The 69441-nt window shown below is 47.0% G+C and overlaps 5 protein-coding genes across 16 annotated transcripts in view; 3 read left to right on the plus strand and 2 right to left on the minus strand.

The window, feature by feature from the left end:
* Nucleotides 1-341, plus strand: part of LRP8 (LDL receptor related protein 8) — a 102491-nt gene extending 102150 nt beyond the window's left edge. For all 7 annotated transcript variants that reach the window (XR_008916034.1, XM_056815106.1, XM_056815107.1 and 4 more), the window contains one exon: nt 1-341. This exon is cut by the window's left edge and continues 5379 nt beyond it. The gene's annotated coding sequence lies outside the window, so the exon portion shown is untranslated.
* A 12177-nt stretch (nt 342-12518) lies between these two features.
* MAGOH (mago homolog, exon junction complex subunit) lies at nt 12519-21253 on the plus strand. The gene is made up of 5 exons (XM_007480152.3): nt 12519-13008; nt 16457-16515; nt 17289-17399; nt 19857-19939; nt 21014-21253. The coding sequence occupies exons 1-5, from the start codon at nt 12921-12923 to the stop codon at nt 21111-21113; spliced, it is 441 nt and encodes a 146-aa protein (XP_007480214.1). The 5' UTR covers nt 12519-12920; the 3' UTR covers nt 21114-21253.
* A 2307-nt stretch (nt 21254-23560) lies between these two features.
* Nucleotides 23561-28742, plus strand: CZIB (CXXC motif containing zinc binding protein). Of its 3 annotated transcripts, XM_007480153.2 has the most exons (8): nt 23561-23681; nt 23806-23889; nt 24480-24536; nt 25442-25523; nt 27039-27070; nt 27360-27437; nt 28096-28161; nt 28591-28742. In XM_007480153.2, exons 1-8 carry the CDS (start codon nt 23676-23678, stop codon nt 28666-28668), a joined length of 483 nt encoding a protein of 160 aa, XP_007480215.1. In that variant the 5' UTR covers nt 23561-23675; the 3' UTR covers nt 28669-28742. The 3 variants fall into 3 exon arrangements, with proteins under 3 accessions (XP_007480215.1, XP_056671092.1, XP_056671093.1); XM_056815114.1 differs by lacking the exons at nt 23561-23681; nt 23806-23889 and adding an exon at nt 24162-24219; XM_056815115.1 differs by lacking the exons at nt 23561-23681; nt 23806-23889 and adding an exon at nt 24188-24212.
* A 3146-nt stretch (nt 28743-31888) lies between these two features.
* Nucleotides 31889-44848, minus strand: CPT2 (carnitine palmitoyltransferase 2). Of its 3 annotated transcripts, XM_056815112.1 has the most exons (6): nt 44537-44667; nt 38452-38722; nt 37919-37999; nt 35710-35816; nt 32864-34168; nt 31889-32551 (listed from the first exon to the last, which is right to left on the minus strand). In XM_056815112.1, exons 3-6 carry the CDS (start codon nt 37969-37971, stop codon nt 32220-32222), a joined length of 1797 nt encoding a protein of 598 aa, XP_056671090.1. In that variant the 5' UTR covers nt 37972-37999; nt 38452-38722; nt 44537-44667; the 3' UTR covers nt 31889-32219. The 3 variants fall into 3 exon arrangements, with proteins under 3 accessions (XP_056671090.1, XP_001370973.2, XP_056671091.1); XM_001370936.5 differs by lacking the exon at nt 38452-38722 and having other exon boundaries at nt 44537-44848; XM_056815113.1 differs by lacking the exons at nt 38452-38722; nt 44537-44667 and adding an exon at nt 41289-44018.
* A 17581-nt stretch (nt 44849-62429) lies between these two features.
* LOC100017446 (carnitine O-palmitoyltransferase 2, mitochondrial-like) overlaps nt 62430-69441 on the minus strand; it is a 41993-nt gene continuing 34981 nt past the window's right edge. For both annotated transcript variants that reach the window (XM_007480155.3, XM_007480158.3), the window contains exon 6: nt 62430-63746. In XM_007480155.3, the coding sequence (XP_007480217.3) occupies nt 63415-63746 (332 nt within the window). In that variant the 3' untranslated portion in view covers nt 62430-63414. The remainder of the gene's footprint in view (nt 63747-69441) is intronic.

A 69441-nucleotide genomic window follows, 5' to 3' on the forward strand; every position in this document is an offset into this window, starting at 1 on the left:
CATTTGGGTTGTGCTCTGAGGCTTTTTCCTGCTTTTCTTTTAGACATGATCCCAGTATTGAGCACCCCTGGGGGCGTTTGTTTGAATGCTGTTAACACTAATTGTTTCTCCCCCCTCCTCGGGTCACCCCCAGCTCTCTTCACATCCTCCCTGCTCAGTGCCTTTTCCATTTTGGTTTCTAGCTCCTGAGCCGAGGGCCTGAGGGGTGGGGGCGAAATCTGTTGTAGTTGTTTTGCTGGACTGGCCTTGATGTGGGGGAACAGAAAACCAGATGAGGTCATTTGTAAAACAGTCAACTGTTTCTACATTCAGATTAAACTCATTTTCTTTTTCTGAGAGAATCGTGCCACTGTGGTCTTTTGATAAATCAACCAACAGACATTTATGAAGCTTCCACTTCATGCCCGGGTACTGTGTGCCAACAGTGAACCCAGTCCTGCCCTCAAGGAGCTTCTATTCTACTGAGACAGAAATCTGGAACACCCACAAGTAACTGTAGAAAAATACGAGGTAATGGGGGCTGGGAGCAGCCCTGAGCCCAGGGATAGATTTCGGGGAATCTGTGAATTTAGATGGGGGCAAAAATGACATCTTTCACTCCATTAGCTTTTGGTTTCTTCCGTAATCCCCTGGACTTTACTTTGTGCATTTAGAAACATGATTCTGAGAAGGGATCCATCCATAGGTTTCACCAGACTGACTGCCAAAGCGGTGCAGGCAGGCAAACAGATAGAACCTTTGGGCTACCATGTGGCGAAACTGGGAAAGGTTTCTTTTGAATATTTACAATCTCAGAGACTCCCATATTTGATCTCTAGAAATCAGCTAGTCCGATCCCCCCATTTAGTGCATGAGGATCCTGAGGCTGTGTCCAGAGCTAAGCAACCGAGGTAGAATTTGAACCCAGTTCTTCTGGTCTCTAAGTCAAGCACTCTGATTATTTGTAGTCCAAGAATATGAGTGTTAGAAGGCACCACAGTGGTCATCCATCCTTCGTTTAAAGATCTCTAAAGAAGGGAAGCCATTTTTAGACAGCGCTTCATGGGAAAGAATTGTTCCTGACACCGATGTGCTCCTGGAGTTTTTCCTTGCTGTTCCTAGTTCAGCTGTCTGGGGCCAAGCGCAGTAAGGGTAATCCCTCTTCTGAATGACAGCCATTCAGATCATTGAAGGTTGCAGTCACACCCCAACTTTCTCTCCTCCAGGCTCATCCTCAGTTCTCAGTTCTCTCAAGCAATCCACATGCTCCATAGACCTTCCTCTTACTCATTGGCGTCTGAATACTCCAGTCTACCCATGTCCATTAATTATCTTTCTCAAATGTGATGGCCAGATCTAAAACAGATGCTCCAGATAGGATCTGGCTAGGGCAGAGCATGGAGGAACGATTGCCACATTCTTGGTAGCTGTGCTTCTCTTAGTGCAGCCCACACACATTGACTTTGGGGGGTACTATGTCCCACTGCTGACTCATAATGAGTTCGTGGTCCACCAAAACTCCTAAATTATTTTCTGATGAACGTTTGATTATTCAATCCATTCCCATAGTGTACTAGTGAGGTGGATTCCTTGAACCTAAAGGTAGAACTTTACGTTTGGAGGCCATTTGGAAAGGGTTTAGAATCGGAGGAACCATGTGACCTTGGACAAGTCACTTAAAAATCACTTAACCTTTCTGAACCTCGGTTTTCTGCTCTGAAAAATGAGGAATATAAATAAATGGCCTCTTGCATCCTTTCCACCTCTAAGCCTATGATCTGAAGTTATTTTATGTTTCTGTGCCCCAGTTTCCTCGTTTGTAAAAGTGAGGGGGTTCAACTAGATGGACTTGTTGTCCCTTCCAACTTTAAATTTATGATGGTATAATTTATTCCTAATATTTCACCTTATTAGAATCAATCCAGTTTCCTCAACTGTCAAGATCTTTTGATAGCACGGAGCCTGGCACAGAGTATGTGCTTAATAAATTTGGCTATTTGGAGATCCTGTCATCTAATGAGTTAGCTGCCCTTCCCAGCTGGGTGACATCTGCAAAGCGAATGAGCATGGCATCTCTGCCTTTCCCTAAGCCACTGAGGGCTATGTTAAATAGCAAAACACCTACTGTGTGCACATAGTTGTTAGATAAGATGCAGTCCTTCCCCTCATGGAACTTAGAATCTAAAACAATGTTGAGGCACTCTACTGGTAGTAATACTATTGCTCCATGTATAACTTGGACAAGTGTATAACAAGACTACCAATTCTGTTGAAAAAAAAAAAGAACATGCTAGTCACTGAACTATCAGAAAGTAGAATAGGCCACCGAGTTAGGAAGTCCATTTCTTCCCCACAGCAGAGGTGATCAAGCAAAGACTAGTTAAGCACTGATGAGGGATATTTTAGAGGAGAATTCATACCCTCGAACTCTAGGCACGAAGTAGACTAAATATTCCCTAAAGTCATGGGATCTACAGGTAAAAGTGAACTCATAAGTCATTGAGACTGTCTCCTTTATTATACAGATGAGGAAAATGAAGTCCTGTAGAGACTGACTTGCCCAAGGTCCCACAGGGCACAAGCATCAGAGACAGGATTTGAACCCAGGTCCTATGATTTCAAGGCAGCACTTTTTCCATTGCCTTCCTCTAGGAAGGGTATCATCATTCTATGCTTTACAAACTCCAGATTTGTTTGGTATTTATTTAGCACTTAATGTTTATAAAGAACTATGATCATTATTGAGAATGCAGTTCTGGGCTGAGCTCTTGATCTGGACCAAGGAGCTTACAGGTCAGTGGGGAGGAAGAAACATGGACACAGACAACTCTTACATAAGGAATGGTGGTACATGCAAAGCAAAGGTCCAGGCAAAGTACTAGGAGAAATTTCAGAAGGAGAAAATAATGCAACTGGGGGTGAGGGGCAGACAGAGGAAGTACAATCAGGAAGGACAGCGTGGAAGAGGTGGCGCCTGAACTAGACCTAGGATCCTGACAAAGGTAAGCTGGAGGCAAGGCTGTGAAGAATACCCAGTGGACACACTCTAGCCAGTGGACCACACTTTGGGTCAGGTAAACCACCTGCAAGGCTATAACAGTCCATACAATATCCTGAGTGGAACCCTGGTCACATTAGCAGCAGCAGCAGCAGTAGCCAAGAATCCACACACACCCTTTTTTGGGAGGGTTTAGCATTTCACGTGTATTACAACTGAACCTTCTTTGGAGAAAAATGGAGTCCAGTTTCTCATCATCACCCATATCAACTCTTCACTTCAGTTATTTATTCAGTTAAATGTTATAGGTATTGAAAAAGTACCTACTATGTACAGAGAGGGCTGCTTGCCAAGAAGAATTCAGAGTATAAAAAGTATAGAACTTGCCTCATGGAGCTGCCTCCCCAGCTTGGCACTCAAAGGTTCTAGGGAACTGTGGTTCTGGACTCTTAAAACTAAGGTTTATGAGCCCCCACCAGTGAACTTCTCACTAACAATAAGCCAGCAGACATAATTATCTCAAAGTAGGGGCAGGATTGTTGCAAAGACTAAATGAGAGAATATTTGTAAAGCACTTAGCACAGTGCCTGATAACTAGTAGGAGCTTAATAAGTGCTTATTTCATTGATCTAATTGTCCTGGTGTCATTCTAAGCATTCAAAAGATTTGGTAAATACATCTTCAGTAGCCACAAGGTACCTACCTCTACAAGGTGCATCTAATCTAGGCCAGAGCCATTTTCCTTAGAAGGTCATCTCCGTGGAAATCTTCAGAGACTCAACAGGCATTTATTTAGTCTACTATGTGTCAGGCACTGTGGTAGGTGCTGTCCCTCCCTTAATGAAGCTTCCATTCTACCCATGAGATACCATGCATAATTAAGTCCAAATAAATGCATAGTAATTTGGAGAAATGAGAAATATCCCCATCTAGAAGGCAGCAAAGTTTGACCTGAGCTTGGAATGAACTTGGGGATTCTAAGAGGTAGAGATGAGGAGGGGGTACACCTCAGACATGATGTAGATATGGGAGAGGCATGTTGTGGGCACAATTTGGCCAGATTGTAGAGGACATGAAGGAGAGTAAAATGTGATGATATTGGAAGGGTGGTTTGGAGCCAGATCATGAAGGACTGCAAATGCCAAACAGAGGAGTTCATATTTAACCCTAGAGATCATGGGGAGCCACTAGAATTTATTGAGTAGGGGAGGGGCACAGTCAGACCTCTACTTTAGGAAAATCGCTTTGGCAGCTACGTGGAGGATGAACTAAGAATGGGAGAAGATGAGGCAGAGAGAACTGACTTTAGTCCAAAGGAGAACAGGGGACAGAAAAAGGATGAAAGACCACTTGTCAGGGCTGTCACAGAGGGGATGCCTCTGGAAGATATGGGAAGCAGAGAAAGCTAAAGCAAGTCTATTTTGTCTGCCCCTGACCCAGCTTGTATTGCAGCCCCTTATTCTGTCCGAGACCTTCCTCACTGCTAAGACAGCAAGGGCAGTTCTATCTCTTATGGCAGGATAATCTGAAGAAAAGCCTTTCCTGTTCTTAGTTCCCACAACATGCCTGTCCATCATGGGATGCCACATCTCTATTCCTTCCCTTCTCGCTCTCACCAACAAGCCTTGCCCAGTCTTGAGGTATCCCACACCCAATTTACCTCCTACTGAAGCTGAACTCTATAGTCTATAACCGTGTTGACAAACCTATGGCACATGTGCCAGAGGAGGCTGCTCCCCTCCCCCTCTCCACGTGTGCTGAGGACATTTCTCCCATCACCGCCCCCCTTCTGTTCAGCAACCAATGGGAGCATTTCCTCTCTCCCCTGTCAATTTAAAGACTAAAATGCAAAACAAAGAAATGCTTGATAAGAGCCTTTTAACACCCAATAGAAGAAAGTGAAAGAAGATGTTAACTAAATTCTTGACTGAGTCTATTTCTTGGCAAGAATTCTTGAGATGTCAGTGCTATGTTAATAAAAAGCAAATAACTGGCCAACAGAGTTTGGGCATTCATGCTAATTTGGAAATTTAAAATTTCCCCCAATTCTAAAAAAAATAGTAGATGAACAAGAATATTTAATTATTGGTACCCCTATCTGGGGTAAGGCCAGGGGGTTTACATGGACAAGGGTGCCTTTTGGGCACTTGGTCTCTAAAAGGTTTGCCATCACTGGCATAAAAGCTTTCTCCATTTATTCCTTCTGGGAGTCTCCACCCATGCTGGTAGGGCTCCCTTCCTGGTGAACGCAATACAACCCTGTTGGTTCCAAAATTTATGGTATTTGGAAGGTGAAGCCAAGATGGCTCTCTTACCCCCTAAAAGATTCAAGTATTTTCTTAATGAACAGGAAAAAAAGATGGGCAAAAGTCATCATGGGAGGAAATGAAAAGAGCTGTATAGGAGAGCAGCTATATGGGAAGGCAGGGTGCTGTATCCTTGAGGTGACCATGAGAATACAGCACCAGGTCTAGAGACAGGGGGTCTTGAGTTCAAATCTGATCTCAGACACTTCCTAGTTATGTAATCCTGGGCAAATCATTTAACTCCAATTGCCTGGCCCTTAATTCCCTTCTGTCTTAGAAATGATACTTGATACTGATTTTAAGATGGAAAGTGAGGGTTAAAAAAAAAAAAACTGTCCAACTGAGTAGCTTATATATGATCCAAGAGGTGATAGGGAGCCACTGATAATTCCTGAGCAGGAGAGTGACATCAGACCTATGCTTTAGGAACAGCATTTAACAGCTGTATGGAGGGAAGGGGAAAGGAACAAGCATTTAAGTGCCTACTGTGTGCTAAGTACTTTGCAAATGTTAAGAGAATGAATTGCAACATGAAAAATAAAAAGCACTAATAAGAAATGAAAATCATTAGAAACAAAAAAATCCAAATATTAAGAGGATGATATGTAAAGGGCACAATGGAAAAGAGAGAGACTATAGGCAGGGTAGACCAATGGGAAAAAAAGAAATGCAAACTATAGCAAAGGCAATACTGCTTCCAAAGTATTTTAAAATTCAGGCAATGTAGCAGGTCCTCCCTTTTACATATTTTTCTCTATGAATAATTTATTTTAGGAAAACATCCTATTCCTGGAGCCCTGGATGAATATAGGACTCATATGTGTTCCTATCACAATGCGAACACTGCCTGTTGAGACATTATAGAGTCACAGAACTTCTGAGTTGTGATGTTAATTCATTATATTGACCTTGGTTTGTATTATTAAAAATGACCTTATCAGCTCAATTATTTTATTATTTGTATTTGAAAAAATTTAACTAATTTAGAATATTTTTCCATGGTTCTATGATTCATGTTCTTTTCCTCTCCTCCTCCCACCCCCCTCCAATAGCCAACGAGCAATTCCACTGGGTTTTACATGTGTCATTGATCAAGACCTATTGCCATATTATTGATGTTTGTACTAGGGTGATCGTTTAGGGTCTACATCCCCAGTTATATCCCCATTGACCCATGTGATCAATCAGTTGTTTTTCTTCTGTATTTCTGTTCCCACAGTTCTTTCTTGTAAATCCCTCTGAATTGTCCTGGATCATTGCATTGCTGCTAGTAGAGGAGTCCATTACATTCAATTGTGCCACAGTGTATCAGTCTCTGTATACAATGTTCTCCTGGTTCTGCTCCTCTCACTCTGCATCAATTCCTGGAGGTTGTTCCAGTTCACATGGAATTCCTCCAGTTCATTATTCCTTTTAGCACAATAGTATTCCATCACCAACATATACTACAATTTGTTCAGCCATTCCCCAATCGAAGGGCATCCCCTCATTTTCCAATATTTTGTCACTACAAGGAGTGCAGCTATGAATATTTTTGTACAAGTCTTTTTCCTTATTATCTCTTTGGGGTACAAACCCAGCAGTGGTATGGCTGTGAGCTCAATTATTGAGAGAAAAATTTTCCTCAAATAAAGCTTCTCCTTAATAATAACAGTTAATATTTAGATATTTTAAAGTTTTTAAAGTGCTTAAAATATTATTTGATCCTTCTAACCCCTACAGGGAGGCAGGCACCAATATTATGCCCCTCAATTTTACAGATGAGTAGACTGAGGCAAATAGCAATTAAATGACTTGCCCAGGGTCACACAGCTAGTAAACATCTGGTGCCAGATTTTAACTCAAGTCTTCCTCACTCCAAGTCCAGTGCTCTGCCTGCTGAGCAGCCTTGCCACCTCTATGTTATCTTGTAACAATGCTCCTGAGAAGTTGTATATAAATTTAACTTGTGTAAACTGACTTCTTTATATGCACTTGGATATCATACTCTTTAAAGAAATCTTATTGGGAATTCTTTTTTTAAAAAACTCTAATTTTCTGTCTTAGAATCATAGAATATTGGTTCTAAGGCAGAAGAGCAATAAGGGCTAGGCAATGGGGGTTAAGTGACTTGCCCAGGGTAACACAGCTAGAAAGTGTCCAAGTTTGCATTTGGACCCAAAACCTCCCATCTTCAAGCCTGGCTCTCTATTCAGTGAATTTTAGCTGCCTCTAATTTTCTCTTTAATTACAGACTCTGATGTCTTTTCTAGCTCTAGGTCTACAATAATAAGTGTGCTGATAAATGTTTAACAACCAGCTCCAGGTGGGAAGGATGAACACATAGGACACACTTTCAAGTTTAACTTGTTATTGTCGGCTTCATTTTCTAAGAAAAAAAAATCAACAAAACAATAAATCAAGTCTTGGTAGCATTTACAAGTTGTAAATGCATATGAGGAACATTTAACAATCAGCTCTCTGACCTGGTTCAAGCTGGCTCCGACATACCCTTATCTGTGATTCCTTGTGGTCCAGTGGCTCTTCTACCATCTCAGTTTTGCTTTGAAAATCCAGTGTCCAAATTTGAGACAGGAGCTGAGCCAGTAGCATAGAAAGACCACCAGAGGGCAGTGGTGCCCCAGACAAGTCCTTTCTAAGCATCTTGGAGGATGCTCTACTGTGATATCAATCCTTCATTCAATTCAAAACTCTTCCTTTAAGGGCCTTCTAATGTAAGTGCCTACTATGTGCTAAATGTTGTGCTGCAGGGCTAGTCCTGCCTCACCTGCTGCACAGTCACCTTTATCAAGTGAAGGCAATAATCTTTTTAAATTTTTTCTTCCAGTCTTAACTTTTTCAATTACACGTGGAAACTATTTTTAACAATTATTTGACTTTTTTAAACCCTTACCTTCTGCCTTAGAATCCATACTGTGTATTGGTTCCAAGGCAGATGGGTGGTAAGGGATAGGCAATGGGGGTCAAGTGATGTAAAGGTTAAATTTAATGGTTGGATGCAGTTTGTTTACCAAAATAGAAGGGAAACAATAAAGTAGAGAAATGTGACAGAGGTTAGAGAAAATACCTATACTAGTCCTTAGCCAGGAGTGTCAGTAGTGAGTAATCACATGGCCTCCTCTAAGATGGAAGCTAGTTTCTTAGGAAACTAGGAAGGGAGTCAGCCTTTCCACTCATCCATCCACATAGTCCAGGAGTCAGAGTCTAAGTTGAAGTCAGGATCCACGGCTGCAGTCTCCAATGAGGTTTCTCAAAGACTATCTTCAGGAGTGAAGGAGTGAAGACTATCTTCAGATTCAAGTCTCTCCAAGCCACGGCGCAGTATGAGATCAGGAAGATGCAAGACAGATGGTGGGGAAAAAAGGCAGAAGAAATCCAGCTCTTTGCTGACACGAAAAACTACAAACAATTTTTCAGTGCCCTCAAGACTGTCTATGGGCCATTAAAACCCACCACCACTCCCTTGCTATCCTCTGATGGTGACACTCTCATAAAAGATAAAAAAGGCATCAGCAACAGGTGGAAAGAACACTTCAGTCAGCTTCTCAACCGACCCTCTTCAGTCTACCAAACCGCCCTTGACCAGATCCCCCAAAACTGCTCCATTGAACAACTTGACGTCCCTCCTTCAATAGAGGAAGTCCAAAAAGCCATTAAACAAATGAGTGCAGGCAAGGCACCTGGAAAAGACGGGATCCCAACCGAGGTGTACAAAGCCTTAAATGGAAGGGCACTCCAGGCATTCCACATAGTGCTGACCAGCATATGGGAAGAGGAAGACATGCCCCCAGAACTCAGACATGCCTCCATCGTAGCCCTATACAAGAACAAAGGCGCACGAGCAGCCTGTGACAACTACAGAGGCATCTCACTACTCTCCACTGCCGGAAAGATCCTCGCCCGTGTTATACTCAACAGACTCCTGTCATCTGTTTCAGAGCAGAACCTGCCTGAATCACAATGTGGCTTCCGACCAGATTGCAGCACCATCGACATGGTCTTCACAGTGAGGCAAATGCAGGAAAAATGCCTTCAGCAGAACCTAAGTCTCTACATTGTCTTCATAGACCTGACAAAGGCATTCGACACAGTGAACAGGGACGCATTGTGGGTGATCCTCAGCAAGCTTGGTTGCCCAGCAATATTCATCAAACTGATCCAGCTCTTTCATGTCGATATGACAGGGGAAGTCCTATCTGGTGGAGAGACTTCTGATTGCTTCAACATCTCCAATGGCGCGAAACAAGGCTGCGTCCTTGCTCCGGTGCTATTCAACCTATACTTCACCCAAGTATTACGACATGCTGTGATGGATCTAGACCTGGGCGTCTACATCAAATACTGACTGGATGGCTCACTATTCGACCTTCGCCACCTGACCGCAAAAACAAAGACAACAGAGAGACTCATCCTGGAAGCTCTCTTTGCAGATGACTGTGCTCTCATAGACCACCAAGAAAATCATCTCCAAACCATTGTGGACAGGTTCTCCACCGCAACAAAACTGTTTGGCCTGACTATCAGCCTCAGCAAAACAGAGGTGCTGTTCCAACCTGCACCAGGGAGGCCAACTAACCAGCGGAGCATTACAATCGACGGCATGCAGCTTTCTAACGTCAACACTTTCAAGTACCTGGGCAGCACCATGGCCAACGACGGGTCCCTAGACCACAAGATTAATGCCAGGATCCAAAAAGCCAGCCAGGCACTCGGGCAGCTGTGCTCCAAAGTCCTCCAACACAGAGGTGTAAGCACTGCGACGAAGCTCAAAGTGTATAACACAGGGTCCTCAGCTCGCTCCTGTACGGTGTGAGACATGGACACGGTACCGGAAGCACATGAAGCAGCTGGAGCAATTCCACCAACGCTCTCTCCGGTCAATCATGAGGATCCGATGGCAGGACCGAATCACCAACCAGGAAGTCCTCGACAGAGCCAACTCCACCAGCATCGAAGTCATGATTCTCAAAACCCAGCTACGCTGGTCTGGACACGTCCTCCGCATGGACCCACAGCGAATACCAAGACAGGTATTCTACGGTGAACTGTCAGCTGGACTCAGGAAACAAGGCCGACCAAAGGAAAGATTCAAGGATCAGCTAAAGTCCAACTTGAAGTGGGCTGGCATGACCCCAAAGCAACTAGAACTTGCTGCCTCTGACAGAAGCAGCTGGCGAATCCACATTCACCATGCCGCCACCACCTTTGAAGATGAGTGATGTCGACGTCTTGCCGCTGCGCGTGAACGCCGACACCAGGCCACACCTGCACCTCCCGGAACAACTGGCGTCCCAGGCCCCATGTGCCACAAACTGTGCGCCTCAGCCTTTGGACTCCAAAGCCACATGAGGGTACACTGTAGATGAAACTGCAAAAAGACAATCCTCATTCTCGGTCACCGAGAGACTACCACACACATGGGTATATTCTTTTGTTGGTTAATTCAAAAGTAGACAAAGGAGAGTTAATCCTGTCTTCAGTCTAGTGAGATACTAAGGGTATTTAAGTTATTGTTATTCCAAAGTGTTTACTCCAACTAGGCAAAGAGAAAAAAGAATTCCCTTTTCAAGAGTGCAAACTCAGAATAGACGAAGAGAATTTATTTTCACATTGACTTGTCCAGGGTCATTTAGCTAGAAGTATTAGAGGCCAAATTTGAACCCATTACCTCCCATCTATCCACTGAGCCTCCTAGTTGTCCCCTATTGAATTTATTATTTTTTAAAAAGCCTAATATTTGCAGTCAAAAAGAACACATATAAGAATTATAATCTTGTGGGGTCCAGGGGGACAATTTGAGCTCAAATTGTCTCCCTGGACCCCACAAGATTAAAGTGAGAAGCCTTTGGCAGGCAGAGAAAGCTGGCCAAAGGGTGACTGGAATTGTAAGGAAAATGAAAACCCAACTTCAGGCTTTGAAACATAAATGGAAGCCTGGCTAGTCTGGTTCTCTGTCTCCTGGGGGGAAGGTAGTAAAGGGAACAAGCATTTATTATTGTCTGTTCTATGTTAGGCACTTTGCTATGTTCTTTATAGATATGTTCTCCTACTGCCTCCAACTCCATTTCCTTTTACTGTTAGACTGGGGGGGGGAGCAAATAGCCCCTCTCTCTTTCTCCCCTGTTGCCGGTTGTGGCTCACCCCAGAATCCTTTGTAATCTATTTGTCATTAATAACTTGGTGATTGAAGCCCTTCTCATCCAACTTCCATCAGGAAACAACATACAAACAAATGGAAGATACTTTTTTTAAAAACATTCTTTGATTTTTATATTTTGAGTTACAAATTCTCTCCCTTTCTCCCACCCACTGGGAAGGCAAGCAAAAGTGATCTCAATTACATATGTGAAGTCAGGAAAACACATTTCCATATCACAAAAAAGGTGCTGGACAGCCCTCACCTAGCATTCAAGGCCAACTCCAACAGGCTCACTGAGGGCCAGAGAAGACAAGGGACTTGCTCGTGCCAGAGGCAGAGGGAAAATTGAACCCATGAGTATTTACAATCCACATTTATCAAGAACTTCTATATACACAGTCCTATGCTGGGACTACAAAGAAAACAACTAAACTGTAATGAGTCCAGTTTGGGACACATTGAGCTGCAGATGTCCACAGGAAATGCAGTTCAAGATGTGTAACAGGAGGCTGGAGATGCAAGGCTGGGGGTCAAAAGCATGGTTAAGTCTGGACCAACATGGGAGTTACTAGGGTAGAATAATTAAATCCAGAGGAATTGATGAAATCACTGAGTGAAACAGAGGAGGGAGAGAAGGCAGAGGATGCAGCTGGGGAAGGATACCCACAGAGAGTGGGAATGACCTGGGGATCCAGCAAAGACGACCCCGGGGTCAGAGCAACAGGCTTAAAAGCAGGCAGGGAAGTCAGAGAAGAGGGTGATGGACAGGGCCAGAGTCAAAGGGAGGTCATGGGGAAGGAGAATGAGAAAAGGCCATTAGATCTGGGAGATCACGGGTAACCGTGGGGAGAGCGGTTCCAATGGAGGGATGTAGGAGGCCTTCTTCAGGGAAGTTTGGACAGAGAAGACAGGACAGCCAGCAGGTAAGGCAATTTGGAGTTTGTAAAGAGGAAGGAGGGCCGGAATGATGACAAATGGTCAGCCCACGTGGGATCGCAGAGTTCCTGGAGATGGACGCGGTGGCCCATGGGTGGGGGATGGTAAGACCCAGCCTATAACTTCCCGGCGTGCGGAGGTGGGTGGGAGGTCATGGGGTTTGCTGAAGCCTCCTAGCAAGAGGGCAAGAGTTGGGGAGCAGAAGACGGCTGTTTCCTCCTTAAGAAAGAGAGCAGCCCAGCAGGCGGGTGGAACGATCAGGTCACGTTTCCCAGGAGACGGATGAAGCCCAGGAGACGCCAGAGTCCTTATGCGCATGCGCATGATCGCGACCTCGCCTCCTCAAGCCACGCTCATGGGGAGAGGGCGGGGCCTGCTTGCGGGCAGAAGGAAGTAGGCGAAACCTCGCTTTCTGGCGGGCGCTGGTGTGACGTAAGCACCGCGCGCCCTGCGGCCTAGGCAAAAGCGGTGCCGGTCCAGCCAGTGGAAGTGGCTGTGCGACCCTTCGTTCCCTCGCGCTTCTCGTAGACTCAGCCCCGGCTTGGCTCGGCACGGCTTGGCCATGGCCAGCGACTTCTACCTGCGCTACTACGTGGGGCACAAGGGCAAGTTCGGCCACGAGTTCCTGGAGTTCGAGTTCCGGCCCGATGGTGAGGAGCCGGGACGGCGTGGGGCGCCGGCCTGGGAGGGCCCGCAGGGTGTTGGGGGAGACTTAGGGAGGGGGAGAGGGAAAAGAGAGATAGGGGTGCGGGGGAACCCAGACTTGGAGGGAGCACGGGAAGAAGGTGCGGGGGCATTAGGGAAATGGGGGGCTGGCCGGGGACCCCAAAGTTGGGATTCTTAGTGCTGACAGCTCCCTTTGGATGAATTAAAGGGGGTCTCGTCAGGAGGCCACTCCCCTTGAAAATTCGGATTCGGGTATTGTTTTGATGTTTCTTTTGGAGGGAGAGCATACTGACCTCGGTTTCCCTTTCTGTAAAATGGGGATAATCCTCTACCTGGTGGTAAGGAGATAATACAGGTAAAGCCCTTGGCATACCCTAAAGCCGGTAGGATTGGCTGCCCTTATCAGGCTCCCATTCCCCATCTTTTCCAGGCCCCTTTCCTGCCTGAGCCTCTTAGAATAAACCACATAAACTCCTTAAGGGCAGAGACTGTTTGACTTTGGTCTTTTTACTCTTAGTGGTTGTCATCTAGCAAGTGCTTAATTGATGCGTGTTTAATGGTGGTGGGGAGCTGGAATTTGATCAAAGTGGAAACTGGGGTGTGGGCCTGAAAAGGACAAGCTTTCATTAAGCCCTTACTGGATAGGATGGACTTGGCAAAGAAGGGGGTTAGTAGGAAGTTGATGGGGACCAGATGATGGAGTGAGAGTTCAGCCTGCGTAGGCCCCCCTAGAGTGACTCCAAGGGATTGTGCAGGATGACAGCTTCTGTCCCCATTCCTTAGAACAGCCAGGTGGTAGAAAGTGCAGGTGTGATTGTCCCCATTTTACAGGTGATGAAGGTGAGGCATGATGACTTGCTCCCCACTTGGCTCTCAAATCCACTGAACTGCCCCTGGGACCTTTTCTTAAATGTGTTCTTTCATAGCATTTAGGGTAGGAGACATCCTCAAGATCCTTGAGCTTTGACAACCCTCATTTCAAAAGCCATGGAAAGTGAGTTTTGGACAGGTGGTAGGGCTTGGCCAGGGTCAGTCAGGAGGCTGGAAGCAGGCAGATTGAAACCCAGAGCTTCTGACTCCAAATTCAGTATTCTTGGCACTCTCATCTTGCCTCCTTGCGTCATACAGGGTCCTGGACACAATAGGTACTTGGTAAAGACTTTTTGATTGACAAGTTGCAACTCACCTGATTTGTCATAGGATTAAACCAGAGAGATCCATGACTTGATTACATATGATATCTATTTGGAATATGGAAGTATTGAGTTCCTTAGACTAAAAAACTGACCAGTCCTGTAGGGTTGGCACGCTTAAAGTTCCAAGCCTCAAATCTGACTGGTTGGCACAGTCATGGTTAACAGAACACTTGTTGTAGTTGGAATAATTTAAAAAGCAGTGCACTTGGGGGTCAGAAGACTAGATTGAAGCATCTGCTCTGTCACTAAATAGCGACATATGAAGATCACATTTACCCTTTGGATCCTGTTTCTTCCTCTTGAACAATCTGAGCTGAAAGAGCCTCCTTAGAGGTCAATCCATACATCAGCAAGAAGGTCCCATATAGGTTGTCATCCCTCCTTTGCCAAAATAACTCTTCTGATGGGAAGTCTATGCTCTTAGAGTTTAAAGACATGCAATCTTACCCTTTATCTTAACAGTTTTCCTAAAATATAGATGGCCTAGACTAGGCTTGGATTTCCTCTCCTCATCATAGACTCTGAGATGGAGTGGTTGGTCATTTTCTTCCAAAGTTCCCTTCATTTCCACTCCAACCAGCTCCTTCTTGTTGTTGAACGTCAGATGCTCTGGAATCTAAATTTCCTGGCTTACCTTTTGAAGGATGGAATTGCCATTAAGGCAAGTCCAGAAATTGTTAGCCCCTCTATTTGGGCCAGATGTCTGTTCAGAAATGGAAGATCCCCCATTCCCGTGCTGGGCTTCTGGTTTGCTTCTTAGATTTTTCCTGCTCAGAAAATCTGTAGATTCACCAATGAAAATTACTGATGGCTGGATCAGACAGTTGGTGAGGCACCAGAATGAAGGGTGACCATGCAGGAAGTAGGATGGCAGCAGAGATGTTCGGAAAGTCCAAAGGGAAGAAATCCAGGGAGCTGATCGTCAGCCCAGATGCTCAGCTGCCCCTACATAGTGGACATCTTTGCTGGAGAACTGGCCTTGGAATTGGGAAGGTGCCATCTTCATTGGGAGAAGGAACTCTTCCTGGGGATTTCCCAACAAGCCCTGATGAAATCCCAGGTTTAGTAAAGACCAACTGCCCAACAGACAAACATATCTTTTCCTATCCATCTACTTCCTTGCCCTGTTTCTTAGGGATAATTCTAACCTTAGCAGAGATTGTCATTTCATGAGCTCAGGCCCAATTCCTCTTGCCTGTCAGTTGCTCTTTTGGCACTTATACGTAGGTGGCTGAGGCCAAGGTGAGTGGAGGTTCCTTTTCTTCTCTTGGAATTTCTGAATATCTCTGCTGCTGTTCTCCCAGCACAGTAGCTTACTCTTCTTATTGGCCATCTAGTCAGTCCCAAGAGTCCTCTACCTATATCCACACCAAGTGGCACCCCTGGCCTCTGCCTCATCCCCAACATATCTGAGCCTAAGTCTCTCACTCAGCAGTTTCCTCCGTGCTCCTAGTTTTATCCTATGGAACCAAGTAGAACAAGTCAAGCTTTGTTCCTTGTGACACCTTTTTTCATTTAATGACATAGTTTGCTGTATTCTTTTTTCCACTGTAAGTCTGTTCCTCTGAACATCAGCCACAGCAGTCAATATGCATTTATTAATTGCCCAGCATTTGTGCTAAATTAAGCACTGGAATTAAGAGGCGATTGGGGTGGGGGGCAGCTGAGTGGTCCAGTGAATTGAGAACTAAGTGTGGAGATAGGAGGTCAAATCTGGCCATGGATATTTCCTAGCTGAGTGACCTTGGGCAAGTCACTTAATACTTTTTGCCAAACCTGAACTGATACTCAGCATTGAGTCCAAGACAGAAGGTAAGGGGTTTTAAATTTTTTTAAAAGGGCAAGGGGAGACTTCCTAAAAGAAATGGGGTTTTAGTTGGGCCTTAAAGGCAGCCAGGGAGGTCAGGAGCCTTGGAGGAGGGAGTGCATTCCAGGTATTAGGGATAGCCGGAGAAAGTGCCCAAAGCTGAGATAGAGGGGCTTGTTTGTGGAACAGCCAAGAGGCCAGTGTCATTGGATTGAAGAGTAGATGCCAGAGAGTAGGGGGTAGGAAGAATAGAAATGGAGGGCAGCTGTCCTGAGATACTTTGGATGGCAAAAAAGATTGAGCCTCTGGGGCTTGGGGTGGGGGAGGGACAACAGGATCAGGCCTGTGTTTTAGGAAGTTTACTTGGACAGCTATATTTGACCAGCTTTTTTGGGGGGGGAATTGAATGTGATTTTTTATTCCTTATAGGAAAATTGAGGTATGCCAACAACAGCAATTACAAAAATGATGTCATGATCAGAAAAGAGGTAAGAGCTTAAGGAAAATCCTCCCTCCCCTGATCTGTAGCCTGGCCCATTATCCTGCTGGTTATTATTCCTTTTAAGAGTGGTTGGGAAGGGGAGGCCAGAGGACTCAGTTAAATTCCAAACTCCTTACTTAGAGCTGATTTTTTTTCTCCATAGTCCAGTTTAATCAGCCTCTGTCATTTTGGCTTCCCTCCCAACTCTGGGGTCCCAGTGTTAGAATTGGAAAGATCTGTGAGGGCCTCTAGTTTAGCCACTCGAATTACAAAGGGGAAATGGAGAGCCCAAGAAGGAAAGCAAGTGGCTTAATGTCCTAGTAAGTCAGTGGACTGTTGGGCAGATTGAGGCTCCCACCTCCCAGGTCAGAGCTCTTTGCACATGGCCTAGCTTTCCCCTCACATGTGAGAATTTTCCTAGGTTATGTCCTAGATTTATCCTTTACTTTATTCTCCTGGATGTATTACTATCATTTGATATTTTACTGAGTTGTATCCCTTCCAAGCTTCTTTGAAAACGTGTGATCCTGACCTGCCAGAGCTGTCCCTTCTGTTTAGGCCTGAGGTGGCAGGACTTTCGTAGACAACACTGCCCATTCGGGTTTTTCTTTGTGCTTCAGACCTGAGTTTATAGTTAGAATGGGATGAAGTGCTCAGAGGAGATGCACAGAGGTTTCATATGGAGAGAGAAGTGAGACATCTGGGCCCCCCCGTAGTCTGGGGCAGAACTCAGTTCTCTGTCCCAGCCCAGCTCAGACTTTGCTCTCTGCTTGATTCTAGGCTTATGTTCATAAGAGTGTGATGGAGGAACTGAAGAGAATAATAGATGACAGTGAAATCACAAAAGAAGATGATGCTTTGTGGCCTCCCCCAGACAGGGTGGGTCGGCAGGTGAGTGGGGAGGTGGTCCACTGCCCCCTGGGGGCTGGGCAAGTCATGAGTCTTCAGGGTAGGTGCTTTTTTTTTTTTTTTTGGTGATGAAGAACTTAGCTTTATTATCCAACTTTCAGAGCCATCTACTAATACCAGAAAAAAATAGCTTTGACTATATGATCTCTGCTTTTTAGTATGCTGTCCAGATTTGCCATAGCTTTTTTTTCTTCAGGATAGGTGACTTTTTAGACAACTGCTCTTTTTCATTTGATAAATATTTATCAATGCGAGTGAATGAAACAATCCCTCCCTGCAAGGAATGTATATTTGAACAATTTCGGTCCAATTATAACAGGGGAGATAAGAAGTATATCGATTAGTATAATGAGAATAAATACAAGGGGTTTGTGTATGTGAAGATTGGATTTGCCTCTCTCTTGATTGTAACAATGAATGTACTTAGCTCTTCCTTGATTGTGAAGATTAAATTGTAATCCTTTGTCTATTTTTAGATTTTAATCCCCAAAGTGTAAACCCAGTACTTAAAGTAGATCTACCCATTTTAACCACAAAAGGTCTGAACACCCATTTCATACACTGAGTGGGAGGTCTGTGACCCATGTGTGAAAGAGTGGGCAGTCCTGGAGAGGAGCATTAGCTGTGATTGGTAGATGTAAAATGTAGGGGAGGTAACACAAGAGAAAAAGGTCTTTAAATAGTGGAAACAGGAACACAGGGATGGACCAGTTACTCAGTCTTGGAGTAGTGATCAATCAGCCACTCACAGGTGGACTGGAAGACAGGCAGTTAGAGATGCAAGACGATGGTAACTGTTTTGGCTAGAAGCTGGTATGAGATTTTCTTTGAGCAGAGGTGAAGGGGAGGGCAGGCCATGGGAGGGAAGGAGAAAGGACAGAGAGAAGAAAGCCAGGGAGGGAGGGAGATGGAGCGAAAGAGTGTGAGTGCAAATGTCAGCATAGAACACAGGGTACAAGCCCTTTTCCAAATAAGACTTGAGACAGAGGTGAAGAGACTCATGCAGATTGACTAGGTGTGGGAGTCAGTCAGAAAGCATCAAGGAAGCTCTTCTTATGTGCCAGGCACTGGGCTAAGCACAAGGATTTCCAAGAGAAAGGGAAGTAGTCCCTGCACTGGGGAGACAACACATACATGTATAGGTAGATCTGAGGTCGTCTTAGAAAGAGAGGCCCTCTCAGGGGGAAGAGGAGTGCCGAGGAATGAACCTGGAAAGACTGACTAGGACTAGATTGTAAAGGGCTTAGAAGCTTTAAGGAGGGAGTCATGGGAGCTTCTTGAGCAGCAGCCTGGTCAGTCCTAGGAAGATCAATCTTGCAGGTTAGTGGAGGGGAGAGACTGGAATCAGGGCCTCCCCCATCTGTAGGCAGCTACTGTAGTAATGCAGGCAGGTGGGATAGGAACTACCTGACAGGTGGTGTTTTAAGTGGGAACAGATGTGAGATGCAATGGAGGGAGAAGGGAGAAGATTGGATATGAGGAAGGAGGGAAAAATCAAGTGGTGTGAACCTGTGGGACCAGAAGGGTGGTGTGGCTCTGAGCACTCATGGGGAAGTCTGGGAAAGGGCTGGGCTTGGGGAGTGAGAGGCCGAGTTCTGTTTGGACTGTTGGCTCTGAGTGGTTTTGCATGGAAATGTCTAATAGGCATTTGGTCGTACGGGCCTGGAATCTAGGATGATCTCTGGCCCCGGTGGTGGTCTGCAGAGAGAGGAGAGTTGAGCTCATGGGAATTGGGGCCATCTTGAGAGAGAAACCAAAGGGTCTAGGACAGAGCCCAGGCATGCATTCACCCACTGGTGTACCTCCCAATTTAGGGAACTGTAATCACCAAATTAATGGATGAACAATATTCACTTCAGCATAAGCACCAGCTTTACTCTTCACTAGCATTACTCCAGATTTATTAGAGCAGAAACTCTGTAGAGCGCATGAAACTATTTAAATGGCAAGAAACCACTAAAATGATGGTCTTTTATTTTTCCATTACAGACTCATATTGGGATTGGACAAGGCCTTAGGGACCATCTAGTAGTAAGCCTGGATTATTATCATGAAGCGGGGATTCTCTCTAATAGCTCCATTTTTAAGATAAAGAAACTGAAGCCCATAGTGGTAAAATAGGAAACAAATGATCCAGTCAGGATTTGAACCCAGGTCCTCAGTTTCTAAAGCCAGCCTTCTTTTCCTATCTCATGCTGCCTCTCTAGCCTCCTCATTTTATAAACAGAGGTCCAGAGATTGTAAATGACTGCAGAATTTGGCACCATTGCCAGCAGTTATGCCAGGGCCCAGGGCCTTGGTCCCTTCCCATAAGAGATCACTAGGAGAACCTGCTGGTTTCTCTCCATCTCAGTTTGTGTAGATGCAATCAGGCAGGGCCTAGACTCTGAGGATAATTGATTTTCTAATAACTTTTTTTGTTAAATCGTTTCTTTTCAGGAGCTTGAAATTGTGATCGGAGACGAACACATTTCTTTTACCACATCCAAAATTGGCTCCCTTATTGATGTGAACCAGTCCAAGTAAGTCTGCTGCTCGCTGCTGCTTGCATGGATGGGTTCTGGCTGCTGAGGCAGCTGGTCAGGGAGCAGAGCCCAAACCATGGAGTTGGTGCCCAGAGTAACTGCTGAGGCTATTCCTGGTAGTGTGATGAGGGGTGTGAAAACAGGACTTGGGCATGTCACTGTCAGGACAGTCGTTGCTCTTCCTGCCTGACATGTGGGAATGGGGCTCTCACTCTTCCCATCCTGGTCCAAACCCAGGCTCCATCCTGCAAAACCTGGAATTGTAGCTGGCTGCATGCTGCCTGCCTCCAGGTCCCTTCATAAGAGGCCCTAGGGTAAGCGTAGATGGTGCTTTGGGCTCTTTTCCTCCCTCCTCACATTTGCATCTGTATTAAATGAGTTGCTTGTTAACTGTTACTGCTGATCTTAGGGAGCTATCCTAGACCATTTATGTGGATAGTATTGCTATAGAAAACCTGGGAGCAGCTAGATGATTCAGTGGATCAACAGCCAGTCTTAGAGACAGAAGGTCCCGAGTTCAAATCTGACCTTAGACTTCCTAGCCATGTGACCCTGAACAAGTCACTTAACACCCCTGTGTGTTCCCCCCCCCCCCCCCCAGTATTATTGATTCTAGGATGGAAAGTAAAGGATTAAAGACATTTGTTGAGCATAAGACTGAGGGATGTGTACATTCAGGTCAACATGAGGATGATGATGCCCTCCCTTCCATGAAACAATGAGGGAAGAGTTCATGGAGCAGGGGAGGTCCAGGGGATGTACATGTACTGTCAGGCTAAGCAGAAAGAAGCTTCACCTTGGTAAAAAAAAAAAGATGCAAGATGGTCATTTGGCATCTTTTGTCAAGAGTCATGTGACTGACCAGTCCTTTATTAGTAGCTTTCGTGTGTTATTAATAAATGATGTGCTTGGAGGACTAAATAAGACAGTGGGGATGATGGCCACTAGGCTCCAGCTTCTCCAGGGGCTGCCTCAGTAGCCCTTTTTTGCTGGGTTAGGAAATGAGCTAGAGATGTCTCTTGCTTTTGTCTGTCAGGTGGAAGGTTTAACTTGTCTTTTCTTGTCTTTTAGGGATCCTGAAGGTTTGCGAGTGTTTTATTACCTGGTCCAGGACCTTAAGTGTTTAGTCTTCAGTCTCATCGGTTTACACTTCAAGATCAAGCCCATCTAGGATGGGGGTTTTTAACTTTTTGTGTCTGCTTGGGTGGTGGAGTTTTTCATTCCCGTCAGAAGCCTTTTGTGTAAGCTAGGAAAATATTTTTTTATATACTGTGTAAGTGATTGTCTTTAATAAATATGCAGGTGAATGCAGTGTTTGTTTACGCCTTTGCAGCTTGGTACTGGGGGGCATTAAGTTCTTCCTTCTCTGAGGCAGTGACATCTGGGACTTGGCCTTGCCGCTAAATGGAAGAGATTGGACTGGCACCTTGGGGACCCTGTGCTGTTTGTGATCCTGGCCCAACAAGTCTGCACTGGACAGTAGCTATTTACAACTGACATCAGGGAGCGAGTCTGAACAGTTAAATATTGTGTGCCTACTGTGTATGGCCAAGGCATGCTCTGAGTACCTTTGTAAGGCTCAGCCTAGAAGAAAAGTTACCCACACAGATAAGAACAAATGATGATAGAGGTGCAGTAGTGGAGTACAAAGAGTTTGGTCTTTTCTGGTTTCAGAAGATGGAGGTGGCCCAAGTTGGTCCTACCACCTTCCTCCCTGGGAGCTGGCCCATCCATTACTACCCCTCTTTCCTTTTCAATAGCTTCCCTTCTCACTTCCTAAATACATACTCAGGGCTTCCCCTAGCCTGAAAAATCCTCCCTGGTGCAGTGCCTGATACCCACTCACTCCTCAGCCTGTGCAGTCTGGTTTCTGACCCAACTATTCCACTGACATTTCTATAAAGAGCACCTTAGTTGTGAAATATGGTGGCCACAGGGGCAGCTGGGTGGCTCAGTGGATTGAGTTAGACCTAGAGACAGGAGGTCCCAGTTTAAAATCTGGCCTCAGATACTTCCTAGCTGTGTGACCCTGGGCAAGTCATTTAACCCCCTTTGCCTAGCCCTTACCACTCTTCTGCCTTGGAACCAATATATAGTATTGATTCTGAGATGAAAGGTAAGGGTTTAAAAAAAAAGAAAAGAAATAATGGTGGCCACCTTTTAGTCCTCATTTCTGTGCCTTATTGGGCAGTGCTGACCACTCATCCTTGATGTTCTTTTGCTTTGGGATGTTGCTGTCTGCTGGTTCTTCTACCTGTCTGGTTGTTCCTTTTTTTGTCTCCTGTCTTTCCCTATCAATGGGCTCCCTTTGACTGGTCCATGGACCCTCTACCCCTGGATGGAGGTATACCTCTGAGATGCTACCCTAAGTATAACTTCTTCCCCAAACACTGGTCCCTTCTCCAAAGGGTTATTCCAAATTTGTGTGTACAGACCCAATCTCCTAAATCTCCTAAAGGCCTGCAACTACCTACTAGGCATTTGCACCAGCTTGTCTCAAACTGAATTACGCAATGTTTCTCCTTCCCCAAATCTGTCATTCTCACCTTCCTTATTTCTATTTCTGGCATCCCTCTCCCTCAGCTCACCTGGGTTCAAAATGATCCTCTTTTCCCTCTCCCTAAGCCAACCTGTAGATCCTACAATTAGGTCACCTCAGATATCTTCTTTCAAGAAAAACTGCCAGCCAATCAAGTTCTGGGCCTTGCTGCCTCTCAACTAGTCTAGTACCTTTTTCATTGCCCATCTCCCTGCCTCACATCTCCTTTTCCCTGTACGTCTCCCAGTCCACACAGCTGCCAAAAGCTCAGATCCTACTATGTCGCTGAAAACCTTCAGATCCCAATACCTATAGGGCAAAACATACAAATGCCTTAACTAGGCCTTTCAGATGTCTGTGGCATCCCTACAGTGGATCAATTTGTGCTACTCCAGCCACACTGAGCTATTAGTTCTTTGAACTTTACTGGCCTTTTCTCTGAATTGTTACTGGCATCCCCCAAGCCTAGAAGGTGTGGCATCTTCATCTGTGGCTATAAGACTGCCCAGATGCTACTTCTTCCATGCAATCTCCTGATTTCACAACCCCAACCTCGTGAGAGAGATCTGACCCTTCTCTAAAGCACCTTACAATTCATTCTCTGTGATGGAGAGGACTTGATGTCCAAGGGTAGGGCAGAGGCAAAGGGGGTGAAGCTGCCAAGAGGCAGGTTTGACCTGGAAGCCAGGGAAAGGAGGTGGCTTAGTACACTGAGGGAGCCAGAACCGTGGTTCTCCATTTTGCAGCCCAGGAAACTGAGAACACTGCCCTCAAAATCACTTAAAAAGATTTGATATGGTTATGAATAAATATTTCAACCCAATAACTTACTCTGGCACAGAGGTCATAAGCTCAAGGCACTTGCCTTTTCTGAGCCTCAGTTTTCCCATCTGTAAAATGAGGCGTTGGCGGGGTCACAGGGAGCAAGCATCTCAAAACACGTGATAAACCCAGGTGTTTGAGGTCAAAGGGCCACAAGAATTAATTGGAGAACCGTGGAGATCTGAAACAGAACTTTCTTCTGAGGAAAGAGGAACGCTTCTCGGTTACCAGGGCAACACGCCCCGCCCCTCCGCCTGAACCAGACATGCGTACAAGAGTAGCGTGCACAGGCAGGATTTTACGCCAGGACGCCGGAAAGCAGTGATTTTACGGCAGGCGGCTGGAAAGCAGCGCTTTTATGTCAGGCTAGCCATGGGGGTGAGCTGCGACCCTGAGGAAGAGGGGGAGGGTGCAAGACCGCCAGGGGTGGGCTGGGGGAGGGGATAGATGAAGGGACGGGGGCGCAGGCTGGATTGAGCCTCCTGTCTTCCTCCTTGCACAGAGGATCGGGCTCCAACTCAAGGCCACCCTAGAGAACGTGACCCACCTGCGGCCAGTAGGCGAAGACTTCCGCTGGTACCTTAAGGTGCGGGGCCAAGAGGTGGAATGCCCGGGACGAGGGCCGGAGCCGGAAGGGGCGGGGCCGGGACTAGGGGTTGGGTGATGGGCGGGACTGATGAGGTGTGAGGGCGTGGCTTACTAGGGGTCGGGGCGGGACCTAAGGCTGGGGTAGCTGTGAGGGACGGGGGAGGAATCTACCACTAGGGGAAGGGCCTAAGGGGCGGGGCTTAAGGCTGGGGGCGTGACCTAAGGGCTACGGGGGAGGGACCTTCCTCTAGGAGGGAGCGGAGTTAGGCGTGGGTTACTCTAGGGCGGGGCTTATGTCAAGGGGCAGAGGTGCCACCTACGGTTAGAGGTTGGGTCTAAAGCCAGGGCTGCGGGTGGAGGGCGGGGCTCATGCTTGTGGGTGGAGCCTAAGCCCAGGTGAGGTGAGGGCAGAGTCAGGGGCCAAACCTGGGCAGGAGGTGTGAGGTCACTGGGACTGTAATGGGGAGCCCCTGAGGGTGAGGGGAGGCTCCAGGCGCTATGCTCCTGGATGGTCTCTGACTCCTCTGGCCAGTCCAGACTCTGCCCGGAGGCCTGCTCTGGCCACTGACCAGCTGTCGTGTTCTCCAGATGAAATGTGGAAATTGCGGGGAGGTGTCGGAGAAGTGGCAGTACATCCGGCTGATGGTAAGGCCCCCTGGGACACCCCGGGCCCAGAAGGGAGGGGGTGCTAGTGACGGAAGGGCCCCTGCACTGGAGCTTCGACTTAAAGGGCCAAGTGGAGAAGCTGGCCTGTCCTCCGCACCCCTGGTCAGCACCTGCAGGCCAGGGTGGCCCAGATCTCCCTAGCAGCAGCTCCAGGACTGGGCGGCACCGTCTTCACACCACAGAGTGAATGTGGTCAAATCTTGGCTTGTGAGGCCGGCTAATTCCCCTTGACCTATACCCAGACGGGGGGTGGGCCCAGGGATGCTGAAGGCCCTAGAAACTTCCTCTGGCAGGACTAGTGTCCTCGCAGCTTCTGGACGAGAGCCGAGAATCCCCACGAATGGCTCTTTGGCTTCCGGATAAAGGCAGAGTTGGGAGGGGAGGGGGGAGGGGCTCATTCCCAAGAAAGAGGCCTGAGGGCTTGCGTGAACCTGCGCCACTTGTGGGAAGTCAGTCACTGCTGAAAAAGCTCGGGCTGATCTTGCCCTGACCTTAGGTTTTATCCCCCAAGAGACCCTAGAGATCTGGGCCAACCCCTGCACTTCCCAGCCGAACTCTGTGCCCTGGGCAGTGTCCAGAAGGGGACGAGCAGCCCACTTGGCCTCTGCCCAGCTCAGGCTTGGTTGTGGCCAGTTCTGGATGGCACATGGTAGGGGGCACGCTAGCCAAAGAAGGCCCAGAGGAGAGGCCAACTGTGGAGGCCACCCAGACGGTTACAGCTCGACGTGCTCCCCCCACTGCCCACAAGTTCAGCTGCTGACAGAAGGCCTCGGTGGTGGGCCCAGGGGTGGGGGCTTGACCATGCAGCTGCTCCCCCTGCGCTCCCTCCCTGCCCCTTTCCTTCCTTGTTAAAACCCGCTAAATGGTTTCATTTCTAACTGCAGGATAGCGTTCCCCTGAAGGGGAGTCGGGGCTCTGCCACAATGGTGCAGAAATGTAAGCTCTGCTCCCGGGACAATTCCATTGGTAGGTGCCTGGGGGAACCGCGCACGTGCATGTGTGTGTGTGTGCACGCGTGTGTGTACGTATGTGTGTGCATGTGTGTACGTGTGCGTGTGCATGTGTGTGTGTGCATGTGCGTGTGTGTGTACGTGTGTGCATGTGCGTGTGTGTGTGTATGTGCGGGGGGGGGGGGGCGATGATGCAGCAGTAAACCTGGCACTGGGCAGGCTCCTCAGAGCTAGATTGTGTGGCCTCTCCTGCCTGTTCTGCCTTCACTCAGCCTCCTGCCCAGGGCTGGGGAGCTCCAGGGAGAAGTCAGACACTGGGCCTGCCCTCACAGAGCTTCCCGTCCCTTTGGAGACAGGAGACAAACATGCATAAAACAGAACACTCTGGACTAGACCCATCCAAAGCCGAGCCCATGGCCTGCCCCGAACCCTCCCTTCTGCTACAGCTGAGGCTGCACTGGGCTCCTAAGGTGGATGTCCTCCTTGACCTCGGCCCGCACCCTTCATCCCTCTCCTAGTCCTTCCCTCCTTCCCCCATCCCGGCGCAGCCCTGGGCACCTCAAACCGTGATTGCGCCAGAAGCTGCAGGGGGTCTCTGCCTCCGGCCCATCATCCCTCAGGCCCCAAAGTGGCTCTCCTAAAGCCGTGACCATAAACAAGTCCGGGGCTCCCTGCCATCTCCCGGATCAAATCTAAACCCCTCCATCGGGCATTCAGAGCCCTGCTGTCGCCTCCTCACTCCTCCGCACCTCTTCTTCCGGCCGCTCCACCAACCAAACCCTGGGCATGGTCACTGGCTTTACCCAAGCCCAGATCGCTCCTCCTCCTTGTCTCTGCCTCCTGACCTCCTTCGAGGCCCAAGTAAAAGCCTTCCTTCTACAAGAATCTTCTCTCGGCCCCCCTTGACGTTGGGGCCTTCCCTCGGAGTCTCCCCCATTTGTCCCGTCTGGGCCCCTCCTTGTCTGCCTCCCTTGTGTGCAGTGCCCAGGGCCCGGCACCCAGTAGGTGCTTCCTAGGAGTGCTGATTTCCCGAGGGTGACGGGGCCCCTGGGCTGCTGGGCCCCAGAAGGTCCCCCAAGCACAGGGCCTGGCACATGGGGGTGCTCAGTAATGCGGGGCAAAGTGAGCCAGGGCCGGCTCTGCCTGTCCCTAGTGGGTGCTACACCAGGCAGGCTGGGAGGGGGGCGTTGTGCCTCCTCCTTTGGGAGATGAGGCCCGAGGGCCCACCTACCTTTGGGTCTGCCAGAAGGCCTTTGTTTTAGTGTCTCTGGAGGCGGGTGGCCCTTGGTGCCACAGGCAGGTCCGAGGTGGGACAGCTGCAGGCCGTCTGCAGGACTGTGGCATTATGCTCCCTGACACCATGCCCAGTGTGTGTGGCCTTCCTTCACACCCCAGTGACCTGACCCTGTGGGGAGGCCTGGGCCCCTCCAGCCGCCAGCCGCTGGCTCCCCAGCCTGGGGGCCTCTTGGGGCCCAGCATCAGCCACGGGCAGCCGGGATGGGAGGGGTCTGACCTTCTGTTCTCCTTCCAGACATTCTGAGCAACAGCATCAAGCCTTACGAGGTGAGTGTGACCCCGAGCAGGGAGGGGGGGGGCAGCTGCGGGGCCAGAAGTCATGCCAGTCCTCGGCCTTCTCATCTGCCAGATGGGGCAGTGCCCGGCGCTTGCCTGGCTTTGCCTTTTGCCTCTCTACGCATTGAGCCACCCAACTGCTCCCTTCCGACTTTGGCTCCCGGGACCCAATGACTCTACTTTCCTTGGGAGAGGAGCTGGCCGGGGAGGGGGGCTTCCCTGCTGAGCCTGGGCGGCCCAGGAAGCACGCTTTCCCCTCTCAGAGCTCCTTCTTCTCTAGGCCGAAGACAGTGAGAAGTTCAAGACAATCGTGGAGTTTGAATGCCGGGGCCTGGAGCCGGTGGATTTCCAACCCCAAGTACGGTGCCTCCCCCAGGGCTCCCTCCCACCCCGGCAGCTCCCGCAGACTCAGCATTGCAGCCCCGACCCCCACGGTCATTGTTCCTCGCCGCCGTCCTCTGGAGCTGCCTGGGGGAACGCTGGCACGGCCTTCAGGCCCAGGAAGGCTTCTGGGCCTCGCCAGAAGGCCCCAAGCAGCTCCCGAAGTCACCGGGCCTCCCCAGGAGAGGGCGGCTGGAGGAGGCTGAGGGGAGTGGGACCTCCAGTGCCTGCGAGGAGAAGGGAGGCCCCTTGCACGGGACAGTGAATGGAAGTGGCCTTTACTAACCAGTTCTTAGGTGCCAGGCAGGTGCTGGCCAAGAGCTGATTACTAACAGAACAAGCAGCCCAGAAAGGCTCCCTGTGGGACTCGGGGCTGGCTTAGAGCGCATGGAAAAAGGCCTCTTCCTGCCAAGGGAGCTGGCCCTCGGCACGTGACCTGGGAGGCAGGGAGGTGTGGTGGAGAGCGTTCCAGAGCAGCAGTGGGGGGACCTTGGGACGGCTCTGGCCTCAGTTTCCCCTTCTGTAAAATGGCAGGCTTGAACTAGCACTCCCTGTCAAAGGTCACGTGGCTTGGTGGCAAGGATGCCCATGAGCCCCTGACCCAAACTTAGCAGCCGTTTGTTGGTCCCACCCAGGCTGGCTTTGCTGCAGAGGGCACAGACACCGGGACAACTTTCAGTGACATCAACTTGCTCGAAAAGGTAGCGCCCACGGGCTGCGGAGGGCGGGCGCTCTCGGGGAGGGGCGCTGCCAGGCTCTCTGGGCAGCCCTGTGAAGGCCTGTTGGGCCGGCCCGGGAGGGCCCTGGGCCCGTTTCTGCATCTCTAGGCACGAGAGGGTTGGATCATGGTTTCACGAGAGGCTGCCCCTTGGCAGAGATGCAGCGCGCGGTGGGCACGGCTCACCCAGCCCTTTGGGGAGGATGGGGAGTGAGGACCCCGGGGCCTCTCGAAGCTCTCTGATCCTGCGAGTCCTGGATGGGGACCAGGCCGTGCCCCAGGAGCTTCCTTCTGTCGGCCTGGGCTCCCCTAGGTCCTGTGGCCTCGAGCCCCGAGGTGCCCCTTCCGGGCAAGGCTTTGGGGCAGCAGGCTGAGGCCGCCGTCCCACGCCCCCTCTCGTCTCCCTTCCCAGGACTGGACGGACTACGATGAGAAAGCCCAGGAGTCAGTGGGAATCTACGAAGTCACCCACCAGTTTGTGAAATGCTGAAAGACGCCGCCCTCGGCCCCACAGCCTGGCCTTGCAGCTCCCCGGCCCTGCCAATAAAGGCCTGCCTCCTCCGAGCCTGTGTGGTTCTGCGGCCCAGGGGGCTTGGGGAGCGGGGGGAGGGGGGGAGGGGGCTCCCCTCCAGCCGGCTCAACCCCTCCTTCATTCTCCAGAACTCTCTCGCTATTCACAGGCCTGGTGGAGGGTGGTTGGGATTTGGGGAGCACACAGGAAGCCTCCTATTAGTGAGTCCGTCAGAGATGCTCAGAGGGACTGCACGGGTCGTTGTCCTTCCCTTTTATAGCTGAAGCCCAGAGGGCAGGACTTGTCCAGGGTCACCACAATAGTGAATCGTGGGGCCAGGATTCAAATCCAGGACCCTTTTCCCACCCGCATCAAAAAACAAAGGCCAGCCACGTCACAGGCCAAGGCAGGCCCTGGGGCCCAGGTGAAGCCAAGGCCTGGGGCAGAGGGGGGCCAGGTCAGTAAGGAGTCTGGATAACTGGGGGGGTCAGTAAGGAGCCTGGATAATGGGGGGGTCAGTAAGGAGCCTGGATAACTGGGGGGGTCAGTAAGGAGCCTGGATAATGGGGGGGTCAGTAAGGAGCCTGGATAACTGGGAGGGGGAGTCAGTAAGGAGCCTGGATAATGGGGGGGTCAGTAAGGAGCCTGGATAACGGGGGGGGTCAGTAAGGAGCCTGGATAATGGGGGGGTCAGTAAGGAGCCTGGATAACTGGGGGGGTCAGTAAGGAGCCTGGATAATGGGGGGGTCAGTAAGGAGCCTGGATAACTGGGGGGGTGTCAGTAAGGATCCTGGATAACTGGGGGGGTGTCAGTAAGGAGCCTGGATAACTGGGGGTTCAGTAAGGAGCCTGGATAACTGAGGAGCTGGTTCCTGAAGTAGTGCTGAGAGCAGCTGGCCTTGGACTGTGGTTCGAAGACTAGCTGGTGTCTCAGCAGCCCCAGCAGGGGCTCACAGGGACAGCTCCGAGCAGGCAGTCGGGATCTGCACAGACAGAAATGGCCCCGCAGTGCTCAGGCACAGAAGACAGATGTCACGTCTCCTGACCATCGTGGCCCTCGGCCTTGGCCACCTGGTGTCCCCAGCCCTGGGATCTGGTGCTCCCCCAGGAGACTCAAAGGACCCGTCGTGGTTTCTGGATCGGAAGGCGGCTCAAAACTCATTTTGCAGGCGAGGAAAGATGTCGGATGCCCCGTGTCATTGGTCCAGGCCTTCCTGGCTCCCAAGGCCGCACTCCGTCCCCTCTACATCGCCTTTCCTGATGGAGACACTATGAGGAAAACTGGGGACACGATGAGGCCGGTGGCCTGGGGGAACGCGCTGCAGAAAATGCCACGAAGGAAGACGGGCTCCGAAAGGGAGGTCGGGAGCGGGGACGATGGCTGCTAGTCTTCTTCTGGAGACAACAGGAAAAGGACACAGACAGACCCGTGCCCAGGAGACTGGAAGCGGAGCAGCAAGGATGAAGCTCTGATGGATGTAACCCAGGCCAAGGCTGGAGGTGCCCTGAATGGAAAGAAAGGGCTGCGGGGCAGGAGGCGGAGGTGGCTCCCTGAGGTCTGAATGCTGTTGAACTGAAGGGTGGTCATCCGAAAAGAGAATCTCCATGGAGCTTCCTGTCGAAGGGGCCACTGCCGAAGCTCGAGTGGGGAAAGGGAGCAGGGGAGGTAGAGGGCCCCCTCCCCCCCTCTAGAATCCTCAGTTCTTCCGAATCGCCATCTTCAAGATTCAGTTCTTCTGGAAACTTCCCCTGAACACACTCGAGGATTTACACGTTGCCTCTCCCCAGGAGAACACGAGCCCCTTGAGGACAGCCCCATTGCCCATATGCCCCCCAAGCCCCAGCGTATGTGTATATACTAGGTGCTTAATAACGACTTGAGACTAGACTGCATTGGGTGGAAGCCCCCGGAGGTTCTTCTGACTGAAGTTCCATGGAACAAGGCTGCTGAATAGAGGCACAACCCAAGAAGGGGTCCCGTGAAGTGTGTAAGCGAGTGTTATGGTTGAGAAGTGACTCCACGGAGGAGGAAAAGCTACAGCAGACATAAAGCGGGTCCCTTGGGGCCACCATTCGCAAGGCCACTCCCAGTGACTGCCACTATTGTGCCAGCTTCCCAGGGTTCGAGGAAGCGAGTCCCATCGGAGCAGCAGGAGCCTGGTCTCTGATCCAGTGGGCTCCCTGACGCCTCACTCCTTAACCTCCTCCATCCTAGTGCTGGATCCAGACGGGGCTAGCTTAGGCCAAGTCTCAGGCCTGTCTTGCCTGGTCCCTTTGAAATGACGGCACACATTGGCAGGGACCCCTCCCTGTCGAGCTGCAGGAGTCTGGGCTTCTCACCCAGCGCACCACGCCTTGGCACAGCGCGGGGTGCTTCATGAGGCTGAATTAGGGACAAGTTGGGAGTGATCTTCCCACTGTCTGAAGGGCAGACTCCAAAGGGGGCTCCAAAGCCCCCAAATCGCACCCTGTCAACATCCCAGCTTTGTGGCTCACACCTCCCCACACCCCGGTTTGCTCGGCCCTAAGACGGGCTATGGATAGCTGCAGATCTTCAAGTCATTTTGCAAACCTTCGTTTTGTTGGCTCTTGTTCAGATGGGAACTGCCAGTAACTGGAGGTAATAAAGGCCAGCACTGCCAGCAGAGGTTGCTCAGCCAGCCCTGCGAGGGCCCTTCGTTCTACAGATATAATGTCGGACAGTCTTAGGGTTAATTAACCAGATGGCAGAGAAGAGGCTCGACCTCAGGCTGCCATCTGGTGCTCCCTGGACTTCCTGCTCTTGTTGGGGACGGGAACTCTTCTGCCTACTCGATGCGCCGGGGCCTCCCCCAAGCCTGGAAATGGAGGGGATGGAGTGCCGCCTTATTTCCCAGTCTTGGTTTCTTCTTTAGTCAAAACTACCTGCCCTAAAGCCTGCATAGAAAGGGCTTTCCCAAGCTCTCTAGTCTTCTTTTCTGTTTTCTAAGCGTTCTCCTGAGGCAGCGTGGCCAAGGGGACGGTCTGGCCCTTTCGGGCCTCACTTCTCAGCTGAAGAGAACTCGCTCCGGGAGGCTCTTAGCTCACTGATGGGCACTGGCGGAAGGGAGTGTCATCCTGGGATCTCCCTGTGCCAATAGAGCCTCGGATCCTGGGGAGGGAACGCATGCCCACACTGTGCTGGCCTGCCCTGGGCGAGAGAAGAAGCTGACACAAGCCCTGGGTCTCCAGAGAGGTTTATTGCAGGAAGATGGATGTCTAACAACCGCAGGCCATCCCTGTGGAGACACTTTACCCGTCTGGGAGAAACACCAGCTGTGGCCCCCCCAAATCACGATTCACCATTTAACTCATGCAATCCATCTTGCTCTGAATAGCCATCATGGTGGCTGGACTCATGATTTTTAAATTAAAATGTGATCACATTCGTCACTCAGACATTTCATGATTCTAGAGCTCACGGACACTCCCAACCAGCCCCCTCCCCACGCCTGGTTCTCACGAGAGATGGGGTGTCCCAGCTACGCACTTAAAAGCCTCAACTGTCCCCACTAACTCCTGACCGGTTTCCCTTCCAGGACGTCAAAGATGTCACCCAGGGCCTTATCCACACACCGGAGGAACTCCCTGACATCCCGCCCAGGGTAGGAGGAGATGTTGCACCCAATCCAGTCCTCGTGGACCCCATAGCCGATGCCAAAGCCATCGGGGACGACAGGGGCAAAGCCGCCGATGTTCACAGCAGGGCTGGTCAGGGTGCTGGTGGACAGGATGTTGTGGTTTATCTGCCCGTAGGCGGGGTCCTGGTATATGTCGGGCAGGGGGTGGCCTTCGGCTGCTGCCAGGTATTTCAAAGCAAACAAGTGTCTGTCGAAGCCCTGGCCTGTGGGACACAGAAGGCAAAACAGTGACTGCTGGTCGACTCCAATAAACCTCCTGGTGCGCCGGGCTCGGCCTCCGTCCAGTAGGATGGTGGATGCATGCTTCAAAGATCTGAAGCCAAAGGGGCATCCAGAGAGGCTTGTGGAGGCCATGTGGTCCCACTCCATTCCCCGTGACGCCTCCATGCAGCCACACTTCTAGCGAGGCGTCCTCCTGGCCGGTGGAGGCCATTCGGGCCACTACCAGCCGAGTCCCTCCCACGTGGAGCCCATCTGGCTTCCCTGCCCTTTCCCAGGCCTCCCTGGGCACTTACCCATCGCGGCTTCTTTTGTCAGCTGGTTGTGGTACTTGGAGCACTGGGCAATCATGTCTCTCAGCTGGTCTGGGCTGCTCCCGGAAGGCTCTCGGACAAACGCCTCGGAGCATCTCTTAGTGAACACAGAAGCTGGACGGACGGTCTCCGTGCGGCCGTGTCTGAACGCCGCCGTGCTGCAGGACTCGTAGGTGGCCACGGTCTGTCCGTACTGCCGGAAGAAGGCCATCTGGAAGGCAAGCTGGGCCACGGCATCCGGACTGATTTTGTGCCTCTTCAAGAACTCTTTACCTCCTCGTTGGAACTGAATGCTGTCCACCGTGAGGGTCTGCATGGTGGAGTCGAACTTCTCTTTGGCTCTGGCGATGCCAGCCTTCAAGGTATCGTTCAGTCTGAAGTCAAGCTTCTGCACGGCCCTCGAGGAGTCGACGGGAGCGGGCCGGGCCTGGGGCGTGACGGCGGGGCTCTGGGTGCTGTCTTTGAACACCTCGTTGAAGAACCTCAGCACGGCCACGCCATCGCCCCAGGAGTGCTCGAAGTTGATGGCGGTGTTGCCATCCTTGGCCACGATGAGGCTGAAGGACTTGTCAAACCATCGGTTCGCCCCATCTCCGTGCAGCATGGTATGGGACAAGTGGGCCAGGTCTGCGATGGGGAAGCCGTCCAGACACAGGCAGAACAGGGCCGAGTCCACTTTCCCAAGGGCTTCCTCGTTGCCGTTGTTCAGCAGCTCCTGCCTCAGGCCGGCCCAGACGTCGCGGTTCTCAGAGGTCAGATAGGCCAGAGGGAACTGGGGAGGGGGGCTGCCGTCGGAGAGGATGTGCCCGAGGTGGGCGAGGACTTCGGCTGCTCGGAGCACGTTGCCGTCCCGGTCCAGGACGTCAAAGACGTAGAAATTCCCATTCCTCAGCACGAGCAGGTGCTTCTCCTTCTCCCTGGTGAACAGCTCATCTCGGCCAGGCTTGGGTAAGCGAGTCGAATTGAAAAGTCGGAAATACTGGGACATGTCCAAGGGGTAGGCATTGACCATGTAGGCCCCGTACCAGGCCAGGGATGAAGGCACGAGGCGGATCAGCCGCTTGAAAGCGTCCGTGTCGCTCCTGGCGGGGTCCAGGTGGAACACCTCGGGCTCCAGCAGGCCGGCCCGGAGGGTCTTCATGAAGCGCACGGCCGACACTGTGAGGTTGGTCGCGCGCGTGAGCTGGTCGTTATAATCGGGCTTTGGGTCAGGGTTGAAAGACATGAACGGGTTAAAATTCAGAACAACGGAGTCGCGGGCAGAGAGGTACATGTCAAACCAGGGACCTAAGAGGAGACGGGAAGTAACACGTCACCAGCACGGAAGGCCCCTCCGAGGAGCCGCTCTTTACTCGTCTCCACAACCCAATGACTGTAGAGTGCAAAGGCCGGCCGAGGCCTTCCTGACCAGACTCATTCCTGCACAGGGCAAGGCTTGAGGGGGAGAGGCGGCTGGAAAAGTCCCCGGATGAGGACAAGCCCAAATGCCCTGCAGGCCTCCACGTCAGTGTAAGCAAGCCCTCCTAAAGCTCCCGGCTGCCTGGCTCCTGGGCCCGGCACTGCTGCCGAGGGAGGGCTCGGCACGAGCCTCCACGCAGGTTGTCTGAGCCGTGCTGAGGCCGCGTGTGTTCGGGAGGCGCCGAGGTCACTGATGTACACACACGCTAGGCTGGCTCGGCCTTCCTCCCTCGGCTCTCCCCCTCTCTTTGCACTCATCCTTTTTCTCGTCTGCCTCATCTATTCTGTTCTGGCTCTTCTCCATCCTCATCGTTTCCTTCCCTGGTTCTTGAGAGAATAGAATTAGCACAAGTAACACATGCCCCCCCCATCCCTGCCCATGTGGCTCCCTGCCAGGGGACCCCAAGGCCAGAAGAGAGCACAGGGACTCCCCGTTTCAGAGAATAGCAGAGAAGTGCTTTCAGTATAGGTGGGCCATGGTGCCCCTCTGCCCAGAAGGGCACGAGCAGCAGCAGGAACACCCAGCCGGCTCTGGGTCTACCACTTCCTGGCTGAGCAATTCCAAGGGAGTCACAGAATGCAACGGGGGCTGGGCTGCCAGCCCTCACTTTAGGGTCCCACTGAAGGGCAGGGCAACGGCAAGCAGAATGGATTTCAAGTTAGAAGACCCGGGTTTGAATCCTGACTCTCAAGCCTATCATTTACAATGCCAAGGACAGCATCCAGAGTGTGCCATCCTTTTGGAGAGGCAGACCACGGGGAAAGGGGAACTGGGTGGGGAGGCAGGAAACCTGGGCTCCAAGCCCAGCACGATCCCTGAGCTACTGCAGGACCTCGGTTCAGGCCCTCCGTGCCCTTGGGAAAGACAAAGGGCCTGCCCAGGAATCAGTGGATGACTTCCTGAGGTCCTTCCAGGCTGGATGTTCCAGGGGCCTAAGATTATTCTGCTGACCCAAACAAGAAATGTTTGTTTTATCAAAGTCCAGAAAAGCTGCCCACAGGAGCCATGGCTGTACACAAAGGGACACTATTCATGTGCACATCGAGAGAAACTATTGCATCTACATCAATTCTTTCCCATCATAACTGTCCAAAGACAAAGCCCCTCATTGGTGAACAGGAAGGCCAGAAGCAAAAGCTTCTGATGGGGGACATCCCTCATCTTTCTCCCCCTTCAGCCATCACTTACCCTGGCCCTCTCCAAAATACCTGACTTCCTGTGCTTCTTCACTCTAAATCCCTTTAGGACCAGAATTCCCCTGCTGGTGGCCTGACCCACCACCACAAGGGCCTCCAGGGCAAAATGAATTTGTTCTTGACTGCGGCACCCAAACAGAGCATGCTCGGCTTCATGTTTCACGTCAGCCTACCTGAGATGTAGCTGGTGTGTTTATTCTGTTTGTCCTGAGCAACCAGTTGGGCATGTAGTGCTTGGCCAAGTCCACTTTCAAAGGACCGGCAGAGCTGCTCCGTCTTCCTGAAACATCCAAGAGGGGAAGAGTCAGACCATGGCAGGAGCTGGACAACTTTTAAAAGTCATAATGGGCAGTGTGTGCAGAGGAGGGAACTGCAGAGCCCAACAGGGCCATCATAGAGCTCACATTCTGTAGTATTTTAATGTCTACAAATAAAGTACCCAAGACCATTATTACCCCCCCCTTTTTATTTTTAATTTTAAAAATATTTTTCCATGTTTACATCTTTCATTTTCTTTCCTCCCCTCTTCCCTCTCCCCTCCCGGATCTGATTTCTGAATTATACAAATGTTACTACTTATACCTATTTCCATCTTATAATAAAGCAATCTTTTAAAACCCAAACCCCCAATCATATATCCATTTCTGCTCCCACAGTTCTTTCTCTTGATGTGGGAAGCATTCTTTCTCATAAGTCCCTTGGGATTATCTTGTATTAGCAAAGTCCATTACATTCAATTGTGCCACAGTGTATCAGTCTTTGTGTACAATGTTCTCCTGGTTCTGCTCCTTTCACTCTGCATCAATTCCTGGAGGTCCTTCCAGTTCACATGGAATCCCTCCAGTTCATCATTCCTTTGAGCATAATAGTATTCCATCACCAACATTCCCCAATCGAGGGACACCCCCTCATTTTATTACCCCATTTCTGAGATAATTTACACAAGGCTCTGTAGTACTTACGGCTTGTGAAGCATTGTGCCCAGGCTCTGTCCCTGGAGAACTGCCTTACCAGAGTCACCTTGTTAGGGACAGAGGTGGGATTCCAAGCCAGGCCCTTCCTACTTCCAAGTGCAGTGCTCCTTCCTGGGATCCTCAACACCTCTAAAAAGAACTTTCCCTAGAAAGTCACCTAGGGCCTTAGGGCCTAAATGACCCAAAGGGGATTCATTTCCCACCTGGCTGACCTTCTGGACTTCATCTTAAACTCATCATCCATGATGCCTCTCATGCTATGATGTGGGAAAGACTGTATCAAGGCTATTCAGCAGTACTCCTAGCCCCTGCGGCCCTTCTCTCTGACTGTAGTGGGTGGAGGATGGACAGTGGAGAGCCCTCCCCCCATCTCCCCTTTAAGGAGGATCTCTGGGCTAAAATACCCTTCCCCATTTCCCAGCTTTTTGTGTGCTGCCCCCTCCCATTAGACTGGGCACTCTTTAAGGGCAAGGCTATCTTTTGCCTCTCTTTATATCACTACAGTGCCAGGCATCCGGAAGGAGCTTAATAAGTGTTTATTGAGTGAGCTGCTGCTGCTGATCTTTGGAAGACCCTGGAGAAGAGACGCATCCCAGGACTAGAAAGGGCAGATGTCATCCTGGTTTTCCAGAAAGGGAAGCATGTCAACCCTAAGTCAATTCTATAATTCCTGGTGAATTGATTAAAAAAAAAAGTGTTCTACATTGTCTGAGTCCAGGACCAGACTCTGGATATTTGGTTGCCTGGTTCAGGTAGTGAAAGTCAGCTAAGGTTCGACTTCATGTGACCTGACTGGCCTCTCTGGTCCTCTTAACTACTCACATGCATTAATTACCTACTGTGTGCAGGCTTGTCCCAGAGATGCAAAGACCAAGTGGCAGTTCCCACCCAAGGAGCTAATATTCTAGGGGTGGGGGAACAGGGCACATACATAGCTAAGTATAATTCAGAGGAGGGAATACTGGAGGACAGACAGAACCTGCCGCTGAGTGGGATGAGACAAGACCACAAGCAATGGCGCCTGGCAGCTGGGACTGAGGAGAGGACGTTTCAGGCACAGAGGAAAGAGTCCAGCTGCTTCGGCCACGTGGGGTATGAGGGGCAGACCTGGGAAATGTGGCCTGAGGGGTTTGGGCAGAGAAGGGAGATCCACTCTGAGCCCTCACAGGCTCTGAATCATGGGGGAGCAACGGCCCAGTGAGGCCTGGCCTTTGGCTCTGTTCAGGCTCATCTTTCCCCACCCTGGCCACTAGGAAGGAGGAGGGCATAAACTGCAAACTCCCCAGGTGGGTGGCTGGGGTTGTGGCCATGAGCATACTCTGTACTTCCTTAACCTGGGGGGAAGGCAGCTTTCCCAAGGGGAAAAAGGGCTCGGTTCCACAGCCCAATCTGGGCCGTTGGTCTTTACCTGAACTGGCTGTCATCTAAAAGAGGTCTCTGGGCACTGAGGTATCTCTTCATGGTGTCTTCAAGTTTGGGAATAGGCAGCCTGAAGAGAAGAATTTGGTCAGCCAGGTGGGATTTGGATAGAAAAGACTCCTCAAACCCGTCACCCACCGTAACAAGCAGATAGTGGTGGATTCATTTCTCCGTAGAGGCGGTCTAACTATCTCTGTGGCTCAGTAGGCCAAAATGACCTCATTGGCCCCCCGTGGAAATAGCCCATCCCCACCAGCCTCCCAGAGAACAACCTCAAGTCTTTCCCCATTCTCCCCCCCCCCCCCCCAGGAGCCCCTTCTCCCCTCACCTGCAGGCCTCAATTCCCCTAACTAGAATCGGCCTCCTGGCTTCCAGCCTCTCCTCATCCTTCATGCAGTAACTAAAGCAACATTCCTCAGGCACAACAGTAACTAAACGGTGGGGCTCCCTACTGTCTCCTGGAAAGCTGACTCCTGGCTAGTTTCCTCTTTACCTGGAATCCCCTCCTCTGCCACCTCCTACCTCCATGCCTTTGGTGCAGGCTGTCCAAGAGCTAGAATACACTTTGCCCTCTTCTTTGCCTCCCAGACCGATCATCTTCTGTCAAGGCTCAGTTCGGGTCCCACTTCCTTTACTTCCTGATGGCTGTTGGTGGTCCTTCTCTCCTCAAATGAGATCTGCCTTTGATCTGTCCCTAGCTTGTACACCTATCCTGGACATAGCATATCCTCTCCACAGAAGGTAAGCTCCTTGCGGGCAGGGATTGTTTCATTTCTGTCTGTATTCTCAGTACCTAAAGCAGTACACAGAACATAAGGGCACTCAAATGAACATTTGCTGTGTCCAATTGGGCTTGGGATCCAGAGATCTGAGTTCAAATTATGGCTGCAACCTGCAGGACTTCAAGTAAATCGCTTTATTTCTCTCCCTATAAATGCCCTCCCTTTGTGAAATGGGAGCAGTGTCTAGACGACAGGCCCAATGCCAGGTGCCAGGGGCTCCTGTTCTTTGTATCAGTATCAGACAATCCCAGCCCAGGGTATCTTGAGAGAACAGTAGGCAGTTTGTTGTTGACAATGTACAGTAACAAATTCAGCTTATCTCCAAGTCTAAACTGAAACTTAGAAAGTAATTCCTTTCAAACAGAGCAGAGACAGAAAGTTCCCTCCAAGTACTTTCTCCCTCTGTAGTCACATGTGTGCATCTATAAACCCCCAGGCCAGTGGAATGGAAGCTCCCTTGGAGGCAGTAACCATTTGGTGGTGATATTTTGAGGGCCTGGCACAGAGAGGGTGTTTAATGTTGGCTGAATCACAATTCCCGAGTCCTTGACTGGACTGTCACTGGTCTTACCTTCTCCAGGCTGGACACTTGATATCCCAGTCAGCTTTCTAATGGATTCACTTACAAGGCCTTGTTACCAGCCTGGGTTAGGAAAACAGCTGCTCTGCAATAACCCTGTGGAGATGCCACAAGCCTATTCCACCCCTTGTCTCCCCTATAACTCCAGAAGGTTCTCCATCTAGAAACCTGGTCAGCTCTGCTCAGTCTTGTTCCCCTGGCACAAAGCTCTACATAGGGTGTGTCCACAGAACCTCTAGAAGCTGCCATTGGCCACAGACAGCCTTGATCGGGGAAGAGGCAGCTCCAGCCACAAAGAGAGGGACTGGCCTTGGGGCATCTGAGGGCCTGGAAGGTTATCTTGGCTGTTACTGCATTTGCCCTGGTGTTAAACAAAGGGACTCTGGAAGCATGACCTCTTCTGGATTTCCTCCTCCTTTCCTCTAGCTTCCCACCTTGTATTCCCTTCCCTGAGTGTTTCTCTCCTAAGGATCCCAAGAAAAGGCCAGGCCCTCAGGGGCACAGCCTGCTTCACTTCTGGTCTATCTTCCTGGCTGCTTCCCCACTTTACATTCACAATACTCTTACTGGAAAGAAGGTGGGCCTCTGGACCTCTGAGGTCCCTTCTAGAGCTAGGATTCTGAAATAATCGGTGGGGTAGGGCCTGAAAGAGGACAGTGAGAGGAGCTTCAGAGTTATGTCATGGCAGGGGGACACCCGGGGTTCTTTCTGCCTGGACTCCCTCCTCTAAATACTCCAAATATCCTCTAGCCAGAGCAGAGCAGGAGAACCATCACCTCCACCTCCTGGCTTAGAGTCTAACAACACCCCCAAGCCCTTATTTTCAGACAAAGTGCCAGCCAGTCATGCCTAAGCTACTCCCATCTTCCCCATTGATTTACAGAGGAACAAACATGAGAGACGTTAAGTGCCTTCCTTGCCCCGGATTCCGGGGTAGTGAGAGGTGGAGCCAGTATCTGACTGAACTCGAATCCAGGGCTTTTCCCAATTCTGCCTCAAAACAGACTTAGTCACAGAACAAAGGCTATATAGTCCAAAGCCCCCGAGTGGGCACAAAGGTGCAAGCTCAGTAAGATGCCTTCTTTGTGATGAACCATCACAACCCCAAATGGGCCTCAGGCTTTTCCTACTAGCGTTGCTCCTGCCAAAACTGTAGAGAAGGTTTCGAAAATAGCAGCAGTTCTAAAGAGCATCCACAAGCAGCAATTTAGCTGTTGGCACCTTATCTGTGGAAGCCTCGTCTAACGCCTGACCCCACTCTGTTGGTCAAACTCTGTTGGGGAAAGCCACGGATGCAAGCTACATGGACAGTACCTGAGCTGTGTTCCTGGAAACAATACCCAAATGCCTGGAGTGAAGCCATAGAACACATTTTTTGAAAGAGAAACAGTGAAGACCAGAATGGCACATGCAAGTTACTGCTGTGGTGGTAGAAAAAGGAAGGGTAAGTTAGGGACTGCAGAAAGCTAAGCACGCTTAGAGATCTGAAAGGTGGAGATATTCTATGCCCCAATGGGAAGGGTTAGAGGTCAGTGAAGACTTAGAAGCGAGCAGAGTTGGGAAAGCCCAGGGCGTTTGAGATTTAAAAAGGCAAACTGAGGCAATTCTCCAAGCAAAATATCATTTATTAACAGGAACAGATGACTCAGTAATAAAGGAGGGTGTTGAAACAGAACTTCTGAGAGACAAAGTTCTGAGTATGATTGATCTATTCGTTAGTGTTACAAGGGAATCACTTTAAAAGACTGATATATATTAATTTAAGGTCGCCAAGGAATCAGCTATGTAATTCCTAAATGAAAAACTCAAGTCAGCCGTCAGCCTTTTTTTGGAGTTTAATTACAATAGGAGCAAGAAAGGAATTAGAGATATATATAGAGAGAGAAAGGGGAGAGAAGGGAATAGGGCTTAAATACCCCTTCTGTTTAGGCTGGGCCAAAAGGCCCAAGCCCTTAGATAGCTGGGGCAAAGAAAAGAGATCAGTCCCTATTACTCACGTGTCCAAAATGGAGAAACAGTCTCAGAGGCCCCCACCTTCAGCTTCCTTCAGAGCAAGCTTCCCCAGAGCCCAGGAACCACACCGCTCAAAAACTCCACCCTCCTATCTTTAAGGACACCATCCAAGTTGCCTCCCCTCAGTCCTCACATCTACCAATCACTCTTCATCAATTTCCCTGTCAATGGAGGCTCTCGCTTAACCCAGGACCGCCTAGAGGTTTCTGGCTTTTGCACATGTCTGTTGAAGGTCATATTTTTCAAATGATTAAATCTTTACTCCTTTGTTCCAGCCCTTTCTAAATCCTGTTAACTTGAGTATGGTAGAGATTGGAATAATTAAATTTTGATCTAGGCTGCAGCCCTTACTCAATCTTATTAGGACTGAATAGGGTGGAGTATCTCCATTGTATCAATTCTAAAATCAATCAAGACTCAAAGAAATTCCTGTTCTATGCTTAAGCATAGATCAAAGTCCTTTCCATTGTTCAGCAAAGGGTTTCTGTCCTAAAGTAATCTTAAGAAGGGAAGAGAAGGAACCTCCCATGCCAATGGAGTTCCCATTCCAATAGACTATCAGTAAGAAATTTTCCAAGTATGAAATATCCCAATGGTGAAATTTCCAACATTTATAAGTCTAAGGAAATTTGAGGTTTACATTAGGCAAGCAATGGCCCCTCTTGAGGATGGCATGGCTTTTAAACCTAGACTTAAAAACCATCCTTCTGTTTTGCCCTGACAAAGGCAAGGCAGTTCTCCCATTGGTGGCCATATTAATGACAAAGTGGGTTAAGCGTTCTCAGCTCCTCCATATTACTTCATGGGGGTGGGATTCCAGAACTCATTCTGTTGGGACAGAATTAGTCTACAGCAGGAAAAAGAGGGTTGGCCTTCACCTGTGGTTGATTGCACCCCTCTTTGGACATTCAAGGAATGCTTGTTGCTTTATGGAACCCAATCCTGGCTAGAAAAACCAAAGCCATCTCCATCAGGTTCTCCCTTGTTGGGGCTTCCTCTTGTAGAGCAGGTCACCCCTAACTGATGAAAGGAAAGCAAGGAGAAGAGACGTGTTCCCCCAGGAGGGCTGCCCTTCGGAAACGGCCTGCCTTCCATGAGAGGGATGTGGCAAAATGAGGAAAAGGATGGAGCAGAGCAATGATACAGCACAATATTCTTTCCTCACTGGGGCACGGTGTGAGAAGGGCAAGGTGTTGGTCTTTCGAGAAGAAAGCTCCCTGGCAAGGTGCACTGAGCGCTTTTTGTTTAGCCTTTCAAATACCTGGAGATTGTTAGCAGCAGCAGAAGCAGGAGCAGCAGCACTAGAGGTAACTCTCCAGTTGACAATCTTTTAAGCAGATTTTAAACATTTACACATCCACCTGACTGGCCCCTGACTTGACTCGATTTCTCCTCCACTTTCTTCAGAGAGATTAGTAAAATGCATGAAGTCCAGGCACACCATATAAAAAAGACTGAACTGACCACTCTAGTAAAAACTATCAGAAAAAGAAAATTAGGGGGGCAGCTGGGTAGCTCAGTGGATTGAGAGTCAGGCCTAAAAATGGGAAGTCCTGGGTTCAAATTTGGCCTCAGACACTTCCTGGCTGTGTGACCCTGGGCAAGTCACTTAACCCCCATTACCAAGATGGAAGGTGAGGGTTTAAAAAAAAAAATAAAATGAGGTTGATCTGGTACAATTTATTCTTAGTGAACCCGTGCTGGTGCCTAATAGTCACTGATTTCTTTCTTAATGGGACCTAGAATTTTCCTCCGGACATACCTCAAGCTCAATAATGTCCTTACTATCCTTTTCTTCCTCCTCCTCTCTCCTTTTGAAAATTATTTTCCTATCTTACAATCTTCATTTCAGAGATTCCTGACAATGATCCCACAGGTGTCATCTGTAAACAGCCTCTGTTATGTGGCACTTAATATACTTGAGCCTAGAAAGCTGGGCGTGTGTGTGTTTTGAAATCTCTTCCTCCCTCTCAGGCTTTAAATGCTTCTCCGCCATGTTTGTTCTCACCTTTCAAGTGTGAAAGTCATTCCCTCAAAAGAGAAGAGAAGAGGGACAACCCCAGGTTAAGGAGATTTTGATTCTTGTCCCATATTAGCAGCACACCATCTGGTGCAAATAAGGGATCTTTTTGCTGTAAACACGTTAAGCCGCTACTCTTTGGTTTTCGGCAGGACATGTAATGAAAAGTATAGCAGAGGTTGGAAAGAGGCTGAGAGTCCAGGAAGATCAAGGGAAAGGGAGAGTCTAGATTTTCCGGGACTGGAATTCTCTTCCAGGGTGTTTCCCAGTCAAACCTGTCAACAGCCCTGTAAGTTTCTCTCTCCTGTTCTGTAACCTGGTCCCCCTAACAAACCGGAAGTAACTGTTGCTCTTATTGTTCCCATTTTAGAGAGGAGGAAACCGAGGCTGAGAGATGAAGGGCAACCCAGCGAAGGAGGGTCAGAGGTAGGACTAGAGCTCTGAGGACCAATTCTCCGGTTAGGTAGTTACTGTTAACAAGGATGCTTTGGATCAGAGAAAACTGTCAAGTCCCCACAGCCTCCTTAAAACAAAGCTCTTCCCTTCGGCCTCAGAATCCATGCTAAGGATGGGGTCCAAGGCAAAAGAGCGGTAAGGGCTGGGCAATGGAGGGATAAGTGACTTGCTCAGGGTCACCCAGCTAGGAAGTCCTCCAGCCTCCAAGCCCGGCTGCTGGGTCTAAGGGTAAATGATTGCGGGAAGAAGCCCCCAAGACCAGAAAATTCAACCTGCTCTTGCCAGGTGTCCCGGGCCAGGTACCGCCCCCCCCCCCCCGCCCGCCCGCCCCCACAGAGATCTGGAAATACACCGCATTTCGGCTGAGCGTGAACATCCTTGGAGGTCCCACGGGGGGGGGGGGGGGGGGGGAGCAGACCGGCCGGAGCCGCCTCCAAACCCGAGAAAGCGAAGTGATGCATCCCGGCCCCCAGCCCCCGAGGGTCACGCAGGGGCGAGGGGAGGGCGCAGTGGAGGACCCCCCCCCCCCCCCAGCCTTCCCGGGCAGGCCTGGGTCCCCGAGGCCCAAGGGACTAGAAGCCTCTCCTGGGGGCGGGGATGGGAAAGCCCGGGCGGCCGTGACCTTTCCCCTACAAGAGCTGGGCAGGGGCGTGGCCAGTGTCAGACCTGCACAACCGCTTGTCCTTCCCCGCCCTCCTCCCCGAAGGAGGACCTGAATGCACCCTGCGCCCCGAACGCCCCTAATCCTGGCGGTACCTAGGCAGGCTTGGCTGGAAGTGCAGGGTGGGTACGACGCTCCGCTGCAGGTACTGCCGCTCGGCCCCAGCCCCCGCTTCGGCCCCGAGCCGTCTCCGCCCAGTGCCGCCGGCACCCGGCAGCCACAGCGGCCCCGGAAGGGACCCGAACCTCAGGCGCACCAACAGCGGCTTCATAGCGGCTCCTCCCGGTCTGTCCGACCCGTGGCTTCCACCTCGCTCGGGTGCGGAGAAGGACAGCAGGAGGCTCAGCGTCTCCCGTCTGGGTAGAATCAGCGAACCGGAAATCTAGTTCCGGTCTGAAGAGGTCCCGCCCTGGCGGGGAGGAGAGAGGGCTCACAGGGAGGGGGAAGGAAGGAGTGAGGGAGAGGGGACAAAAGGTAGGAGGAAAGAGGGAGGGGTCACAGGGAAGGAGGGAAGAAGAAATGGATGGGTGCTGGCGGGGGAGGGCCGTGCACAGCTTGGGCTGGGGTCGGGGAGGCTTCTGGGTCCTGGTTCATAGACCACAAAGCTGAGGCCGGCCCAAGACCTAACTCCGAGACCAAGGGGGAAGGGGAGGCAACTAGGCGCCTACTGTGTGCCAGGCACTGGGCTCATTCCTTCTGCACAGCCACCCTGGGGGAAATACTATAATTATCCCCATTTTACAGATGAGGAAACTGAGGCAGAGGAGAGTGACTCCTGGCAGGTTCCTGGAAGACCCTTCTCCCTCAGTGGAGGCTTCTGGAGAAATGGTCGTGCCCTCACCAGCCCTGCTACCAATGCCCGGGCTCTGATTCCTGTCCCCCATGCCACCCTTTCTGGTAGAGACACAAGTGCCCCTCTAGGCACACCTGAGGCCCATGAAATTGAACCTCTTCACCGCTGGCCTTTGAGATGCTGCCTAGTGATAGGAGGAACCGTTAATTATAGTCTATTCCCTCTGTGGTATCCTGTACTGTCATCTTGGATCATGGATTAAGGGTTTGTTCCCACCTAGTTTATACCTTTGGTGGATGGATTCCATTGGAATGCCTGGGCCCGTTGGGTTGACCTTAATTGGGGCCGAGCTTTCTGCTGGGTGTCCTTGATCCAATCTGGCTATTCATCCTCCCCTTCCTCCCCCTCCCCCCTCATCTAGTTATCTTCCCCTTCTCCTGGCCTTCGATCTCACAGCTCTTGCTTTGGGGACATCTTGAGCTGACTACCTAATAGATGGAGTAAAGTCAGCATGGCCCAAAGGGAACTGATTGACTTTATGCCCAGACCCTCCCCAGATCAAAGGCACCTCCATGCTCCCACTCCCCCAGGCTCACAGCTCAGGCTCCTCACTCTGTCACCCCCCAAAGCCAATGAGTTGCCTCATCATGCCATTTCTATCTCCATAATGTTCTTCCTATATATGCACTCCTTTCCTCGAACACGCTGATGCAGCCCCTTCTCCCCTCACATCTGGACTGTAGCAGTAGCTGCTGGTGGATGCTGGCCTCCAGTTTCTCCCTACTCCAAGGCACTCTCTACTTATTGTCAAAATTGATTTTGCTAAACTTCCTATTTTTTCAGAGCAAATCTGATCATGTTACCCAGTCCCTCCCCATTCAATAAACTCCCATAGCTCCCCATCACCTCCAAAATGGAGTATAAAAACCTCTTTTTGGCTCTTAAAGCCCTTCATAAACAGTCCCATCCTACCTAGCCAACCTTCTTACCTCCTTCCAAGTGCTTTGGGATCCAGGAATGATGACCTCCTTGTTGTCCCTTGCACATGACCCTCCACCTGCAGACTCTAGAGATTTTCACCAGCTATTCTTCATGCCTGGAATTCGATTCCTTATCTCCATCTCCCAGCTTTCTCTGGGTTTCACCTAAAATGCCACCTCCTTCAAGAAGCCTTTCATGGTCTCCCTTAATTCTAGTGACTGCTTTCTGTGATGATCTGTGTAGAGCTCATCTGTACGTAGCTTTTTGTTTCTCCCTTGGAGGGCAAATTCCTTTTTTAAAAAATTTATTTAAATTTTATTTAAATTTATTATTATTATTATTATTATTATTATTATTATTTTGGTAAGTTCCTTGAGAGTAAGGACTGACTGACTTTTATCTTTGTATCCCCAGCCCTTAGTGGCACATAGTAGGTCCCTAACAAATGCTTGTCAACTTGACCCAGCTGCCATGTCTACTTTCTCAAACAGCAGAGTAAGGACTAAATCTTTGTTACAGCCCAATATGGTCACCTCACTACTTTGTTGAGGGTAAAAGGGGGTTTCCTTGTTTCTTTGTACTTGACACATAATAGGTATTTAGCCAATGCTTATTAAATGAAGGATGAGGGAAAGAGTTCGCTCATGAAATCTTTTTACATTGTTTCCATCTTTTCATCTATTTGTTCTTTTAGAAGTTTCAAGCTGTGGCATACGATGTGACAATGTTTTTGTGTTACAAAGAAATAATGAGGGAGATGATTTAAAAAAAAAAAAACTTTGGCAGACTCATAAACTGAGGCAAAGTGAAGTGAACAGAACCAGAACATTGTACACCATGACAGCGATATTGCAATGTTAGCTACTTAGGTAAAGATATCCCAAAGATCCTATGATGAAAAATGCTGGGGGGAGCTAGTGTATCAGTAGATAGAGAGCCAGGCCTGGAGATGGGAAATCCTGGGATCAACTCTAACCTCAGATACATCCTACGTGTGACCCTGAGTAAGTCACTTAACCACAACTGCCTGGCCCTTACTGCTCCTCTGTCTCCAAACCAGGACTTAATATCTATTATAAGATAAAAGGTATAGGAGAAACAAAGAAGCAAAGAAAGAAAGAAAGAACATAAAATTAATGTTAATTTGTATCTCTTTTTGGCCTTCCAAAAATAGCCTTTTGATTTTAAAGCTTAAATGGTTTGATTTTAGACTGAAGCTATCTACCTCCAGGAAGAGCATTGATGAAGTTTGAGTGTAGGTAGATTGGAGCATGTTTTTTTTTTCACTTTATTTTTCTCTATTTTCTTTTAGCAACATAGTTAATATAATGTTTTGCCCAATTTCATGTTTAATAAGTAAGACATTGTCATTTCAATGGATAGGGAGGGAGAGAAAGCACTATAGACTCAAAAAAATTTTTTTAATAAGGATGAAAAATAAATAAATAATAAATTTTTAAGAAAAGAAAAAAAAAGATGGTTCATTCTTAAATGCCCTTGACACAGTTGACACAGTGAAAAAAGTACTGGCTTTGGAGTCAGGGGATCTGACTCTCACACTACCTGGGTAACAAGTTATTAGACTAGTTACTTTCCCCTTCCAAGGCCTTAGTTTTCTTATCTGTTAAAGGAGAGGGCTGAACCAGGCAGCTTTTGAACCAGACAGGCTCTTGTTAGGTCTAGATTCCATTTCGTTGTTAAGTTTTTTATAAAGTTATTTTTTTTTTATATTGCTTTTTACTCTTTTTATGAGAAGATCTACCATTTGGTAAATTGGCATTTTCCTTGACTGCCATAACTTGAGGCTTGAGAGTAGACCTAATATTTGCTTACAGGAGAAGTTTCTAGGCTCTTTCAGCCTCCTCGTTGTGGCCATTAATCCGTGTTAGTTAGGAAATGGCGATAGCCTGTGAAAATGCCTCTGCTTTTGTCCATTTGTCATTGACCTCAATAGCTTGTTTAAAATGGTGAGGTTGAAACTACCTTAATTATATAACATAGTTTCTTCCCTTTTAGCTTTTTCTTCAAATTTGGTATTTTGATCTTTGCTGGAATAGGTTGGTGATCTGAATGTATGGAGAAAGCTCATTTAGAAATGACTGCCTTATTTATAACCAGTAACTTCCTGTCTGTTAAAATATATTTAATTTAAAGTTTTGTGATTTAATTTGGTCCTTACTGGGCCAGAGACTCTCAACTCTGCTTAAAGAAAATGTTCATAATATAGAGGCATGAGGCTTCTGTATTAGGTTATTTTAGGTTATTAGGTTATTTTCTGTATTTGTGATGGCTTCATTGTCTAGGGTATGTTTTACCAAGATATAATTTCCTTATCTCTCTTAATTAGACCTATTTTTGCTTTAGCTTTATCTGAGACATGGTTACTATGCCTTGCTTTTTTTTTCAGTTCAGATGACGCATGATAAATTCTGCTTTAGCCCTTTACCTTTATTCCTGCCTCAAATGTGTTTCTTATAAACAATGTATTGTAGGATTTTGGTTTTTAATCCATTGTGTTATCTGCTTCTGTTATCTGAGTTTATCCCATTCACATTCACAGTTATGATTACTAACTGTATATGCTCCTCCCTCTTATTTCCCCCTTTTGATTCTGCTTTCTCTCTCTGTTCACTCTGTCCCCATTACAAGTGTTTTGCTTTTAACCATCACCCCATCCTCTCTCCTCCCTTTTCTATAGGATAAGGTGGGTTCCATACCTAAATGAATATGGTTGTTATTCCCTTTCTGAGGCAGTTATGATTAGAGTAAGATTAAGAGGTTTAAGCACTGCCTGTCACCACCCTCATCCTCCTCTCCCCTCCCCTGTAATAGTTTTTCATGCCTCCTTAGGTGAGATAATTTACCCTATTCTACTTCTCCCTTCCCTTTTCTTTCAGTGCAACGAATGCTCTTTTTCACCCTTGGTTTTTTTGCATATCATATCCTAATCAGTGTATTCCCTCACCCTCTGTCTATGTATGTTCCTAACTGCTCTAATGCTAATAAAAATCTCAGGAATTAGAAATATCCTCCTTCCACCTAGGAATATAAACAGTTGACCTTATTGAATCCGTTAAATTTTCTCTTTCTCATTTACCTTTTTATGCTTCTCTTGAGTCTTGTATTTGGATATCAAATTGTTTGTTTAGGCCTGATCTTTTCATCAGGAATGCTTGGAAATCTATTTTATTAAATGACCAATTTTCCCCCTGAAAGAAGATACTCAGTTTTGCTGGGTAGGTGATTCTAGATTGTAAACCTAGTTCTTTTGCCTTCCTGAATATTATTTTCTAAGCCTTATGATCCTTTATTGTGGAGGCTGCTAAGACCTGTATAATTCAGACTCTAGCTCCATGGTGTTTGAACTTTCTTTCTGGCTGCTTGCAGTATTTTTTTCTGGGCTTGGAGGCTCTTGAATTTCACTATCATATTCCCGGTCATTTGTGGATTTATTTCAGGAGTTTACCTGTGGATTCTTTTAATTCTATTTTGCTCTCTTGTTCAATAATATTAAGACAATTTTCTTTGATAAATTCTCATCATTTAATTTCTATGCTTTTCCCCCCCATGGCTTTCAGGTAGTCCAGAAATTCTTAAATTGTCTCTCCTGGATCAATTTTCAAGGTCAGTTATTTTTTTCAAGGAGATTTCATGTTTTCATTTTTTTTATTCTTTTGATTTTTTATTGTTTCTCAATGTCTCATGAAGTCATTAGTTTCTAGTTGCCTAATTCTAATTTTTAAGGAATGAAATTATTTTCTTTTGTTAACTCTGTCTCTCATAATTGATTTTTAAAATCCTTTTTGAGGTCTTCCAGAACTTGAGAATAATTAATATTTTTCTTTGAAGTTTTGTGTGTAGCTTCTTTGCTTTCACTGACCCATTTTGAGTCCATGCCTTTCTCTTCCTGTTTCTACAAAAATTGTCTATGTTTAGGTGGCTTTTTTTTCATGTTTGCTTATTTTCTCAGTCTTTTTCTTGACTTTTACTTTAATCTTAACCATGGGCCCTATTCTCAGAGTAGAGAGGGCATTCTCTTACATTTCAGTTTTTCCTTGCTGCTACTCTTATTTCTGTTTCTGGGTTTCTACAAGTTTCAATTCTTTCAAGGTGGCATGATGGCCTATGGGCTGGGAGTTCTGAAAACCATCTCCCCCTGCTGATTCAATCAGCCTGGGACTGCAGATGGCTTACAGAGATCTGCAGTGAGCCATCTTGTGCTGGAATTTAGAGTCTAGCCTCAGGATTGGGCAGGGGCTTTGGACCTCTCTCAGGGTTTGATCAGGTCAGACATAGGACCAGCTAGGCACCTTGCCAACTGCTTCCCAGTGGGGCTTGGGTCCTTGGTCTGGGCTCAGACAGGGACCTAGAACCTCTTTCTGGTCTGCACCAGCCAAGCACACCACAAACTTCCCTGCACTAATGCTTGGGGCCTTGCTGAAGGATGAGGCCGGGAATTAGAACTTTACAGTATGTATGGGGTTACCCTGCTGTCATTTAGACAGGGTCTCAGGATATTGACATTGACTTGGGTCTAGCTTCAGAGCCTGGAACCATAGATGGAGCATGGGGGACCTTGATTTGTTTGCACTTTGACTCCTTGGTGGGGCCTTGCTTTGGACTGTGCTCCCCTCTTACTCCAATGAACCAGATCCTCTCTGCCTACCTTTCAAGTTGTTTTCTGTAGGAAAGTTGCTTCACGCCATCCCCTTGTTGGTTATTTCATTCTAGTATTAATTTTGAAGCATTATTTTAAAGTTGATTGGAGGGGATACCCAGAGTGGTTCAAGCTGTCTTTGCTTCTACTCCACCTGAAGTCTAAAGTCTATATTCCTGAAGTCTAAAGATTGTGGTAGAGGCATGGAGAGAGAGAGAGAACTTGTAAACCAAGATGCAAGAAACTGGGGACCTGACCTGCCTGTCAATCAAGAAGGAGTTTCCAAAACGGAATGTTCCCAGGAGTTGGCAGTTGAGCTGATCAGGAGGAGGGGACTGGACTTGGAGTCATTCTCTCTGGAGGTGGAAGCCGGCTGAAAGACCCTTGTAGGGCAGACTTGGTTTGGGGGCTCTCTGACCAAGGGAGAAACCTCTGAGATTTGACGGATCAAGAGTTGGAGGAAAGCCAGGCTGAAGGAGAGACTTTGAACTTTGTTTTTCTCTGGGGTTGAAGCTGAGAAAGGAGACAAGCCAGGCTGAAGGAGAGACTTTGAACTTTGTTTCTCTCTGGGGTTAAGCTGAGAGACCTGCCTGATTTTGTGAAGAAAAAGAAAGAAGATTTTGAAAAGCTGTTGTCCTCCATCTCCCTAACTGTCTAAGAGTCAGTTTGTGACTGGACTACTTCCTCAAACCCTCATAATCCTAATTTTTTATTAGGGACATCCTCATCCCTCTTACCTCAGTTTCCCATCCTGTTATCCCAATAAACCCCTTGAATTGAAAAGGAAAAGAAAAGAATATCTTTATAGTTCACTCAGGGGGGAGGGAAGAAGCCAAAAGCTTCAAGAAGAACTGGGTGGAGAGGGTTGGAGAAGAGAGGGAGTAAAGGGGGGTGGAAGTTAGAAAGATATACTGATCCATCAGCCATCAGTAGGGATCAGTAGGCAAACCCCAGAGCAGTTCCCTTGTGTAGCAGTTACCCTGTGTGTGGCAGCATCCCTTAGCATTTCTCATTCCTACCTCCATTACAAATAAGCAGTCTCAGGTTCCCTTAGCAGCCCTCTCTAGTCACAAACCAGAGGACAACAGTCATTGCAAAAGAAACAGTTTCCTCAGTTTACTTTCTCTATTTCAATAAGAAATAATTTCTTCAGTTTACATTTTCTATTTCAAGATCATACAATGAAAAAATTATGAGAGAAACCAGTCATATATTTCTCATAGCTATGGCTAGGAGACTTAACCAAATAAGAGACAGAGGCAATTACAAAAGACAAATACAAAAAATACATAACTTGGATTATGTGAATTTAAAAAATCTTATCTTCTGACTTAGAATTAATACTGTGTATCAGTTCCAAGGAAGAAGAGTGGTAAGGGATAGGCAATGGAGATTAAATGACTTGCTCATAGTCACACAGCTAGGAAGTATCTGAGGCCACATTTGAATTTAGGACCTCCCATCTCTAGGCCTGACTCTCAATCTACTGAGCTACTTAGCTGCTCCCAGATTATGTGAATTTTAAAAGCTTCTATACATATATAACATTAATGCATATAGGATAAGAAGGGAAGTGGTCAAATGGGAAAAGATCTTCATATCAAATTTCTCTGAAAAGGGTATAGTAGTCATAAATTATAAATAATTAATAAATAGATATGACTAATAACCATTCCCTAATAGAGAAATGGTCAAAGAATATAAACAAATAATTCTTAAAATAAACATTGCAAAGTATTGACAACAATATGAAAGAATGTTTCAAATCAATAATAATAAGAGAATTATCAAATGGGCTTTTGATGATACGGGACTGGAGCTCAGGGGAGTAGAACTGAATATATAAATTTGGGATTTATCTGTATTGAAATGATAATTAAAATTCATGGAAGCTAATGAAGTCACTAACTGAGAAAATGTAGAGTGTTAGATTTTAAATGGTTGAGGTCTTAAACTGTAGTGATTAAAATGGTGGAAGATATAAATTGTGATAGATATAAGAGAGGGTGAGTAAATTTGACTGCAGAAAATATGTTTCACTACAGTGTCTTGTTTTTTAAATCAAATATAAGGTGGTCGCCAGGGAAATATTCCCAATTATTCAAATACCCAAGTCAACTGGGTTTTATAGAGATTTTAATTAGTACAAATGTGGAATTAAAGAAAAGAGAGAAAGAGAAAAAAAGGAAATAAGTATGAAGGGCCTTAAGCCAACATGGCCTAGACCTGAGTCTTAAGAGAGAGAGATCAGTCAGTCAGTCTTTTAACACTCACCACAAGGTCTGTCTAAGCAAGGATTCTAGTGACACCAGGCCAGCATCATCTCAGCTGCTTTCACCAGCTCCCTCCTCCATCTGAATGTTTCAGAATCAGTCCTTCCTCAATCTGAATGTTTCAGAATGAGTCCTCCTCAATCTGAATGTTTCAGAATGACCTCCAGCTCTTCTCTGAGCTCCTTATTTTTAAGGGCAAAATCTCCTGTCACCTCCCCTAAGTTCTTCCATCTACCAATCACTGTAGATGTTTTCCAAAAGACAGCCCATTTTGAATTCACAGCTGAGTAGATTAATCTCTTTAGTAAGTCAGAAAAAATGCTGCTGTGTCGACTAATTTCATTAAGAGAAAACCTCTGAGTAAGTTTTCACCTTTTAGGTCTAAGTAGTTTACAAGTTGCCCCACCTTTATAGGCACCTAGCATCCCATTGTATCAATTCCAAAAACAGCCATGGCTCAAAGAACTCCTTTCCTTTATAAGTATGGTTTTCAAGTACTTTCATTGTTTAGCAAGGAGTTTTCTGCCTTAAGTACAGGTGGAATCGAGGTCCTCCCATAGCAAGGAGTTGTCACATTCAAGTAGAATTCTCACTATCTGGTAGGGAATTATTTCAAGTAGGGAATTTGAGGATTCCTCAATGTGGAGTAAAATTTTTAACATTCATAAGTCTGTGAAATTTTAAGGTTTACAAGAGGGAAGATTCAAGACAGAACCTTGGGGTCTACCCTCAGTGAGACAGTATGCTATCACTGATGATTTAGAAAAGTAAACTGAGGAGCAGTCAGGTGGAAGCAGGAGAACCAGGAGAGAGCAGTGGAGAACTTAGAGAGAGAGAGAGAATATCTAGGATGAGGGGATCAATAGTGTCTGAGGCTACTGTGAATCTTAAAATTTCTCAGACTTATGAATGTTAAAAACTCTCAGACTCTACCTTAGAACATTTGGTTAAGACCATTCCCCATTTTAAACAATGAAGGTACTTGATCAGGAATGTGAGAACTCTAACCTTACTCCACCCATACTTAAGCATACTTTAGGGGAAGATAAAGTTGTAAAACTCCTTACTGAAAAATGAAAAAGTACTTAACATATACTTATAGTGAGGCAAAAGCCTTAAGCTAAGTCTATTTTTAGATCTAATACAAAAAGGTGCTAAGTACCTATAAAGGTCAGGCAACTTGCAAACTTGCAAGGGGAAAAGAGGTGTGAACTTACTCAGAAGTTTTAGTCTACCCAGAGAAGTTGAGAACTAAAGAAGGTGTGAAATAAGAATGGTCAGTCCTTTGGAAAATGTCTACTGTGATTGGTAAATGTGAAAACTCTTCCAGTTGCCTGATTCTGATCTTTAAAGCCTGGTTTTCCTTTTCAGTTTGGTCTGATCTGTTTTTTTGAGGCTTTGAGCTGTTTCTGCATTTGTATATTTTGGTCCCTCAGATTGCTGAGTTCCTTCTGCATTGTTTCCCATTTTTCCTGCCAGAAGGCTTCCATCTTTTTGATAATTTCCCATTTAAATTCTTCAAGAGTTTGTGGAGAATTTTCATTTCTTTTGGAAGGTTTTGGAGCATTTGTTTGTGTTTCCTCTTCTATATCCTCTGTATTTTGTATTTTTGCTCCATAAAATTTGTCCAAAGTCACCCCCTTCTTCTTGTTTTTCTTGGTGTTTGGAGGCTGTTGCACCTCTGCACTGTTTGTCATCTTTGCCACTGTTTGCTGCCTTACTTCCATGCTCTGAGCCTGGCACAGCACTTTCCGCAAGGTACCCCAGTGCCTTTGCCCTCTCCGAGGTTCCTGTCCTTTCAGAGGCCCTGCACTCTAGTGGGGGAGGGTTCCTGGCCTCCCTGAGCTCTGAGGGCTCCTGATGGGATTAGGTTCAGCTGGGTTGGTCTGTATGTGCCCTGATGCAAAAATCTCCAATGAGACTCTGTTGGAAGGACCCAGCCATGGGGCTACAGGCTCCCCCTGTCTCTCTCAGGCTGCTTCCCTGCCATCTGTACTGGATGCCCCGAGACTGGCCCATGTTTCTTTCAAGGTTTGCCCTTCAGAACATCACCTTTGCTGGCCCTGAGGTTCCTGCTGCTGCTGGAGGTTCAGTGCTCTAGGTTGGGGGGAGGGGTCCTGGGACCTTCCTTCTGCCTTCCCCTTAGACCCAAGTGTTCTAGGATTCTGGCTTTTGGGGGGACATTCCTTTTGATTTGAGTCCAGAAGGAGGGATCCCCGCCTCTGTCCTGTGGTTAAGTTTGAATTTCAGTCCCCTAGGAGCATTCAGTTTGTGATCGGTAAGGAAGGGTTTTCAGAGGTCTGAACTTTTGCTGCTTCTAAGCCGCCATCTTGACCGGAAGTCCTGCAAACTGCTTTTTTAAAACAAGTATCTCTTCTGACAATCTAGATGAAATGGATGAATATTTACAAAAATATACAAAAGAGAGGCTAGAATACTTAAATAATCCCATATTAGAAAAAAAATTGAACAAGCCAACAATGAACTCCCTAAGAAAAAAATCTCCAGGGCCAGATGGAATCAGAAGTGAATTCTATCAAATATTTAAAGAATGATTCATCCCAATACTATGTAAATTATTTGGCAAAAGAAGCAAAGAAGGAGTCCTACCAAATTCTTCTTATGAACCAAATATGGTGCTGATACCTAAGCCAGGAAGACCAAAAACAGAGAAAGAAAACTATAGGCCAGTCTCCTTAATGAACATAGATGCTGGTGCCCTGAAATATACTTAAATAAAATACTAGCAAAGGGACTACAGCAGTTTATCACAAGTATTGTTCACTATGATCAGGTGGGATTTATACCAGGAATGCAAGGATGGATTAACATTAGAAATTGGCCATATCAATAACCAAACCAACAGAAATCACATGATTATCTCAATAGATGAAGAAAAAGCCTTCAACAAAATACATCCATTCCTATTAAAAACACTAGAAAACAGGAATAAAAGGGCCTTTCCTGAAAATAAGGAGTATCTAGCTAAAACTATCAGCAAGCATCATCTGCAATGGGGATAAATTAGAAGCCTGCCCAATAGGATCAGGAATGAAGCATTATCATGACGATCATTTAATACTGCACTCAAAATGCTAGCTTTAGCAATAAGGAAAAGAAATTGAAGGAGTTAAAGTAGGTGATGAGGAAACTAAACAATCACTCTTTGCAAATACTTAGAGAATCAACTAAAAAAATAGTTGAAATATTAAGAACTGTAGCAAAATTGTAGCACACAAAATAAACCCATATAAATCATTAGTATGTCTAAATATTTCCAACAAAACCAACCATGGGTGTTATAAAGAGAAATTCCATTTAAAATCATTCTGGATAATATACAATTCATGGGAATCTATTTACCAAGACAAACATGGGAATTATATGAACACAACTATATAAATAATCAATAAATATATAAATAAATAAATAAAGTCAGATTTAAACAACTGGAAAAACATTAAGTGATCATGGGTAGGAGAAGCTAATATAAAAAATGATAATCCTACCTAAATTAATTTACTTATTCAGTGCCATATCAATCAAACTACCAAATAATTATTTTATAGAATTAGAAAGAAATAATAACAAAATTCAACTGGAAGAACAAAAGATCAAGAATATCAAAGGAACTAATAAAAAAAACCTGTAAGGATGGGGGCCTAGAAGTACCAGATCTTATACTGTCCTATAAAGCAGTAATCATAAAAATAATTTGGTACTGGCTAAGAAACAGAAGGGTGGATCAATGGAATAGATTGGAGGTAAATGATCATAGCAATCTCGTGTTGGATAAATCCAAAGACCCCAAATTTTGGGATAAGAACTCGCTATTTGCCAAAAACTACTAAGAAAAGTGGAAAACAGTAGGGCATATGGCAAAAAATAGATATAGATCAACATCTCACACCCCACACCAAAATAAGGTCAAAATGGGTATATGAATTAGATGTAAAGATGTAGATGTGGTTTTATAAGTAGATTAGGGGAATACAGAATAATTTATTTGTCAAATCTATGGATAAATTGTGAACTTTAAAACTACTCCACCCTACTCAGATCGTACTTTAGAAGATCTGATAGCTATTTCCTGATTATAATAATAGAGATACTTGGTCTAATAGAATCAGGAATGTTTTGGGAACTTTACATTGCTCCACCCTACTTAGTCTAACAAGGTCAGGAATATCTGCACCCATACTTAAGGATTAAGTATCTAGGAGGTTGGCCTTTGATAGACATGTGCAGAAACAGCTGACAGACCCGTGGGCTATCCTAAGTCAAGCTAAGCTACCATTGGTACAGATAAGATGCAGGAAAATGACATAAAACCATCTATATAGGGCGCGTCACTTCCTCTCTTTGCTCTCTTTTCCCAGAGAGGTGGCTCTGGCTGATCACTTCCTGTGAGCAGGCCTGGGCAGCAGTTCGATCCTGGAACTCAAGCCTGGAGGAGCTCCTTCAGACAGCTTCCTTGAGATGGTCTCGTGGTGAGTGATAAGACTGACTTCCCTTTCCCTTATCTCTCAGGGGAGGCCCCCTTGGCCAAGGCCTTTAACTCCTGCCTGGCTCAGTCTGAGCTGGAGCAGTTTAAATCAACTCTTTACTCTCCCTCTCTCTTCTCCTTAATTCCTTCTCTTTATATTAATTAAAATCACCATAATTTCCAGCTGACTTGGGTATTTTATTATTTGAGATATCCCATGGCAACCAATAATTAATTTAGATTTCAAGCCACAACTATAAAATTATCCTTACAAAGGAAAGAACTTATGACCATACAAGAGTCAGAGAATATTGCAAGATGTAAAATGAATAATTTTGATGATTTTACATTTGAAAGTTTTTGACCAAACAAAACCAATGCAACCAAGATTAGAAGGGAAGTGACAAACTGGGGGAAATTTTTATAAGAAATTTCTTTGATAAAGGTCTCATTTCTCAAATATATAAAATAATTCAAATTTATAAGAATACAAGTCATTCTGAAGAAAAGGAAGTACTTCTGAGTCTTTTGTTACATGAACTGAGCATCAGTTCAGGAGAAGCTCTGTGTTGCTTTAAGAACGCTTACCTGACCATCTCACACCTATCAGATTGGCCAATATGGCAGTAAAGGAAAATGACAAGTGTTGGAGGGGTATATGTTTTGGGGTTTTAGGGCCTATAAGATTATTTGCTTACAAAAATGAATAATATAGAAATATATTATGCGGGATAATATATGTATAACTCAGATTGAATTAATTGTCAGTTTCATATGACTTTGGAAAACTTATGTGGAAATTTTTCACTAAAATAAAAATATTAAATTTAAGAATACAAACCATTCTCCATTTGACAAATGGTCAAAAGATATAAATGGGCAATTCTCAGATGAAGAAATCAAAGCTATCAATAATCATGGAAAGTGTTCTTGATTAGAATAATACAAATTGAGACAACACTGAGGTACCACCTCACACCTAGCAGATTGACTAATATGACAGCAAAATAAAGTAATAAATGTTGGAGGGGATGTGGCAGAATTGGGACACTAATGCATTGCTGGTGGAGTTGGGAAGTGATCGAACCATTCTGGAGGACAATTTGGAATTGTGCACAAAGGATTATAAAATAATGCATACCCTTTGATCCAAAAATACCACTATTAGGTCTGTGTCCCAAAGAGATAAAAAAAATGGGAAAGGACCTGCTTATACAAATATATTTATAGCTGCTCTTTTTTTTTTGTTGTGGCAAAGAATTAGAAATGAAAGGGATGTTCATCAATTAGGGAATGGCTGATAAATTGTGGTATATGATGATGATGGAATACTACTGTGCTGTAAAGAACAATCAATGGACAGGATGATGTTGGAAAGAGCTGGAATGACCTATGTGAACTTGGAATACAATGATCCAGAACAATTCTGAGGGACTTATAACAAAGGATGCTATCTACTTCCAGAGAAAGAACTGTTGGAGTTAGAATGCAGATGAAAACATTCGATTTATTACTTGCTTACTTGGGTAATGTTTTGGGGTTTGGGTTTTATATTATTCACTTCTAAAAATGAATAATATGGAAGTATGTTCTGCATGATAATACATGTACAAATCAAATTGAATTGCTTGCAAGTTCTGGGAGTTGGGAGGAAAAGAGAGAGGGAGCCAATTTGGGGCATATGACTTTGGAAAACATGTGAAAATTTATTACATGCAATTGATAAAAAAATAAATTTAAAAATTAAATAAAAAATAAATCAAAGTAAAATTATTTCTTATACAAACATACCTAGGCACTTTACAACTTATCTAGACTTATCAGAACTACCAGCATCTTTGGGGCTATTATTAATAGTTAAATAGCATTATTTTTTTTAAAACCCTTACCTTCCATCTTGGAGTCAATACTGTGTATTGGCTCCAAGGCAGAAGAGTGGTAAGGGCTAGGCAATGGGGGTCAAGTGACTTGCCCAGGGTCACACATCTGGGAAGTGTCTGAGGCCAGATTTGAACCTAGGACCTCCCATTTCTAGGCCTGGCTCTCAATCCACTGAGCTACCCAGCTGCCCCCATTAAATAGCATTAATGAGACAAAGAGAAGCACTGCTCTGACTTGGACAGAACTTGAAACTAGTGAGAACTCCTGACAAAGACTGATGTAGGAGCTAATGTTTGGGGCAAAACAACATAATGATTTTCAGTAAGTATTGCTTTTCATTGTGAGAATGTCTGTATTTGGTCGAACATGACTTTATACCAGTTGGGAAAATGGTGTGGATTTTGTACATAATTAGGCATTTTTATTTTACATATTTTTCTGCCTTTTTTTAATTTGCAATCCTGCACACCAGAATTCACGTGTTGAGTTCATGTAAAACAAGATCCTATGGTAGTGTTTCTTCTCATCTCACTCCATTTATGCCCAACCATTGTCCATCTATGGTATCAATGAATGGGCTGTCTTGACTTCCTACCTTGGGCTGGATGGTATACAGTCTTCATTCATGTGATTTTTCCTGTGTGAATCTCATTGAGAAGGTTCTTCAATGCTCCCACAGTCAATGCAGTAAAATACAATGCTTGATCCCAACAGGAGCATTGAGGAGGCCTCAGCATGTATGGAATTTTTCTTCCATTGGGAAGCTCTAGCACTCCTCAATGGAAATGGTGGACACACCTTTGGTGACTATATTTGTTTTTGTTTTGTCCCTCTTGATATTAATATTCAGAACAAAGTTATTTCCATCATTGCATTTATCAGGGAATCTTACATCGTAATACACATGAGAGACATCTTATTGGAGAGGTGTTTACGGCTATATTTTGCTCTATTCAATTAAATGCTTTTTAAAAGAACTATTAAGCAACAAAGAGAGAGAGGATTTTCTTTGCTTTTCAGGAAACTGTGATAGTGGATGTGTTTGCTAGAGAAAAAGATTTGTGGAAATGTGCCCATTCCCCTCTCATTACTTAATTGAGGTTATCTTCAAATTATTTATGCTTCATCTTCACCAAGATTTTCTGGAAGCAAGAAAGTAGTCATACAACATCCCAATTAGCCTGCTGTGTCTCTCTCAGATATTCTGAAAAATCAGTCCCTCAATACGGTTTCACCTCTAGCACAAAGGACCATGAGTTCTAGAAATGTCTTCTGTTTGTGCGTGGTGTGGCCCAGCTTCTCTCCCCATCTCTATCATCTCTATTGTTATTTCTATTTTGTCTCTGCATGTTTGGCACTGAATATATACACTACACATTGTAGGTGCTCAATTAGATCACAAAGAACTAAATATAGCACATTGTAGACTAGTTTTAGAGGATATGAAAAATATTGATATAGAAATGTTGAAAAATATTCATTCCAGTTTTCATTGATTGTCCTACCAGTTTCATCTATTAATGGGATAATCTAGTTTAGTGGGTGTTTACACCAAGCTTTCTGACTTCTTTTCTGATCTATGGTTCTTTGGTGTCTTACGGTTCACTGCTCGCAAGTTCCTGCCACCCTCCTCCAGTGTTATGCACCTGGGAGAGGGGTCCAAAGTGGGAGTGAGGAAGGGAGGACGAAGAACCGTGACCTCCACGCACATTAGGCGTGTACAAGGGGCCCAGCTTCAACTCTAGCCGGGGTCTGTGACCTCTAACCTGGGGCTAGACTTTTAGGGAGCCAATGGGGTTGGCAGTGTATACAGAGGAGTTCTAAATTTCCCTGCGCTCCTTCTCAGTGAAACATAGGGCCCTCCTTCCCCTTGGGAGGGGAGAAACATGGTTGGTGGAGGGCTGCCCTGCAGGCAGCAAGTGCAGAGGGAATGGGGAAGGGAGAAAGCAATAGCTCAGGCACTTGACCTAATGATCAAATTCTTTTGGCAAATGTCATGAAAAGATGTCAGCTCGAAGGCCCTCTACTCAGGGATGCCCCTACCTTCACGTATTCCCTGTATTCTCTTGAATGATTTTTCTTTAGTACTAAATAATCAGTAACCATATAATAGTTTATTGACGAGGACTCCAGGGGTTGTGGTGACATGGTTGACCCATTTCCATTGCTATGGAAAATGCTGAAGTCATCCCCGCACGTCTCCCCCAAATGGCTCCAGTGTCTGGGAAGCTAGAACTAGGATGTTTGAAGGGAGTCCTAAGCTCTGGGGCATCTGGGGTAAAGCTAAAACAAACAAAATAAAAGGCAAATAAAACCCCCATCCTGAACCTCCAGCCAGCAGGCACAGTGGCAGTGAGCGGAGCCCTGGCCTTCTTTTTATGAGCAAAAGAGATTCCTAAACTGTCTCCAGAGCCTCTGTTGGGAGTAGGCAGTGAGGGGATCCCTCACCCTCATTCCCCTAGACCTGCAGTGCATACATGTGAGGAGGGAGACAGGCTGGCAAGAGCTCATTGAATCTCCAGTTCACTCGTGGCTTTTGCTTTCATCTGTGCACAAGCTTGAGCTATCTGAGACCTGGACAGAGTGAGGCCTCCTCTGGGTTAGGTCAGAAGGAGGAGGCCATTTCCCAAAGACAAGCACAGCCTGGCATCCACGGGAAAGAGGTAATGCAGAAGGCACCAACTCGTTCCTTCTGCATCTCCTCTCTCACTCTGGCCTTTCTGTAACAGAGGAATGAGTGGAAGATAGACGAGCAGTGCTCAGCATGACAGAAAGGGGATGCTGGGAATCTGGGGTGTAAAACCAACTGGCCAACCAACCCACAATTAACTGAGCAAGAACTCAACCGAGCAAAAACACCAACCAGTCAAAAGACTTCTAGCGCTCTGCTTAAAAAAATCGATAAATGACCAATCCAGCTGGTATCAGAGATTTATTTAAAAAACAAAACAAAACAAAACAAAAGGATGGCACTCCTAGGATGAATCGGAGGCTCTCTTTCCATCCAGCTCGATCCTGGACACTCTCGACTGCACTACTGTTCAAAGGGACAGTTTCCATAATGATCCCCCTCAAATCAGTACTGGGAAAGTCTTGGTCATGAGAGTGAGATGGAATTCTCTCCATTAACTCTGCTCTGCAGGACATGAGCTGAGACGTTTTAGAAAGCCTTTGAGCAAGAAGTGAAAGAAAAAATGGTGAAGGGGAACTCAAGCGTTCCAGATAATTCAATTTTTATTGGAAGAAGATAGATTTGAAAAGAAATATAGTTTATGGAGATGAAAAGAAAGCTATAAAGATAGTTGAAGCAATAGATAATGGGATGGATGGAAAGATGAGCAGATATAGGTAGACAAATGAATATGGAGAGATCTCAATAGTTAGACAAATAATGGATGATAGATGTACGAGACACAGATGGAGAGATGGATAGACACAGATGATAAGTGGTAGATTTAAAGATAAAGATCTAGAAATAAATTAACAGGTAGGTGATAAACGAGTAGCTGATAGAAAAATGACAGATGATAAATTATATTAATAGTTCAATATGGATTATTGATAGAAAGGTGGTAAACAAGTGGACAGAAACAGATGACTGAGATAGACAGATGGAAAATAGAGAAGACGTGGTTGAGCAGGACAGGGAGGGCAACAACTACAGGTATATGAAACCTTTCTAAGATGATCACATAAACCATCCAACATATATTCCTGAAAGATCGTGAAGTCCTAGAATATATGGACAGTGGGTTTCAGACTTCCTGTTGGAGGCAAGATTTCGCCAACTCCCAGTTGAGGTTTTTGGCTATTTTGGGCTTGGGGAAAGGCTCCGATTCCTCTTTCATCCCATTTCATCCTTATCAACTCATGTGTTTCATTCTGTGGGAGGTTAGGAAGCACTATTTGGTAATGGGCTTCCCTTTTAAAGCAATCATAATCTTTTCCAAGCTGTTTTCTAGGCTCTGCATGAAGTCCCAGACACTGCGACTAGAAACAGAGGTGATATTGAAGATGATGCCGTTTTCTTGCACGGAATAAATGATCCCAAAGCCATCTGACACTATGGGCATACAAGCCCCAAAATTCAGTGCTGGGTTACTCAGAGGTCTTGAGAAGAGGAAGCAGTGATTGATCTGAGAATAGGCAGAGTCGAAGAAGATTTCGGGCAAATAACCCTTTTTGGTGTCTGCCAAGATCCGAAGAGCGAGCAAGTGTCTGTCAAATCCCTGACCTGTGAAAATTTACCAAAATAATGGCAGCATTTTAGCTCAGGAAAATCACTCTGGGCCCAGCCCCAACCTGCCCCTCTGGATACCTGTGTGACCTCAAACAAAGCATTTACACTCTCTGGGCCTTTGCTTCTCAAACTCTGAAATGAATGGGTTGTACTAGATGATCTCTGAGATCTTTTTCCCATTTAACTCCAGATACTAGCATCTACGACCTAATTCAGAATTATGGAATCTTAAAGGTGATCAGATCCTCAGGGCCCATCTAGTCTCGCCTGTTCTTAAATGAGAATCTCCTCAGGGACATGCCCCAAAGAGTGGTCATATAATCTTTGCTTAAAGACTTCTGGCTAGAGGGAGCCTGTGAGCTCTCAAACCCAATGTTTTTAGAGTAGCTTTCATTCATTTAATTTCATTTGGTTGGAAATTTTCTCTGATATCCATTAAACAAATGAGTGCAGGCAAGGCACCTGGTAAAGACGGGATCCCAACCAAGGTGTACAAGGCCTTAAATGGAAAGGCGCTCCAGGCATTCCACATAGTGCTGACCAGCATATGGGAAGAGGAAGACATGCCCCCAGAACTCAGAGATGCCTCCATCGTAGCCCTATACAAGAATAAAGGCTCACAAGCAGCCTGTGACAACTACAGAGGCATCTCACTACTCTCCACTGCCGGAAAGATCCTCGCCCGTGTTATACTCAACAGACTCCTGTCACCTGTTTCAGAGCAGAACCTGCCTGAATCACAATGTGGCTTCCGACCAGATCATAGCACCATCGACATGGTCTTCACGGTGAGGCAAATGCACGAAAAATGCCTTGAGCAGAACCTGAGTCTCTACATTGTCTTCATAGACCTGACAAAGGCATTCGACACAGTGAACAGGGACACATTGTGGGTGATTCTCAGCAAGCTCGGTTGCCCAGCAATATTCGTCAAACTGATCCAGCTCTTTCATGTCGATATGACAGGGGAAATCCTATCTGGTGGAGAGACTTCTGATCGCTTCAACATCTCCAATGGCATGAAACAAGGCTGTGTCCTCACTCTGGTACTATTCAACCTATACTTCACCCAAGTATTATGACATGCTGTGATGAATCTAGACCTGGGCGTCTACATCAAATACCAACTGGATGGCTCACTATTTGACCTTCGCCGCCTGACCGCAAAAACAAAGACAACAGAGAGACTCATCCTGGAAGCTCTCTTTGCAGATGACTGTGCTCTCATAGACCACCAAGAAAATCATCTCCAAACCATTGTGGACAGGTTCTCCACCGCCACAAAACTGTTTGGCCTGACTATCAGCCTCAGCAAAACAGAGGTGCTGTTCCAACCTGCACCAGGGAGGCCAACTAACCAGCCGAGCATTACAATCGACGGCTCGCAGTTTTCTAATGTCAACACTTTCAAGTATCTGGGCAGCACCATGGCCAACGACAGGTCCCTAGACCACAATACCAGGATCCAAAAGGCCAGCCAGGCACTCGGTTGGCTGCGCTGCAAAGTCCTCCAACGTAGAGGTGTAAGCATTGCGACGAAGCTCGAAGTGCACAACGCAGTGGTCCTCAGCTTGCTCCTGTACAGTTGCGAGACATGGACACTGTACCGGAAGCACATGAAACAGCTGGAGCAATTCCACCAATGCTCTCTCCGGTCAATCGTGAAGATCCGATGGCAGGACCGAATCACCAACCAGGAAGTCCTCGACAGAGCCAACTCCACCAGCATCGAAGTCCTGGTCCTTCAAACCCAGCTACGATGGTCTGGACACATCCTCCGCATGGACCCACAGCGAATACCAAGACAGGTATTCTATGGTGAACTGTCAGCTGGACTCAGGAAACAAGGCCGACCAAAGAGAAGATTCAAGGATCAGCTAAAGTCCAACTTGAAGTGGGCTGGCATGACACCAAAGCAACTAGAACTCGCTGCCTCTGACAGAAGCAGCTGGCGAGCCCACATTAAACATGCTGCCACCACCTTTGAAGATGAGCACTGTCGACGTCTTGCCATTGCGCGTGAACACCAACACCAGGCCACACCTGCACCTCCCGTAACAACTGGTGTCCCATGTCCCACGTGCCACAAACTCTGCGCCTCAGCCTTTGGACTCCAAAGCCACATGAGGGTACATCAATAGATGATAATGCACAAAGACAATTGTCATTCTCGGTCACCGAGAGACTACCACTAGCTATCCAGCCTAAATTTTCCACTTGGCAGTTTCCACCATTGTTCCTAGTTCTGGATTTTGAAGTGAGGATGAACAAGTCTGACCCCTTTTCCTGAGGTCAGTCTTTTAAATACTTAAGACAGAAATCATATCCCCTCTCCCTGAGTCTCCTCTTCTCTGGGCCACTCAGATTCAGTTCCTAGAGCAGGTTCTCCTGGGGCATAATCCAAGCCCACCCGAGGAAAGCCGCCCTCCTACTTGTCCATAGCTTCCGAAGATGAGGTGCCTCAACTAAACGATAAGTTCCGGAGACAGACCGCTAAGGTAGAGGCTGATGGAGCTGTTCTCATCTCTGCCTCAACATGGCCTAACTGTGCATCTGGGATTTTGGCCATGACATCTCATCCTGCCCTGCCGTCTGTGTGAAATGAGCACAAACATATAAGCTGGCACATGCCCGGGACAGTGAACGGTGAGCCAAAGCCCCTGAACCATGCGCGGTGCGATGCCTGAGGGTCAGGACACCTGACCAGACTGTCCCATCAAAAGCCCAATGGGGCAGGCAGAGAGTCCCATCTCAGACCAAGCCAGCTCCTTGACTGGCCTTCATTTCTGGGGCCCCTTGTAGCACTGTCAAATGGACCAGGGCAGGCTGGAAGTTAGAAAGATTCGGGAATAGCTTTTGCTCTCTTTTTCTCTCTCTTTTACAACGAAATAATCATACCTCTAGCGTGCCTCCAGGATTCATTTCTGTTAGAACATATAACCAGGTCTTTTCTGGGTCCAGGATAATTCAGCCACACCTTCCCTGTTTTGTGTTGGTGAATCTGAGTTTTCTGATGCATGCATGTGACTTTGCATTCTTTCCTCGGCAACATGAATGGATTCTACGTGGTTCCACATTCAAGCGTGAAAAGGCCTTTTTTGGATTCTACTGTCTCACAGGTCGTCCATCCTCCCTGACTGGGCCTCCTTCTGTGACTTGATCCACACCTCCCATGAAGACACTCATGACCAAAGGCCAGAATCCTTCCCTGGAGTGCCTTCTACAGTTGGCCTCAGGCCATGGCTGGCCATCGGTCTGGCACTAACTCATCGAATGTGCTGGAGCCCACTTCTCTCCATCTCACCCACAAAGAAGGATTCGTTTCCATCCCTCCTCTGTGCCAGGCCTGGGTACACACACGAAATGGCACATATTCACTCTGGTGAGAAGCTTGTGCCCTTCTTCTTTGGGGGTGGGAGGTGCGTGAAATACTCCTGGAGGGATCTTCCCCTAGGATGGGGCCCCCAAGTTCAGCCATCAAAGAAGTGAGAAGCAGTTGGATCCCAGAATGGGGGCACAGAGCCTAAGAAGAATTAGAATGTTGAGTTTGAGAAGCACCAAGAAGCCAAGTATGGCTGAACTACTAAGTCTGTGAAGGGGTGTAAGGTTTAGACACACAGACTGCAGCTAGCTTGAAGGCTTTATTTTATGTCAGAGGCCATCAGAAGCTCCTGCAGATTCCTGAGCCGGCTGGATAGAGTTATGCCTTTGAAGGATTGTTTTGGTCACTAGATAGAGGCTAAATGGAAGCAGAGAGACCAGGGCGGCTATTTTAGTGGTCCAGGCTAGGAGTGATAAAGACCTAAACTAGAGTAGCAGTTGTGTGAGTGGAGAGAAGAGGAGAAACATGAGGAAAAAGGAAGTAGAATTAAGGAGGTGCCAATGAACTGAATCTGGGTGATAGGGGAGAGAGAAGAATCAGGGATAACTCTATAACTGTGAACCTGGAGAGATGGCAGTGCCCACAGCAGAAATAGTGAAGTTTGTAGGAGGAGCTAGCTAGGTTAAGGGGAAGACAATGAGAGAATTTCTAAAAGCATTGCCTAAACACAAGTAAACTCTGTTGATGGTATTCCCTTGACCTATCAACTGTGGAAATATTGGAACTAAGATGTCATGAGATCCGTTACTACATGGATGCACCAGACACAGAGTAAGTCTGTTTGCAGGAAAGAGTGTAAAGGGTGAAGTTATGGTTGAGACTGAAAAAAATCTAAATTTAAGTGGTCACCAAGGGAAATCCCAAATAATAAAATACCCAAGTCAGATGCCAAATTTTATGGTGATTTAATTGATATAGTAGAGAAGATTTTAAGAAGGGAGAAGGAAAGTGTGAAGGAGGAAGGAATCAACCAGAACTCCAAAACGGGCTCAGCTGAGTTGCCTGAACCTCAACCAGGTCAAGGACAAAACTCACGGCCAAAACCCAAACAAATAACTGCCATTACTCCCAAGATGTCAGAACTCCTAGCATGCTGCCAGCCAGAGTAGCCTCTCCAGAGAAAATGAGAAAGAGGCAGAAACTGATGTGCCTTATATGGCACTTACATCACTTACATCACTTTTCTGCATCTCATCTGTACCAATGAGGACTTAGCTTGACTTAGCTTGACTTAGGCCAGACAGAGGTCTGTCCTTTTTTTTGCACATGTCTGTTGAAGGCCATCTCCTCGGATAATTAAATCTTGAGTTTGATGCAGACCTTTCAAAATTTTGTTAAACTGAGTAGGGTGGAGAATGTGGAGTTTCCAAGATCTGATTCTGTTATTCCAAGTTTCTCCATTGTTATTGATCAGGAAATAGCTAAATCAGATCTTCTAAAGAATGGTCTGATTAGGGTGGAGTAGTTTTAAAATTCACAAGAGTCAACTGGGAACTTGCCTCTCAGATGCCTTCATGGTGCTGAGTTGTCCATCACAAACTTTACCTGAAGCAGCCTAAGCTGGCTTAAACCAGCCTTATGGTTAACTGTTGCTACCAAAGCTCCTGAAACAAGGTGCCTCTGTGTTCCACCTGTCCCTGGAAGAGATTACTCATTCTTCATTCCCAACTCCTCTTCAAACCATGTTTTGTGGGGCTGAAAGCATAAACTGTCCCTACCCCTCTCGGGCCACAGAGTTTCCATTCTGGATGTCCCTTGACATGCAGGTCTAATTATTTTTCCTTTTAATAAATTATCTTTTCAATTCAACCAGGATTCCTCTATATTTGAGGGATGGGTTTTTTATGGTTGATACAATCTAGTAATGCTTAAAAAAAAAGAAGCGAAGTTAGTCTGGCATAGTCTGAGCTTTTTCTGATAACTGCCTCCTTTTCTGGAAGCTCATTAACTCTTCCCAAGCTCATTGGCCTCTAGTCTGCAGATTCCATTATTTCCCTTTAAAAAATCTTTCTCCTGTCTTCCTGTGATTCTCTTATTCTCTGTGATCTTTCAAAGATCAGTGACAGAAGTTGGGTAATCACATCTGCCTGAAAGGTAGTTTATTTGGGTCTAGTGATAAACTGCTTAAGAAAAGCTAGGTGAGATGTTATTTTATAATTTCCTTATTTATCTTGTGTCTCAGCTCTATGGAAGTTTTATAGGGTCCTTTCCAGTTCAAGGGTCATTGTTCTTGGATGAAGTTCTTCTTCTCTATGTCTTTGCTGATAGGCAGGGCATTCCCTAGTCTGAAAGAGTAAGAGGCGTAAC

Source organism: Monodelphis domestica, chromosome 2 (assembly GCF_027887165.1).
Source record: "Monodelphis domestica isolate mMonDom1 chromosome 2, mMonDom1.pri, whole genome shotgun sequence".
NCBI classification, from domain to species: domain Eukaryota; kingdom Metazoa; phylum Chordata; class Mammalia; order Didelphimorphia; family Didelphidae; genus Monodelphis; species Monodelphis domestica.

Coding starts and splice junctions, on each gene's coding strand:
- CPT2 (XM_001370936.5), bottom strand. CDS start 44,712: ATGAAGCCGCTGTTGGTGCGCCTGAGGTTCGGGTCCCTTCCGGGGCCG. Junction 35,817..37,918: donor TTAGATGACAGCCAGTTCAG/GTAAAGACCAAC, acceptor TGGATGTTTCAG/GAAGACGGAGCAGCTCTGCC. Junction 32,552..32,863: donor GACAAAAGAAGCCGCGATGG/GTAAGTGCCCAG, acceptor TGTGTCCCACAG/GCCAGGGCTTCGACAGACAC.
- MAGOH (XM_007480152.3), top strand. CDS start 12,921: ATGGCCAGCGACTTCTACCTGCGCTACTACGTGGGGCACAAGGGCAAG. Junction 13,009..16,456: donor GTTCGAGTTCCGGCCCGATG/GTGAGGAGCCGG, acceptor TATTCCTTATAG/GAAAATTGAGGTATGCCAAC. Junction 19,940..21,013: donor ATTGATGTGAACCAGTCCAA/GTAAGTCTGCTG, acceptor CTTGTCTTTTAG/GGATCCTGAAGGTTTGCGAG.
- CZIB (XM_007480153.2), top strand. Junction 25,524..27,038: donor CTCCCGGGACAATTCCATTG/GTAGGTGCCTGG, acceptor TTCTCCTTCCAG/ACATTCTGAGCAACAGCATC. Junction 27,071..27,359: donor ACAGCATCAAGCCTTACGAG/GTGAGTGTGACC, acceptor CTTCTTCTCTAG/GCCGAAGACAGTGAGAAGTT.